Here is a 72,089-nt window from a genome sequence, read left to right as displayed (position 1 = left end):
CAGAAGCAGCGCCCAAGTCAAGGAGGCTCCAGATGATGGCACGTGTACAGTTGGATGCGAGCCACGTGTCCAAGTCTGTAACTGCCAGGAGAGAGAAAGTAACCAGGTATATAAGAGTTCTCAACGAACTTTCTGAGGTACGCACGTTCAGATTATACTCTTTACGCTTGCGAGTTATAGAGCTTACTGTGAGAGAGGATTTGCACGGTTCTTGTTCTCTTAGTATTTGGTGATTCGGTCACTGACTTGGGAGTTGGAGTGCGATCGGCCGCAGCGGCGCCGCTCTGTTTCTTTGCAGGTTCTTGAGGTGGATCTCGAAGAGGAACTGAGGTGTGAAGCGGTGCACACGTCGATCCTTTGACGAGGCAGTTTCCAGTGTTCTGGTCAACAGGCAGGATCACCCGGCATTTCTGAAGCAGCCCACGCAAAAGCATCCATGTGTCTACTTATTACCTCAGCGATCTGGTCTTGCATCTTGCTATCCAGGGTTCTTCCCAACTTAAACACTTTACCGCTGATCTCCTTCTCGAGCCACTCCTCTACTGGCTGAGGTTTCTTCTCGCTGGCGATCAGCGCCCTCGCGATACCGGTTTCTCTAGCGATCTCCGAGCAGTTTCTCTCGGATCTCACCTCCATATCCTCCATCGGCACATTGCCCTCGGCGACCACTTCTAACGCCGCATCCGGAGCTCGTCGGGGTTCCGGTTCCACGCCAGGGGGAGGCGTGGTGGTTACGTGGCACAGAGACCTCTTGTTCTTGAGGCTGTTTTCGTAACACTTCTTTGCCTCCTTCTGGTCGGAGCAAATAGTGATGATCATACCCTCCATAGACGGCAGCTTGACCTTCATGTGCCTTGTCGAGGGCACAACTCCTGTTCTGTTGAGCGTTGGCCTCCCCAGCAGTATGTTGTATGCTGATGGGGCGTTTACAACAAGGTACCTGACCTTCTCCGTTCGTGAGGCCAAGCTGTCGGTGAAGGTCGTCCTCAGCTCGATATACCCCTTCACCTCCACTTGGTCGCCGGCAAAACCGTACAAGCAGCCCCCATATGGTCTTAGCTGATCAGGGGACAGCTGTAACTTCTCAAAGGTTGGCCAAAACATCACGTCTGCTGAGCTTCCTTGGTCGACCAGCACCCGATGGACGGTCCTTCCCGTCGTGACCAGCGAGATCACAATAGGGTCGTTGTCATGAGGCACCACGTCCCTGCGGTCCTCCTTGGTGAACGTGATGTCCACGTCGGGCGAGTGATCCTCGAAGGCTTCAATCGACATTATCGACCTCGCATACCTCTTTCGTTGCGACGTTGTGCACCCCCCGCCGGAGAATCCGCCAGCTATGGTGTGGATCTCGCCGTGGATAGGCACCTCGTGCTGTTGCCCTCCGCTGCTCGCCGGCTGAGACCCCGATGCCTGGTCCGCTTGCTTCTCTAGCAAGTAATCCTTCAGGAAACCACATTTGACCAGCTCGGCGAGCTGGTGCCCCAGGGCCAAACACGAATTGATAGAGTGGCCAAAGCTCTTGTGGAACTCGCACCATGAGTCTGGCTTTGGCCCCAAAATCTTCTCCGTCGTTTTCTCAGGCACTTTGAGCCTGGCAGCTATGTTTGGGATGGCGATCAAATCAGCCAAACCCATCAAAAACTCATACCTCGGGAGGCGATTACCCTCCCTGGGGCGATTACTCTCCCTGGGGCGCCCTGACCCCTTGCTCTTATTTTTCTTAGGGTCGTAAGGGTGACGCGTCCTTTGATCCCTCTTTCCCGCCGCCGCCTCCATTACCCTCTGAGGTTGTACCCTCGTTTGGGTGCGCGGTTTAGCTGGGGCCACATTTCCTCTCTTCTCTGTGACCTCGCTCTCAGCGGTGATGTGAGCCACAGCACGTCGCCGGATTTCGGCGAACGTGGCGGGGTGGTTCCTGATGAGCGACTCACTAAAGGGCCCAGGCAATACACCCTTTTTGAAGGCGTGCATGAACATTTCCTCGTCCTTTCCTGGCAAACGGACTATCCGAGCCCCGAATCTGTTCAGGAAATCCTTCAAGGACTCCCCTTGGTACTGCCTTATATCAAACAAGTCGTAAGACACCAGAGGTGGCGCCTTGTTTACTATGTACTGCTCAACAAACATCTTGGAAAATTGTTGGAACGTGGTAATATGGCCAGTGGGTATACTGACGAACCAGTCCAACGCCGTTCCGCTCAAGGTGCTCATGAACACCTTACAATACACCGCGTTTGAGCCCCATAAGAGCATCATTTGAGTATGAAACGCCGTGAGATGGGCTTCAGGGTCCTCCACCCCAGTGAAAGACGCTTTCACTGCCACAGTGCTAGCCGGAACTACTGAGTCCATCCATGATCTCTTGGGAAAATGGCATAGGGAAACTGCGTGGTGGGGATGGGGGTGAGGATCTGTCCCCTGTCGCACGCTCCTCCCGCTCCTGAAGGGCTTTGCGCAGCTCTTCGTTGATCCTGTTGAGCTCTTCGTTCCTTGCTTGCGAGGCTACCAGCGCCTCGTGCATCCTTTCCTGCTCAGAACGCGATGCAGCCACGTTCTCCTGCAGCGTCCTCATCATGTCCATCACCTGCGTCATGGACACAGCATCTTCGTCGGTTGATGGCGCAACTGAACTGGAGCGCGTTGTCCTCATCCTTCCGCAGCAAACTCAGCAGCTCAAAGAACTCCAAACAAAAAACTCCAGGAGTCGACTGAGATAGCGAGCAGCTGAACAAAAAACACTCGAAGCACCACCAACACAAACTATGGTTGGGAATCACGTTTTACACGTGCCCCACGGTGGGCGCCAAATGATCCTGCCGGTTGACTTAGCGCAAGAGCGTTGCCTCGTCACGATCTTCCTCACCAGCTTGACACCACGTGCCCTCCAAGTCCGCTCCACAGATAGCCTCTCTGAGAACCTGAAAAACACACAGTGGCGCCTCTGCGGCCGGTGGCGCTCCGACGCTCAAGTCAGATCACAGAATCACTAGAAAAACAATGTGTGTAAAAACAGCGTGTAAAAAACTATCCTCTGAATCTCACTCTGATTCTCTTTTATGCTTCCCTCTGTACCTGCGCCTAACAGAATTCTGTTATGCCTCTCTGGCATGTGTTAGAACCCTGTTGTGCTTTTCTGTGGCAACGTACCTCCAGAATCAGTAGAACCTGAGTGTCTGCGCGTGTCTGCGATTGTCTGTACCTTCGGCAGCACGAAGTGCACCTTTGTCTGGACCGCGTCTGATGTGATTCCACTAGCCATATAGAGAAAGGTTCTTGACCTTCTTAGGAATCACCTTGAGTTGGACATTATAGAGGCACTTTTCTTAGAGTTGGATCATGGATCTAAGACAAGAACTCACCAAAAACTAGTACCAAATCCCAAACTCATTGGATGAACCAATTTTAGTCAAATTGAACCGAACAAAAGAGGAGAAATTAAAAGGAACCGAACAGCATTGAAATTAAAAGGCAAGAACAGAAACAAAAGGTGCTGGAAAACAGAAAAACCGAACCAAAAATGCTCAAGAACACAAGACAACAAGAGTAATTGAAAGAGAAGAAAGGAAGGAGAAAAGAGTGCTCATGAAGATGGAAGAATGTTGGATGATCTCGCCACTAGAAGTGTGGAATGCTCCTAGATGAGAGTGATGCCGCCACTTGAGGACTCCAATGATCCATCAAGATAAGACTAGAGAAGAAGGCTCCAAAAGCTCTCCAAAGGTCACTCAAAATTTGAGTAGAGTTTTCTTAGATTAATTCCAATCTGAATTTTACAAAGAGAGCACCTCTATTTATAGCCTAAGGTGCTGAAAATGTAAGCTAAACATTTCAAAAATTCCCTCCTAAAACTAGCTAAAACCGGCGCCTAAAACATGCATCCTTTGGCACCTCCTATTCTAGTCCTACACCTATCTACTAATACACCCCCCTAAGACTCTTAACTAAAGACTAAAAGATGCTTTAACAATAGAGGTTTCTAATGTTTCCCTCTAAGCACCTTTCTAAACAATATTTATTTAAAACTTGGCCTTGCCCTTCATGGGATGGTCTTTGGGCTTTTGTGGGCTTTGGCCTTCTTGGGCTTGGGCTTGGACTTGGGCTTTATCTTTTGCAAAGATTAACAAGAAAAACTTTAAATGTGAAGGCGAATGATCTTGTTCTTCATTATAAAAAGCCACCTTTAGTTGATTCTCATCAGCGTCCCTCTCAGATGATGACACGTGGAGGCATGCAACTAACCGCACACGTGTCATTACTTGAAGGCTCTAGCGCTTCTCACTGCGTGTCTAAGTTATCCCCTAGCGGAGTAACTTAGCGCATTCCCTTCATCTGGGTAAATCGCATACTCTCAGGAGAACGCCTGGTGTGGCTGGTCTAAGCTCACTCACCAGGCATTGCTCTCTGTGCGAACGATTCCCCCTTCGCGATGTCATGCACGTAATGGGTTGAGGGAGTCACCAATCACTGACCGGTTTACTAGCCCCCCTCAGGCACTCTCATGCACGATTCTCTGAGACATGTTCATGCGAGGTCCGTGCGTAACGCTCTTGCTGGGAACCTCAGCCCCAGCTTAACTGCGTGTAACACGAGCCCCCGATGACCATGCATCCGATGACTGATCGGTGCTCTATTGCTTCTCGCGTTCTGCCCCCACGTGTTCATCTGGGAACTGATCTGTCGATGACCGCTTGGTTACTGGCCACCGATCACCGTTCTGGGTGATCTGTCCCCTGACTTCTCTGCCAACTGGTCTGTCGGTGGCCACTTGAGTACTGACCACCGATCACCTCTTTGGATGATCTGCTCCCCGATCTCTCTGTCACCCGGTCCACGTGTCACCCTACAAGTGGTCCACGTGATTGTCTTCTGCTGACGTCATCAACCACCGATGACCGACCGGATCAAAGAGGGAGAATTAGTTGTTAATAAAGAAGTCCTCATAGCTTTCTCAAATGGAACATATAAAGAGGAGGTCTTGTGTGATGTTGTGCCTCCCACATTCTATTAGGAAGGCCATGGAAATTTGATAGAAAACTCTTACATGATGGCCTTACTAATAAAATCTCTTTTAACTTCCAAGGGCATAAGGTCATATTAAAATCTCTCTCTCCAAAAGAGGTGAATGAAGACCAAGTTAAAATCAAAGAGAAGAGAGAAAATGAAAAAAAATAAAAGTGTTAAGAAGAGCCTTCTCATCTCCTCCAAAGAGGTCAAAAAGGTAATGCTAGCTCGCAAGGCTATCTTTATTTCTTATCCTAAGAAAAACCTAAAGATAGAGTCGGTAGTGGATAGTTCTAAATGCTTGGACCCTTTGCTAAAGGAATTTCAGGATGTGTTCCAACAGCCACCCAAAGAATTACCTCCTTTAAGGGGCATTGAACATCAAATTGATTTTGTTCCTAGAGCTTCTTTACCAAATAGACCTACATATAGAACCAATCCAACTGAGGCCAAAGAAATTCAAAAGCAAGTCGAGGAGTTATTGGACAAGGGTTAGGTCTAAGATAACATGAGTCTTTGCGCTATGCCGGTCATTCTTGTCCCTAAAAAGGATGAGAGTTAGAGGATGTTTACGATTGTCGCGTCATAAATAACATAACCATCAAGTATAAGCATCACATCCCTAGATTACATTACTTGTTATAGGTGATTTACATGGGTCTCAAATCTTCACCAAAATTGATTTTAAAAGTGGGTATAATCAAATACGGATTAAATCGGAAGATGAATGGAAAACCGGTTTCAAGACCAAGTTTGGGTTGTATGAGTGGTTTGTCATGCCCTTTGGCTTAACCAATGCTTCGGGCACCTTCATGCAACTAATGCATCATGCCTTAAGACCTTTTATAGGCAAGTTTGTGGTAGTCTACTTTGATGACATTCTTATCTATAACTTGAACATATAACACCATAAAGTGCATGTTAGGCAAGTTCTAGAAACCCTTAGGAAAGATGTATTGTAGACTAATCTGGAAAAACATGTCTTTGCCATAGACCATATATAATTCCTAGGGTTTGTAATCAAAGGGGTGCATGTGGATGAGAAAAAGGTAGCAGGAACTAGAAACTGGCCTACACCCACCAATATTAGTGAAGTACGAAGCTTTCATGGATTAGCTAGTTTCTATAGAAGATTTGTGAAAAACTTTAGTACTATTGTTGCACCTCTCAATGGGATAGTAAAGAAGGATGTAGTGTTCAAATGGGACCAAGAACAAACAAATGCTTTTGAAAATTTGAAAGACAAATTAACCAAGGCACCCATCTTAACACTCCCCAACTTTACTAAAACTTTTGATATTGAGTGTGATTCCTGTAACATAGGCATTGGGGTTGTCCTCCTTCAAGAGGGTCATCCCATATCTTATTTTAGTGAGAAACTTAAAGGGAGTCATCTCAAGAACTCCACCTATGACAAAGAGCTTTATGAAGCTCTTGTTAGGGCTTTGCACAATTGGCAACACTAACTTTTTTCAAAAGAGTTTGTGATGCATAGTGATCATGAATCTCTTAAATATTTGAAAATCCAAAGCAAACTTAACAAGAGACATGCCAAATGGATATAGTTTATTGAGCAATTTCCCTATGTGATCAAACATAAGTAAGGCAAGTCTAATGTGGTGGTAGATGCTCTTTCTAGAAGACATACCTTGTTTAATGTCTTAGACACTCAATACTTCGGGTTTGATCACATCAAGGACATTTACAAAGAAGATCTTGACTTTTCTCTCATCTTTCAAGAGTGCTCAAAAGGAGGCCACAAAGACTTTTTCATACATGATGACTTTCTCTTCAAAGGGAAAAGACTTTGTGTGCTCCAAGGGTCTTTGAGAAGATATCTTGTAAAGGAGGCACATGAGGTCAGTTTAATGGGACATTTTGGGGTAGCAAAAACCTTAGACAAATTGCATGAACATTTCTTTTGGTCCAACATGCACAAATTTGTACACAACTTTTGTGATAAATGCATAGCATGTAGGAAGGCTAAGTCTAAGGATCAACCCCATGGTTTATAAACCACTCTCCCCATCCTGAACATGTCTTGGATTGACATTTTTATAAAATTTCATTTTAGGTCTTCCCAATACATCTAAAGGTATAGATTCTATTTTTGTGTATTTCTTTGAATCTATAAGGCTATAAGCACATAATAAACACTAAACTGAAAGAAAAAACAAGCTCATTTATTATTTTCCAAAAAAAACAGAGCGGAGATTCTTCAAATTTTGATCGAAATAAAATATATAAAAAATTGTCAGCTTACCGACAAAATTTTGTTTTACAATATATAACAAGTGTTAGTATTTTGTAATTACTTATTAGCATTAAAAGGAACTTGTATTTATTTTAACTGTAAAATTATTTACTTCTAACTAAATATAATTGTTGTTAATATTTGAAAGTATATATGTGTTCCGTCCGGTTGACCGGGACGTCTTCGTGCGTGGCCTCAACCGTCAGCTAAGGACTCCTTCCCACTGATTGCCTGCGAATTCCTGCAAAAAAGAGGACAAAGAGGCGCCCTAGCGGCCGTTTGCACTCCGACGCTCAAGTCAGCCAGCAAGAAACACCAAAAAACTGTCCACCCACGTATCTGAGCACCGCGTATGGCACTCTGGGGGTGGTAAAAGAAACTGTGTATATGTGTGTGTGCTGTCTCCTTTAGGCAAAAATCTTCTCCGGTCACTTGTACGTAACCTTAAAGCACGGGCAAGCAACCAAAGAGTTTCTCGTCAATTTGCCCAAGGTTCCAACCCTTTTTCCGACATTCTCATGCTATTTAAACTGCCCCAGCATTTAAAGCGCCTTAAAGCGCTTTTACACTCAAACGTAACGCACTCATTAAAGCGCTTAATTACGAAACGTAACGCATTTAAGACGTTGAAACGCTTGGGAGCCATAATAGTACCTGAATGCTAAAAAGGGAAACTGTATTGAATATCTTTAATTACCTGGCACCTGACTTGAGGGTGTTTGTATTCCGGCATTGCTGTCATACACGTGGAGGGCCTCACGACGCCTTGACCCCATCTGGGGGCGTTTCTGCCCATCTGGGGACGTTTCTGCGTGTGGGTCCTCCTGCTTGGGAGTGCTACTGCGCTAGGGGTGGCCTTTTGGGTGCCAACTCATGCCCCCAAGTATCTAGCCACTTACTCTGAGAGCGTATCTGCCTTCCTCTCACACCCTGCACCCGGTTATCCTGGGCGTGACCTTCCTCTTGGGTCGTATCTGTCCCGAAGGCGTCTCTGGGGCGGCAGGGGTACTTCGCGAGTCAGGCTGCCCTTTACTGGTACTATCACTATGGCCTTGGAGCCACCTTTTTCTTCTCTTTATCACTTTCCCGAGATATCGGGACCTGAGGCTTTCCCACGACGTCGCTCCCTCCATGGTCTTTCCTACCCATGGGTATCGGGGAACCACACCGTGATTGCCTTGCTTTTACACTGTTTAATCTGGCGACGCCCTCACCTGGGCGACGCCTTCACCTAGGCGACGCCTTCACCTAGGCGACGCCTTCGCCTAGGCGACGCCTCCTCTTGGCGTCTCTACATCTGGGCGACACCTCGACCTGACTTTGACTTTCCAGTCGTTGACTTTGACCTTGACTTAGTCAACGCCCGGATACGGGACGGTACAATATGTGTGTTTTAAATTGGTTATAAACATAACGTTAATAAAAAAAAAGAATAGAGGAATGAATAATATATATATATATGATGTGAAATTCAAAGAGGATGAAGATCAAAGGTATTTTTATTCTCTATTTTCTTTGGGATTCACCATCAAAGAAAAAATTGTCAAAACCCTAATTGATAGGAAACATCATTATTCATATTGATTATTATTTTTTCATCAAAACAAAATAGTTTAAAAATAAATAAAATGTGTTAGTTCTACTTTCATCCTATGTGTTTCATTGTTGAATAAGAAAAATGAAATGGAGTAAAGGATGCAAATCCTAATTAAAGGGATACAACACTATTTGCAACACTTTGATTTTTTTTGCTTCAAACAATTTTTTTAAAAATGATATGTACTCCACATGATAATTTATGAACAACTCATTACTTAAAATGGTATCAAAGGACCAAAACAAAAATAATTTTTTTGGAAAGACCAAAATGAGAAAATGTTTTATTAAGAACCAAAAGTAACATGTAAAACATTACGGACCAAAAGCAAAACATGTGTATATGTATCGGTCATACACAACTACTAACAAGTCATTTAATAAACAACTCAGGAATTAATAGAAATCATTAAGGAAATGATCGGATACAAATATAAATATATTTTTTATCGAGGACCAGACGCACTTCGAGAAAGGAGGACTCACATGATGGATTAACCCTAAGTTGGGTTACGACGTTGTAAGGCCCTCCCCAAAGAATAGCGATCAAGTCAGAAGAATACGTGGCAGTAAGCACTGAAACATCATTGTTTTCCTAAAAGTTCGCTAAGGTACGCATTAATTTAGTTTACTATTCGAATGCTTTAAAGCACTTTAAATGCTTTAAATGCTTTAAACATTTTAAACGCGTTGAACGTTTTTATACGCTTTAAATGCGCTTTAAGACGCTTTAAATGCTTTAGACTTTTAAAAGGTGATGGCAAATTCATGGAGCTCTTCTCGGAATCATGATCAAAGGGTGCGGAAGCTATGGATTGATATGTGCAAGATCCTCCTAGGAGCTATGGTGATCTTGAAGGTGCATGATGTGTATGAAAGAAGGGAGGTTCGACCAGCCCTATGGTAGGTGATGAAGATGAAGATTAGGTCCTAGAAACTAGGCAAAAGCAAAGTATGGCACAATGTTGGCAGTATAACTTTACTCTCATTAATCTTGAAAATACAAGAGCTAGGCATCTCCTTTTATAGGCTAGGAGGTCGTGAATGTTAAGCTAATTTCACATGAAATGTAAGCAAAATGAAATGGAAATGTGAAGGCACATGGCACATGGACCACATGGCCGGCCATGTGAGTCAATGTTCTAGAATGTGCACAAAATCTAGGGTAAATCACATATAAGACAAGTTTATGCTTTCTAACACTACACTAATTACTAAGCCACCCCTAATGGGCCTCCATGTAACATGTATAGGTTCTTCTCCCTCCAATCCGTAGCTACACCCATTTGTGCGTGAAGGTGCTTCGTCATGGACCTAGTGATAGGTCCTAGACGGTCTAGGCTTCCTCCTAGACGTTCCTCTTGTAGCCGCTCCTTATCATGTGCTAGACGCTCTCCTCTTGAGTCTAGACGCTCTTCACATGGTTCTAGACGGTCTAGTCTTGGGTCTTGGCTTCCATGGTGAGGTGAGCTTGGCCCTCCTCCATCATCCCCTCCCCCTTGGAAAGGATTTTTCCTCAAATCCAGCTCGTCCTCGTCGTCATTGGTACCTACAAATGGAGAAAGGTCAATTACATTAAAAGTGTCATGTACTCCATATTCAAGAGGTAGGTCCAATTTGTATGCATTGTTATTGACTCGCTTGAGGACTTGAAAGGGTCCATCACCTCGGGGACTTAGTTTGGACTTCCTTTGAGTTGGAAATCTATCTTTGCGAAGGTGAAGCCAAACTAAGTCTCCTTCCTCAAAAATTATTTCTTTCTTCCCTTTATTGTTGTATTTTGTGTACTTCTCATTTTGTTGTTGTATTTGGAGTTTAATCTTCTCATGCATTTTCTTCACAAATTCAGCTTTGAGTACTCCTTCCTTATGCACAAATTCTTGTGGATTAGGAAGAGGTAACAAATCCAAAGGTGTGAGAGGATTAAAACCATATACTACTTCAAAAGGAGAAGCATTAGTAGTCTTGTGGACTACTCGATTGTAAGCAAACTCAATGTGGGGAAAATACTCATCCCAAGATTTATGGTTTCCCTTCATGATAGCCCTAAGCATAGTTCCAAGAGATCTATTGACTACTTCGGTTTGGCCATCCGTTTGAGGATGACAAGAAGTTGAAAATTGTAGTCCTGTTCCAAGTTTGCCCCAAAGAGTTTTCCAAAAGTGGCCTATGAACTTGGGATCTCTATCGGATACTATACTTCTAGGGAGACCATGAAGTCTCACCACTTCTCTAAAGAAGAGTCTAGAAATATTTTGAGCATCATCTACCTTGTGGCAAGGAATAAAATGGGACATTTTTCTAAAACGGTCCACTACCACAAAGATAGAGTCATGGCCTCTTGCAGTCCTACGGAGTCCTAAAATGAAATCCATGCTAATGTCTTCCCAAGGAGCATTTGCAATCGGCAAAGGGGTGTAGAGTCCATGAGGCATTGTTCTAGACTTTGGTTTTAAACATGATATGCATCTAGAACAATGTCTTTGGACATCTTTCCTCATGTGTGGCCAACAAAATTTTGCTTTCAAAAGATCTAGAGTCTTATCAACCCCAAAATGGCCCATGAGTCTCCCCTCATGTGATTCCTTGACAAGGAGTTTCCTATGTGTGCCTTGGGGAATGCAAAGTTTTCCCTCTTTAAAAAGATATCCCTCGGACACATAGTAACCTCCTTGCGCTCTATGTTGACATTGGGCATAGATGGATGAAAGTTCTTGATCCTCTTGGTAAAGTTCTCTTATGTGATCAAATCCAAGAATTTGTGCACCCAAATTTGAGAAGAGTGTATGCCATCTCGAAAGAGCATCGGCCACTATATTGGTGCTTCCTTTCTTGTATTTGATTACATAAGGAAATTGTTCAAGAAATTCCATCCATTTAGCATGTCTCTTGTTGAGCTTGTGTTGGCCCTTTAAATATTTTAAAGACTCGTGATCACTATGGATTACAAATTCTTTGGACACAAGGTAGTGTTCCCAAGTCTTTAGGGCTCGCACAAGAGCATAGAGCTCTTTGTCATAGGTGGGATACTTGAGGGTGGCACCATTGAGTTTTTCACTAAAATATGCAATGGGGTGTCCACCTTGCAACAATATCGCACCTATGCCTACCCCCGATGCATCACATTTTATCTCAAAAGTTTTGGAGAAATTTGGAAGAGATAGAATTGGTGCATTGGTGAGTTGAGCTTTTAGCCTTTGGAAGGCTTGCTCATGCTTATCATTCCAACAAAATGCAACATCTTTTTTTACAAGTTCATTCAAAGGAGAAGCTAGACTTGAAAAATTAGGCACAAACCTTTTATAAAAGCTAGCTAACCCATGAAAACTCCTTACATCACTTACATTTTGTGGAGTGGGCCACTCTCGGATGGCTTTGATTTTCTCGGGGTCAACATGCACCCCCTTTTGGTTAACTATAAACCCTAAGAAAACTACACTATCTACACAAAAGGTACACTTATCCCTATTGGCAAAAAGACTATTTTTCCTAAGCACTAGAAGAACTTCCCTAAGGTGACTTAGATGGTCTTCTAGGGTTTTACTATACACTAGGATATCATCAAAATAAACTACTACATATTTACCTATTCAATCTCTGAAGGTATGATTCATGAGCCTCATGAATGTACTAGGGGCATTAGTGAGCCCAAAGGGCATCACCAACCACTCATATAATCCAAATTTGGTCTTAAAAGCGGTTTTCCACTCATCACCCTCTTTGATTCTAATTTGGTGATATCCACTTTTAAGGTCAATTTTAGAGAATATGGTTGACCCATGTAGTTCATCAAGCATATCATCAAGCCTTGGGATTGGATGCCTATACTTGATGGTGATGTTGTTGATTGCTCGACAATCACAACACATGCGCCATTTTCCATCCTTTTTAGGCACCAACAAGACAGGTACAGCACAAGGGCTTAGGCTCTTTTGAACCCAAACCTTCTCCAACAAGTCTTGAACTTGTGATTCTATCTCCTTGGTTTCCTCGGGGTTTGTTCTATAGGCTGGCCTATTTGGTAGGCTTGCCCCCGGAATGAAGTCAATTTGATGTTCTATACCTCTAATGGGAGGGAGTCCAATGGTTCCCTCATTAGAGAATATATCTTCAAATTCACTTAAAAGTTTTTCTATTTGAGGAGGTAGGGTCATGAGTTCACCACTTGTGGCAGTGCATGTAAGTGTTCCTGATCCTGCCTGTTGACCGGAGCGCTGGAGAATGCCTCGTCAAAGGATCGACGTGCGCACCGCTTCTCACCTCCGTTCCTCCTCGGGATCTATCTCAAGAACCTGCAAAGAAACGATACGGCGCCGCTGCGGCCGATCGCACTCTGACGCTCAAGTCAGTGACGGTATCACCAAATACTAAGAACGAGAACCGTGCAAATCCTCTCTCACTCGCAAGCGTAAAGTGTATGAACTGAACGTGCGTACCTCAGAAAGTTTGTCAAGAGCTCTTATATACCTGGTAACTTTCTCTCTCCTGGCAGTTGCAGACTTGGACACGTGGCCCGCATCCAATCGTACACGTGCCATCATCTGGAGGCTCCCTGACTTGGCGCTGCTTCTACTCTCATTTTGGCTAAGTTACGTATGCATGGTACTGCCCAGTGCATAGCAAACTTAGGAGTGCAATCTCTACTGGAACTGGCGAGTTAGGGCCTTCATACACCCTCCCTGTGGTCTCGCCGGCCGCCTTCATAATCTGCTTCTCCTTCATCTTCGGCGATGTGCTTGTTCTGGCGATCTCCGACTGCTTGGTCGCCTGAGTCTACATCTGGCGACTTCATCTTCAACCTGGCGATCGCCTATTCTGGTAAGCAGGAAATCGGAACACGCCAACTTAACAACTGGCGACTACACGTGCTTCCCGACTTCCTTCCTATCTGCCAACCTGGCGCCTTGTCAACACGCCTACACTGTAGCAGGATGCCACGTCATCGCACCCGACCACCAGGGCGGTACACAAGCCCCCCAGTCTTAAGCGAAGACTTGTCTAGCGAAAAGACTGAAAGAGCCTTCGTTAACACCGATCTACGTGGCACTGACGCAGAATTCCAAGCGATTGTACTTTCTGCTGCTCTGACGCTCCACCAAACCCTTCACCCATCGTTTGACACGTGGCTTCATCAACGACTCTCTTCATCTGCCGTTAGCGCTTCCTAACTTATTTCGAAAACCCTTAAACCCATTACGCTCCACTGTTCCATCACCTTCTTCGTGCTTGCAAACGCTCTCACTTCCCTCTGCGAAAACTCTCGACGCTCTTCAACGCTCTAGATCACCACCTTCCTTCACCGTCTTCCTGATCATCGAAAGGTAACTACTTTCCTTCATCTGCTGGGTTTCCTTGCATTTTCACCGATTTGCATCATCCTGTAACTGCCTGGTGCATACGCTGTGGGTTGTTTTTCCATTTCTCCTTCTGCGTAACTTAGGGCTTTGTCGATCGTCGCAACGAACATACATTCGTTCGTTTTTTCACCTTCCTTCTGTGATCGAGTCAGCCTCTGTAATCCCCTGATCGTTTTTTCTTTCTTCTTCCTTTGCAGTTGCTATCATGACTCGCACAAAGATCACCCCGAACCTCCCTCCTTCAGCACGAAACCCTTCTTCACAAGCACACGACCCAACACAAGTTCGTGGTGCTTCCTCTTCGCAGGCTGAGAGGCCTACATCTTCCCAAACTGCCCTGGCTCAGGCGACTCCATCTAACGCTGGAGGAGCCCCTGCCCCTCTGCCAGACTTCAAAACTCTATACCCCTGGGCTAACCCAACCCTTCTAAAGGAGACCTCGTCGGTGAACACTGCGGGAGCAGTTCTGCGGTTGACTAAGGGGGACGAGGCCTATCAATCGTTTCACAAGGAGCACGACGAGAGGATGATGGTGCTGCCTTGCCCCGCCGCTCTGCCAGTGTGTGCCGATGACAAAGTAAGCGCCGACGGGCCCTTCTGCTTTGTCTACACAACTTTCTTCAAGAAGGTTAAACTCAGGTTCCCTCTCACCCGATTCGAGAGGGAACTCTTGACCGAGCTCAACATCGCTGCCGCCCAGCTTCACCCCAACAGCTGGGCGTTTGTTCGAGCCTTTGAAATAACGTGCGCCCACCTGGGGTTGCCCGCGTCGGTGGACGTGTTTTTGTTCCTGTTTGAGGCCAAACACCCAGGAGACCGCCTGTGGGTCAGCCTGAATGCCATTGTTGGGAGATCCATTTTTACCATCTTCCAGCAATCGTACAAAGACTGGAAGGGGAAGTTCATCCAAGTACGCGCAAACGATAAAGACACTTCCCTTCTCGACGGCTTCCCCTTGTACTGGGTGGACAAGGGGAAAAAGGAGTCCAAGAGCTGCTTCAGGAGGCCCAGAAGTCCTGATAGCATGGGAGCTTTGGACCGAGACCTCTGTCTATTCTGGAAGAGGGTGGCAGATGCCAACATAACATTCCTGACCCCCACCCTGATCTCCTTCGAATTCTTTGAGGACCAGTTAGAATTCCAAATAGGTTAGGACGCTACACTCTTGTTTTGATATTGCTTCTGATACTGCTTCTGGGCGTCTTGTGCGATACGCACAAGACTTTGGTTTTACCTTTTTTGCATATACCTGTTTTGCTGTTTCATTGCCTCATACACTTATCCTTCTCTTCTCTGAGCTAACTCATGCACTTTCGTTTCATGCAGACACCATGTTGGGTAAAAACATGCTCGCCGATTTAAAGGCGCTCGCCCGAAACCACGGGTTGGCGACCGGTTCCCAGACGGTGCCCAACTCGGCGGTCGAGAAGGCCATCGTTCATGGGCGATCACCGCCCAAGGAACCCACCCAGCGCAGGAAACTGGTCCTTAAGAGGCCTAAGCGAAAAGCCCCCAAATCGTCCAAGAGGAGGAAGAAGAGGACGACGAGGTCACAGAGGATGGCCTTGTCACGAAAAGGAAGAGGGTGGCACCATCTTCTCCACCTGCTCCACCCCCTCTTCCAACCTCAACACCACCATCAGCGCCTGCTCCTCCTCCCTCATCGCCAACACCACAAGCCCCTTCATCACCAGTCCAAGCAGTTCCATTGGCCACTGCGCCACCTGCAGCTGAGGCCCAAGAGCCGAATTTCTTGGAGGACCCCCCAAGCGCCTCTACGCCACACATGTCAGCAGGAGGGGGCCCCCCTTCAAACACTTCAGCTGCAGGAAACGTTCCAATCGGTGATGAGGTTGCTCATACCTCTCCAATCCTAATTACCGAATCCCCGATTGCGTCGCCACGCCAGGAAGCAACCACTGAAAATATTGCTAAGGAAGGTGGCGGCGAGAACCCTCAACAAGCCCCCCTGGCGCCTCTCCAAGCAGCAAACCTTTCCCTCGAAGTCACAAGGATGTGGGAACCTCTGACTGCCAAACTGAAAACCATCGCAGAGGATATCCCATCGATTATAACGAGGGCTGTGGAGAGCTCCACCAGGAGGCTTCAAGATGATCTCTTCAACCTCAGGACTGACAACAGCACCATGAGGCTCGAGGTGGAGAAATTGTCTGCCAATCTGACGCTCGCGGAGATGGAACACTCTCAAGTAGAAGACGCGATGAGCACCGAGCTCAAATTGGCGCGCCAAGAGGCCACTGACCTTCGCCGCAAAATTCATGATCTTGCCCAAGAGAACGTCGAGCTAGAAAGCAAGATCGTGCCTCTTCGCGCCAAGACGATCGACCTGGAGGCTCACATTCAAGCTGACGCCGACAAGGTAAAAAAACTGGAGCAAAGGTCGATCGATCGCGAGAAGCTACTTGGGCAAGTAGAAAAAGCGAGGGACGACGCCATGGCTGATCTCACCGAGGCAAACAAGGAAAAAGGGAAGATGGCTGCCGAGTTGACCCAAGCTCAAACGGAATCCAAGAAGGTTGCTGACGACCTTCTCCATGCTCAAGAGACCACCGAACAACTCCGAAAACAGGTCGAAGAGCTGGAGCAGCAGAACAAGGAGCTCAAGAAACAGGTTGAAGAACTTCAAGGGCAAATTGAAGAACTTAAGCTAAGCTCTGCTCAGATTCTGGTTGCTGGATTCGAAGCCGCTCGGGAACAATTCGCATGCCTATTCCCTGATCTCGACCTCAGCATGGTGTCGTTAAACAACGAAGTGGTAGATGGAAAGGTCGTTCCCGCCGAAGACTCAACCAATTCCACCTCATCTGCTACTTTATAATTTTGCTTGTATATACCTTGTAACAAAAACTCGTGCATATGTGTTTTGAACAGATATTTATTTCAATCGCAAAACTTGGATATTCTCTCCCCTGACTCCTTTTGAGCGCTTTAGCCTTCTTTGTATGTTTAACTTTGTCGGTCTTAACTTAACAACTTTGCGAATACGACTTTTGACGTAACTGCCTCGAGCCAATTCAAACTTCAAGCAATAACCACTTTAAACAACTTGTACTCTTGAGGCACTAACCTTATCATAAGAATACCTTCCGAGCAACGAACTGTAACTCAATCATTGGCTCAAACAACGTCCCACTCGACCCGCTTTATCAAACAAGTCTTTCAATCTTCTCGCCGTGTTTGAACTTTTCCCGATCGCCAAGACCTCTTGGTAACACCAGCTTTTCCTAGCCTCATGCTTTGGCAATCGTTCCTTTATCTGGGGTAGAAACGCCCTTTGGGATCTTCCTTTGCCCCCCTGAACTTCAGAGCAAAGACCGGCTGACTAGGCGTTCTCTTCGAACCTACCTTAGCCACCTTTCAAGCTTCTTCCACCCTCTTCGCCATACCTGAACTCGTCCGAGACGAGAAGGATTTTATCTTGCCTATGCTCGCACATAAGCGAGAAGGTCTTTAACTCGCCTGAACTCGCTCATCGGCGAGAAGGACTTTTTACTCGCCTGAACTCGCTCATCGGCGAGAAGGTCTTTAAATGGCCTTAACTCGCTCGACGGCGAGAAGGACTTTATCTGGTGCCTCAACTTGCCCAGGGTGTACATCTCCTCCCCCCTGGATGCACTGAGGACCTTTCTCTTTCTCGCCTGCACTCGCTCGACGGCGATGAGGTCTTTAACTGGCCTTAGCTCGCACAACGGCGATAAGGACTTTATCTGGTGCCTCAACTTGCCCAGGGTGTACATCTCCTCCCCCCTGGATGCACTGAGGACCTTTCTCTTTCTCGCCTGCACTCGCTCGACGGCGAGGAGGTCTTTAACTTGCCTCTACGTTGCCCCAGGAGTTACATCTTCTCGCTCCCAGAAACACGAAGGACTTTTTCTCTTTCTCGCCTGCACTCGCTCGACGGCGAGGAGGTCTTTAACTTGCCTCTACGTTGCCCCAGGAGTTACATCTTCTCGCTCCCAAAAACACGGAGGACTTTTTCTCTTTCTCGCCTGCACTCGCTCGACGGCGAGGAGGTCTTTAACTTGCCTCTATGTTGCCCCAGGAGTTACATCTTCTCGCTCCCAGAAACACGGAGGACTTTTTCTCTTTCTCGCCTGCACTCGCTCGACGGCGAGGAGGTCTTTTACTTGCCTCAGGACGCGCGAGAGCGTTGAGGTCTTTCATCTGGTGCCTCCGATCGCCGAAAGACGATGAGGACTTTGAAAACTTAACTGGTGCCTCCAATCGCCGAAAAACGATGAAGACTTAAACTTAACTGGTGCCTCCAATCGCCGAAAAACGATGAGGACTTTAAAACTTAACTGGTGCCTCTAATCACCGAAAAACGATGAGGACTTAAACTTAACTGGTGCCTCCAATCGCCGAAAAACGATGAGGACTTTAAAACTAAACTGGTGCCTCCAATCGCCGAAAAACGATGAGGACTTAAAACCTTTTAGAAAGCACGCGATATGTCTTTTCTTGCCTTAAATCATGTACAAATGACAAGGTCTTTCTTCAAAACTTTTGAAAATAGCACACATGCAATCTAAAAACACCTTATACTTCGAAAACTCTTCTTTTATTGGGTAGCCTCATTAAAAACCCTCCTTAGGGAAAAAAGAGTGCCCCCTTCAAACTGTTTTAACAGAGACATTGTAATATAACATTGTGTTTGTCTTTACTTACAAAGCTCTTAACTATAGTACAACTTCAGGTGTGTGGCGTTCCAGGTGCGAGGAATCGCCCCTCCTTCCAGCGTCTCTAAGCGGTAGGCTCCGTTCCCGAGCGCCTCGGTTATTCTGAACGGTCCAGTCCACTTGGGTGATAGCTTATTCTCAATCTCATACTGGTGGGCCTTCCTCATCACCAGATCGCCTTCTCTAAACTGCCTTGGCATCACCTTTGAGTTGTATCTTCACTCGATCCTCCTCTTCACCGCCTCAGCCTTCAGCCTCGCCTCTTCCCTGACTTCATCCAGCAGATCCAGGTTCAGCCTTCTCTCTTCATTCGAGTCTTCCTCTACAAAGTTCTGGAATCTCGACGAGCTCTCCTGGATCTCCACCGGAATCATGGCGTCACACCCATAGACCAAGCTAAACGGGGTCTCATGGGTTCCTGACTGCTCGGTGGTGTGGTACGCCCAAACTATACGGGGCACCTCCTCAGCCCAACTTCCCTTGGCTTTCTCAAGCCTTCTCTTCAAACCTCTCAACAACACCCGATTAGCTGATTCCACCTGGCCATTTGTTTGAGGGTGCTCGACGGATGCAAACACTTGTTGAATTCCCACCCCTTTGCAAAGCTTCTTCAACAGGTGGCTTGCAAACTGCGTCCCATTATCTGATACCAGGCGCTTAGGCACTCCAAACCGGCACACGATGTTCTTCCATACAAAACCTTCGATCTTGTGTGCGGTGATCTGGGCCACTGGTTCTGCTTCAATCCACTTGGTGAAATACTCAATCGCCACCACCAAGTACTTCATTTGCCTGATCGCCAGCGGGAAAGGTCCCAGGATGTCGATTCCCCAAGTATGAAACGGCCAAGGGCTATAGATCGACTTCAACTCCTCGGGAGGTGCCTTATGCCAATCGGCGTGCTGCTGGCATTGTTTACAACACTGGGCATATTTCTTGCAATCTTCTCTCATAGATGGCCAATAGTAGCCTGCACGGAGAGTCCTCGCGGCCAGAGCTCGACCCCCGACGTGGCTTCCACATATACCTTCATGGAGCTCTGCCATAATTCTCGTGCACTTCTCGCCGTGTATACATTCCAGGAGTGGGTGAGTGAACCCAAACCTGTACAGATCGCCATCAATCAATGTATACTTGCTGGAATTTTTCTTTACCTTCCTAGCTTCTGTTGGATCCAGCGGGAGGAGGCCATCTGCCAAGCACCGCTTGTACTGTGTTATCCAAGTGTCTGGCTCATGGGCGGCGCAGACCTGCATCACGTCCACCTTCTCTCCTCGACATGCTCTAACTCTCGGCGATCTCAGGGTTTCTTGCGTCAAAGACTTATGGCTTCTCGTTGCTCTCTCCGTCGACTTGCTTATCTGGAGGACCAGGTGATCTGCTACAAATGCCCTCGGCGTCTTCAGAGTTTCTTGAATCACCGTCCTCTGCCTACCCCCCTTGCCTGAGCTGGCGAGCTTAGCAAGCAAGTCAGCTCGGGCATTCTGCTCTCGGGGCACATGCACTACTTCAAAAGAGGCAAAGGAACTCTTCAATTCCTGCACATACGCCAAGTAAGCCGCCATTTGTGGATCTTTAGCCTGGAACTCGCCTGTTACTTGCCCTGTGACTAGCAGCGAGTCACTCTTAGCCATCAGCACCCTAGCTCCCATCTCCTTGGCCAGCAAAATCCCGGCGATCAGCGCCTCATACTCTGCTTGATTGTTGCTGGCTTTAAAGGCAAACCTCAAAGATTGCTCAATCAGCACGCCATTGGGCCCTTCCAGTATGACTCCAGCACCGCTACCCTGCTGGTTCGACGATCCATCCACCGAGAGTAGCCAACGGAAATCGTCTCCTTCAACCCGCGTCGCCTCTGATGAGAGCTCGACCACAAAATCTGCAAAGATTTGCCCCTTGATCGGGCCTCGAGGCTCATATTTAATATCAAACTCTGACAACTCTACCGCCCACTTCACCATCCTTCCCGCAACGTCGGGTTTTTTCAAGACCTTCTGGATGGGCAGGTCAGTCATCACCAGTATTGTGAAACTGTGGAAGTAGTGGCGCAACCTCCTCGCCGAAAACACCACAGCCAGCGCAGCCTTCTCCAGGGCCTGATATCTCGTTTCTGGGCCCTGCAACACCTTGCTCACAAAATAAATAGGCTTCTGAGCCTGATCTTGATCCTGGGCGAGCACCGCACTCACCGCCCTCTCAGTCACAGCGAAATACAACCTGAGAGGGATACCCGCCAGTGGTTTGCACAGAACCGGCGGGCTCGCCAGATACTCTTTTAGTTTGACGAAAGCCTCCTCGCACTCTTTCGTCCAAACGAACTTGTTATTGCGCCGCAGACATTGAAAATAGGGATGCCCCTTTTCTCCGCTAGCAGACACGAAGCGAGATAGGGCTGCCATTCGACCTGTCAGCTGCTGAACTTCTTTCACTGTAGCCGGGCTTCTCATCGCCAAGATGGCGGCGCACTTGTCTGGGTTGGCTTCTATCCCCCTTTCAGTCAAGAGAAAACCCAAGAACTTTCCAGCCTCCACGCCGAAAATGCATTTCTCCGGGTTGAGCTTTAACTTGAACTTGGCGATCGTCGTGAACAATTCTTCCAAGTCTGCAACGTGCTTGCTTTTCTCCTGCGAGGTCACGACCATGTCATCGACGTAGGCTTGCACGTTCCTTCCCAGCATTGGTGCAAGTACTCGATCCATCAACCTCTGGTACGTGGCCCCCGCGTTCTTCAGCCCAAACGGCATCACCTTATAGCAGTAGCACGACCTCTCCGTCATGAAGGCTGTTTTTTCTTCATCCATGGGATGCATCTTGATCTGATTATAGCCCGAGAAGGCATCCAGGAAACTCAGCAGCTTGCACCCTGCAGCACTATCAACCAGGGCATCAACGCTCGGTAAAGGATACGAATCCTTTGGGCAAGCTTTGTTCAGATCGGTGAAATCGACGCACATGCGCCATTTCCCGTTGCTCTTCTTCACCAGTACGACATTTGCCAACCATTCAGGGTACTGGACTTCCCTGATGTGGCCTGCAGCGAGGAGTTTCTGTGTTTCGTCCCTAATCGCCTGCCTCCTCTCTGCATTGAATTTTCTTCTCCTTTGTCGCACTGGTCTCACCATGTTGTCCATCGCCAGATGATGGCACAAGAAGTCGGGATCGATCCCGGGCATGTCCGAAGCGGACCAAGCAAACGCGTCCAGATGCCGCTCAATCACCTTGGCGATCTGGTCCTGGAGATCGACCTCCAGAGATCTTCCGAGCTTGAAAACTTTCCCTCTGATCTCCTTTTCGAGCCACTGCTCGACGGGTTTGGGCCTGGATTCTCTGGCGATCACCGCCTTGGCGATTCCCAGTTCCCTTGCTTCCTCGGGGCGATTCCGCGCCTCTTCCTCTTCCAGGCCAGCATTCCTCTCCCCTAGCTCAGCGTCTATCATCTCTACATCCCTTCCAGCGGCCTCCTCTGATACCGGCGGTCTGGGCTTCACACCGGGAGGTGGGGTGGTTGTTACATAGCTCACTGATCTTTTGTTTTTCAGGCTATTCTCATAGCACCTTTTCGCTTCTTTCTGATCCGACTTGATCGTGATCACCACCCCTTCCATGGACGGCAGCTTCACCTTCATGTGCCGAGTCGATGGAATGGCGCCTATCCTGTTAAGAGTGGGCCTACCCAACAGGATGTTATATGCTGAAGGGGCGTTTACGATGAGGTACTTGATTTTCTCCGTCCTCGACCCGGCCTCATCTGTAAACGTGGTTCTCAGCTCAATGTACCCCCTAACCTCCACCTGGTCACCAGCGAATCCATATAAGCACCCTCCATAGGGCCTTAGCTGGTCAAGGGGCAATTCCAGCTGCGTGAAAGTCGGCCAGAACGTCACGTCTACCGAGCTTCCTTGGTCCACCAGAACTCGGTGGACCTTCCTCCCTGCTGTTATCAACGAAATAACTATGGGATCGTTGTCATGAGGCACAACGTCCTGAAGATCCTGCTTTGTGAACGTGATGTCCACTTCCGGCGAGTGATCTTCAAACATGTCCACTGCCATCACCGATCGCGCATACTTTTTCCTCTGCGATGCGGTGCATCCACCACCTGAGAAACCCCCTGCAATGGTGTGGATCTCCCCGTGGATTGGCATCTCGTGTTGCTGGGCTTCTCCACCTGCTTGCTGGCTGGGAACTCGATGCTCCCTCCGTCCTCCTGTCCAGCAGATAGTCATTTAGGAACCCGCTCTTAACCAGATCGTCGAGCTGGTATCCTAAAGACAAACACGAGTCCAGGTTGTGGCCAAAACACTGGTGGAACTCGCACCAGGCGTCCGGCTTTGACCCCAGCACCTTGTCTCCCACCTTCTCGGGCGCCTTCAACCTAGCAGATATGTTAGGGATAGCGATCAAGTCCGCTAGTCCCATGACGAATTTGTGCTTAGGCGGGCGATTGTATTCCCGGCGTGCTGGTTGTTGGCGCGCTTGGCTTCTTCCCTTATTTCTCCTATCGTAAGGATAGCGAGTCCTCTGGTCTTTCCTGGCCGCCGCCGCCGTTTCCAGCACCCTCTGCGGCTGGATCCTGGTCTGGGCGCGTGGCCTGGCGGGAGCCACGCTGCCTCTCTTCTCGGCGACTTCACTCTCGTCGGCGATGTGGGCCACCGCAAGTCGCCTGACTTCAGCAAACGTCGCTGGATGAGCCCTGATCAAGGCCTCGCAGAATGGCCCTGGTTGCACGCCCTTCTTGAAGGCATAGACCAGCATTTCTTCATCCTTGGCCGGCGATCTGACCATCTGCGCTCCGAAGCGATTGAGGTAGTCTCTGAGGGACTCCCCATGGTACTGCCTTATATCAAACAGATCATAGGACACCCTGGGCGGTGCCTTATTCACAATGTACTGCTCGACAAAGATTTTCGAGAATTGTTGAAAATTGGTTATGTGGCCATTAGGCAGGCTCACAAACCACTCCATCGCCGTTCCCTGGAGCGTGCTCACGAACATCTTGCAGTAGACGGCGTCTGACCCTCCCGACAGCATCATCTGCGTGTGGAACGTGGTCAGATGAGCCTCTGGATCCTCCACGCCGGTAAAAACAGCTTTAACCGGAACCACGCTCGTGGGAATAGGCGTGTCGGTAATCGCCTGAACAAAAGGCATTGGGAACACACGAGGTGGCGTCGACGGCGCCGCCTCTTCAACAGAAGAACGTCCCTGCTGCTCCTGAAGAGCTTGACGCAGCTCCTCAGTTACCTTGCTGAGCTCCTCGTTCCTGGCGCGAGAGGCGACCAGGTCCTCATGTATCCTCGCCTGCTCTACACGCGAGGCTTCCACAGTTGCCTGCAACGAGCGCATCATCTCTGCCATCTGCGCCATGGTCATGGCGGCGTCGCCTTCAGCTGCGACGGGCGCCACGGGACTGGAACGATTGCTTCTCATTTTTCTCATTAACTTCAGCGAACCACAGAAATACAGCAAACAACACTTCAACCACGATCGAATCAGCGATCAATCGGAGAAAACTCAAGAAACTGCGCAAGAACCCAAGAACACCGCAAACCTTCGAAGAAAACCACAGCTTCACCGAAAACCACCGTTTCCCCGCGAACAACCAAACAAACGAAAGAACTCGAACTTCCACCAAACAGATTGCGCGCAAGCAACAAAAGACCTCACTCCACCGATTGAAAAGCCAGACGAACGGTTCAAAACGCAGATTCATCGAATGAAACTCAAAGAAACTACGAACGACGGTTGCACCAGCACACAACCGCGCAGAAAACCTCGCAAACTTCCACGAACTCACGCTGTGGATGGGAGCAAGCTTTACACGGCCCCACGGTGCGCGCCTGATGATCCTGCCTGTTGACCGGAGCGCTGGAGAATGCCTCGTCAAAGGATCGACGTGCGCACCGCTTCTCACCTCCGTTCCTCCTCGGGATCTATCTCAAGAACCTGCAAAGAAACGATACGGCGCCGCTGCGGCCGATCGCACTCCGACGCTCAAGTCAGTGACGGTATCACCAAATACTAAGAACGAGAACCGTGCAAATCCTCTCTCACTCGCAAGCGTAAAGTGTATGAACTGAACGTGCGTACCTCAGAAAGTTTGTCAAGAGCTCTTATATACCTGGTAACTTTCTCTCTCCTGGCAGTTGCAGACTTGGACACGTGGCCCGCATCCAATCGTACACGTGCCATCATCTGGAGGCTCCCTGACTTGGCGCTGCTTCTACTCTCATTTTGGCTAAGTTACGTATGCATGGTACTGCCCAGTGCATAGCAAACTTAGGAGTGCGATCTCTACTGGAACTGGCGAGTTAGGGCCTTCATACACCCTCCCTGTGGTCTCGCCGGCCGCCTTCATAATCTGCTTCTCCTTCATCTTCGGCGATGTGCTTGTTCTGGCGATCTCCTACTGCTTGGTCGCCTGAGTCTACATCTGGCGACTTCATCTTCAACCTGGCGATCGCCTATTCTGGTAAGCAGGAAATCGGAACACGCCAACTTAACAACTGGCGACTACACGTGCTTCCCGACTTCCTTCCTATCTGCCAACCTGGCGCCTTGTCAACACGCCTACACTGTAGCAGGATGCCACGTCATCGCACCCGACCACCAGGGCGGTACACAAGCCCCCCAGTCTTAAGCGAAGACTTGTCTAGCGAAAAGACTGAAAGAGCCTTCGTTAACACCGATCTACGTGGCACTGACGCAGAATTCCAAGCGATTGTACTTTCTGCTGCTCTGACGCTCCACCAAACCCTTCACCCATCGTTTGACACGTGGCTTCATCAACGGCTCTCTTCATCTGCCGTTAGCGCTTGCTAACTTATTTCGAAAACCCTTAAACCCATTACGCTCCACTGTTCCATCACCTTCTTCGTGCTTGCAAACGCTCTCACTTCCCTCTGCGAAAACTCTCGACGCTCTTCAACGCTCTAGATCACCACCTTCCTTCACCGTCTTCCTGATCATCGAAAGGTAACTACTTTCCTTCATCTAGTGGAGCTACCCTCTCATCCTCCCCCCCTTCGTCTCTCTCACTAGGCTCATCCTCGCCACTAGTGTATTCATCTACACCCTTTAAAAACAAAGTCCTTTGGTTTGGGCATTGTGCTTGCACATGCCCCCTACCATAGCACTTAAAACACTAAACATCTCTAGCTCGGATGGGTGGGGTTGAGGTTTCTTTGGTTAAGGGTTTGGTAGGTTCTTTTTCTTTTTCTTTTGATGTGCTACCCTCCCTTCTATATTCTTTCTTGGGATAAAAGTTAGAGTAGGAACTCACCCTTTGACTTGAAGTTTTGCGCAAGATTTGTTTTTCAACTTTAATGCAAAGTTGAACCAAGTCATTCAAGTCTTGGTAGGGAAGGAGTTCTACCCTATCTCTTATCTCAAGTGATAGGCCACTAAGGAACCTAGCTATGGTGGTGTCCTCCTCTTCCCTAATGGATGCTCTCATATTGTAGAGCTCCATTTTCTGCCTATACTCTTCCACACTCATGTTCTTTTGTTGGAGTCTTTGGAGCTTGTCCATCAACTCCCTATGGTAGTAGGAAGGTATGTGGCGGCGTCTTAGGGCTCCCCTAAGGTCATTCCAATATGTAATGGGAGGTTCCCTATGAAGACGCCTTTCTCTTTCGAGAGAGGTCCACCAATACATGGCGTTCCCTTGGAAGCTAAGGGTGGCTAGGGGTACCTTGCGTTCTTCACTCACCCTATGGCAAGCAAAGAGTTGTTCTACTTTCATCTCCCAATCTAGGTAGATTTCTACATTCTCCTTACCATGGAAGTGAGGTAGGTCTACTCTAACCTCCCTTGGCCCCTCTTGCTCCCTTTGCCTATTTCTTCTAGGGGGTGGTTGGTAATAGTCATTGATTCTAAGGCTCCCCTCCCCTAGAGACTCATTACTTTTAGATGCATGAGTATGAGATTTTTTTTATTTTTGTGACTTCTCTTCTTGTGCTTTAGTCAACTCATTAATTATAGTCTCATTCTCCAATTGTCTAAATGAAATCAAATGCACAGCTTGTGAAACTTCTTTCAAAAGAGTTTTTATAGATTTTACTTCACTTTCAATAGACTTTGCAGAATGAGAAGAAGAAGACATGACTAGAGCTTTGTGTATACAAGTATTTTACCTTGAGAAAATTTAGGAAAGTCAAAGAAGGTAGTTTTCCAGGTAAGGGAGGTGAGTCACAGTGGACTACTTAAGTACCAAGCATTTGCCTTAGCCAAAAACTATCCCTCAATGTCTTCACACAAAGCTTTCTCTTAGTAAACCACTTAGAACACAATTAAGTTGAGAAATCAGATTTTAATGCAAGAAATCAATGCAAGCTAACTAATTAACCAAGCAAGAAGATTTAACAAAGCTTAAACAAGGCAACACAAATGAAAAGCGTAGCTAATTAGACAAGGAAATGCAATTAAAACAATTAACAATTTGCTAAACTAAATAGTTCTACACTAGTCGGCCCTAGGTGAGGCTTCTTGTACACCTGGAGCCCTTGAAGACACACTCACCGTCTAATCACGTAATTAAACAAGTAATTAACACAAGTTAAGTTGCAAAGAAAATTAAGAAAACTCCCTTTGTTGATCTTTTTTTTTTTTTTTGCTATTGGCACTTCCTTGGTTGTCTTTTCTTTGTTGGGCCCTCCAAGTGTTTGTGGTGTTTTTGATAAGTATTTTATTTTTCCTTTGCCTTTGTTCCTCTTAGAATTAGGGTCTTAATTCTCCAATTCCAGCACCTATCAAGAAGACTAGACCTTACTCAAGTCAAAGAATTAAAGCAAGAAACAATTTAATTGAAAAAAACAGTACCACACAAATGGAGTTAAATTGTGACAACTAGAAAAAGTTCCAAGAAATATTAGACAAGCAAATAAAGGTACTCAAATAAAGGTAGGCACACAAAATGAATCCTAAGAATAGCACTAGAATAGATTTCAAAATCAAAAAACAACACCACTAGAAAATTGTTGTGGGCCAGAGAACGTGATTTCCCCCGATTTATGCTGATGCTTCCCTTTTAAGATTTGCTTCTGAAAATTTATATGCAAAATATTCAAGATCTTAAATAAATTTTGGCATTGGTTTCACTCCAAACGCGTGAGCCATTTTTTTTTAATAAATTTTGCAAAATCAGTGTTCAGTTACGCCAACTGTAGAGCCCAGATTTGCACACTGTTTTTAAAATATTTATCATTTTTTTTCTATTGACTCTTTTGAGCTGATTCTTTTTTTGTCTTTTCTGTAACGCCTCAATCTTGCATAATCCAGAGAATCAATTAAAATTTCCTATGTAGAAAAATAATTTTCTTAAACAAAACAGCCAGCACAGAGTTGTGTAAAACAGGGGATTCTGTAAAAACTGGAAAAAACAGCAAGATACCAAAAGATAAACACAATGGAATTGATGAAAAGGAATTTGTGTAGATCTAAACACAAATATGAACTCAAGCTAAAAATAAAAGGCACCAAAATATCAAAACACAGCAGATTCAAAACAAATATTTAGACCAAAATCAAGAAACAAATAAGCCAAACAAAGTACTACTTATGATTTGATGACATTTTGGAAAAAAACATAACTAGACAAAACACATATAGATTCAGAAATTAAAAGACTCAAAGAGCATAAAATGAACCAAATAAAATTGCAATAAAGACTCAAATACCTAAACTAAAAACAGCAACTCAAAGGTGTATAGAATCCTACCAAAAATTGCACAAGGATTGCTCAAGATCAATTGAACAAAGTGCACCGATTGGATTTTCCAAAAAGCACACCAAAACAAAGTAAAAAATTAAAAACAACAAGTCAAGTATGAACAACATGAAATAAAGAAGAACTCAAAATGAAAATGACCAAGAGCTACTCATCTTTGAAGAACCTATGCTCATGATACCAAATGATGGCAAATTCATGGAGCTCTTCTCGGAATCATGATCAAAGGGTGCGGAAGCTATGGATTGATATGTGCAAGATCCTCCTAGGAGCTATGGTGATCTTAAAGGTGCATGATGTGTATGGAAGAAGGGAGGTTCGACCAGCCCTATGGTAGGTGATGAAGATGAAGATTAGGTCCTAGAAACTAGGCAAAAGCAAAGTATGGCACAATGTTGGCAGCATAACTTTACTCTCATTAATCTTGAAAATACAAGAGCTAGGCATCTCCTTTTATAGGCTAGGAGGCCGTGAATGTTAAGCTAATTTCACATGAAATGTAAGCAAAATGAAATGGAAATGTGAAGGCACATGGCACATGGACCACATGGCCGGCCATGTGAGTCAATGTTCTAGAATGTGCACAAAATCTAGGGTAAATCACATATAAGACAAGTTTATGCTTTCTAACACTACACTAATTACTAAGCCACCCCTAATGGGCCTCCATGTAACATGTATAGGTTCTTCTCCCTCCAATCCGTAGCTACACCCATTTGTGCGTGAAGGTGCTTGGTCATGGACCTAGTGATAGGTCCTAGACGGTCTAGGCTTCCTCCTAGACGCTCCTCTTGTAGCCGCTCCTTATCATGTGTTAGACACTCTCCTCTTGAGTCTAGACACTCCTCACATGGTTCTAGACGGTCTAGTCTTGGGTCTTGGCTTCCATGGTGAGGTGAGCTTGGCCCTCCTCCATCAAAAGGGGCTTTGGACGTTTGGGACAAGGATCGGGTTTTCAGTTTTCGCACACACAAATCCTAGTTGTTTTGCTCGCGCACCCACTGTACGCACAGACAATTAGGGAAGAAAGCACTAGTTACTTAGTTATTTGACCACCTTCAGAGCATCCATTCACGGTGTTCCGATATGGAGGTGTGTCCCTTTGATGTTTCTCGCTAGCTGACTTGATCGTTAGAGTGCAAACGGCCGCAAGGGCGTCGCTTTGTCCATTTCTTTTCAAGTACTCATAGACGGAGCAGAACGTAGGTGCCCTAGCTCGCGAGGACAAGCCACGCACAAAGACAACCCTAGTCAACCGGCATGAACATTTGGTGGGCGCCGATTTAAAACATCAGTCCCATCACACAGTTCTTTAGTTCTAGTTTTCAAGCTACTTTCTTCAAGATTTCTCCAAGGTCCACCGTTCGTCGCGAATTTTGAGCAGTTGTACCAAGTGCTCTGGTTTCAGTTTGTTTGGGTTTATTGAAGTTAAGTTCCCAACGTCCCTTGGAGTCGCACGACAGCCAAAAGAAGTTCCAGAAACCACAGATGATGAGATCCACAAGGCAAGGCACGACGCGCGCTGAGAGTGAAGAGATGACCATGCAGCAGCTCATGGGTATGATGCAGGGATTGCAAGAAGCAATGGCAGCATCAAAGGCTGAACAAGATCGCATGCAGGAGGATCTCGCGGCGTCTCAGGCGAGAAATGAGGAGCTATATCGCATGAATGAGGAGTTGCGCCGCGGGTGGCGCAACCCCACGGGACAACACGACGTAGATGAGGCCAAGCCCTTCACCCCGCCAAGGGAGTTTTCTACGCCGTTCTCACAGCAGATCCTGGAGACGGTGATCCCCAACACATTCACTGGGCCCAAGGTGACGTTCACAGGAATGGAGGACCCTGAGGCGCATGCGTTTCACACGCAGATGATGCTGCTTGGCGGCTCCGACGCCGTAAGGTGCAAGCTCTTCATGAGCACCTTGACTTGGATGGCCATGGACTGGTTCATCAGCCTTCCTGAGGGTCATATCACGTCTTTCGCACAGCTTTCGCAGCTATTTAGAGAGCAGTATCTAGCCAACAGGGCTCGACCCCCAGTTTCATACGACCTGTTCGACGTGAAGCAATATCAAGGCGAGACCTTGAAGGAATACATAAACCGCTTTGGGACGCAAGTGGTGAAGGTTGGCACCACAGAAGAGCCCATGATCGTGTACGCATTCAGAAAGGGGCTGTGCCCCGGGCCTTTCTGCGAGTCAATCATCCGCAACCGCCCCAAGACTTTTGCTGAGATAAGGCGTCGCGCGGTGGAACACGTCGCCTCTAACGGTGAAGTGTATGAGAAACGTGTTAGAATATATGGCCTTAAACGAGAGGGGGGTGAATTGTTTAAGAAAGATTTTTGTAAACTTTTAAGCTTAGAATGAAAATACTTTAAGAAAACCTTGATTAAGAATTCAGTTTTTCCAGAACATAAAGCAAAAGCACAATACTGGAAAAAAATCGGTTCTTTTACCGAAACAATCTGTTTGTTTATACCAGTTATCAATTGACAAAACTGAATTTAAAGAGATAGGGATAGAGAGATTGTACACAGTTGTTTATACTGGTTCACTCCAAACCCAAAGCTACATCCAGTCTTCTCAGAAACCCTGAGGAAATCCACTAAGCAATCACACCTGATCACTTACACAACAACCAAGAGAATGACCTTGAACACCTCAAGAAACACACTCTCCTTGGTCAACACACCAACACTAAGATTGATGATCTTGATCCCCTCAAGAACACATAGCCAATCTCAGCAAAACACAGAAACAAATACTTGCTCAACAGAGTACAAGGATTACACTTGTTACAGAAGATAATGTGAAATCAATACAAGAAGAATCCTATTCCATACACTTTGATCAATCACAAACTCTTAGCAATCTCAACTATTTGAAAAACTCAAAAACTTGTCAAAGATTCTTAATTTGCAAATCTGTTTTTCTGAATATATTCAAAGATGTAGTTTGTTATCAAATCTTAACAAACTCTTAAAATGCATTAAAAGATTGGTCAAAGCATTTAATGACTGGAGCGTAAGCAGTTAAACATTTAAAGCTCAGTCAAATAGAAAACATTTTTTCTGTTATGGTCCCAAAACAAACAATCGGTTGTTTCCTCGAATCAATCGGTTGTTTTGGTACTTAACAGTTCAACCATTTAAAAACAGTTTTCAATCTTTTTCTCAAAACACCTAAGTATAAACAATCGGTCGTTTCGACAAAACAATCGGTTGTTTTAACTTAGTTTGAAAACATTTTACTTTCACAAATATTGAGAATGCTAATGCTTTAGATTTAATCAAAGGGTGGATTACAACATATTAACTACCCCAGAACTAAACTAAACCAGCACAACAACATCAAGCAAGGCAGAGGCTTCAACATCCTTCAAAGGATTTGGATTCTTCAAAGCTTGAACATCACTTGGTTCAACAAAACGCACAAGTGTTGTGCCCCCGCGCCCAAGAGCACAGACGCGCGATAGGGAGGAAAAACCAAGACAGGAAGCGCCCCTACGAGGCAAGGAGGCCCCAGCCCAGGGGTCGAGTAGAGGGAAACAGGCCAGCGAGGGAAGGAAATAGACCCCTGAGGCACAATTTTATGGTGGAGCTAAAAGACCTCATCGTTGTGCCCAACATAGCTGACAGGTTGAGGCCACCGGTGAAGTCTGACAAGGTGCTGGGACCCCACAAAGAGTCATGGTGTGAGTTTCACGAGGCGTTTGGGCACCATATCAACAACTGCTTAGCGTTGGGCTATCAATTGGATGAGCTTGTGAAGAATGGTTTCCTAAAAGATTATCTTGTTGGGTCTGCTGCGAGCACAGCCCTAGCGGTACCAGAGGAGGGTCAGGGGCATGAAATGTCGATCCATGGAGAGGTGCACACCATTTCTGGTGGCTTCTCCGGAGGAGGGCCCACTGCCTCTCAGCGTAAGAGGTATGTGAGGTCAGTGAATTCAGTTGCTGAAGAATTTTCTATGACTTGTGGGAGTCAGACCTCGTTTTCACTAGAGCTGACCTACGTGACGTCGTCCCACATGACAATGACCTAGTTGTAATTTCGGTCGTCACCGCCGGAAGAAAGGTGCATAGGGTTCTCGTCGACCACGGCAGTTCTGCAGATGTCATGTTTTGGTCGACCTTCAACAAGCTACAGTTGTCCCCTAACTTGTTGAGGCCCTACACCGGATGCCTGTATGGGTTCGCGGACAACCCAGTCGAGGTACGTGGCTATCTAGAGCTAAGGACAACGTTTACCGATGGAGCGGCGTCACGTACCGAGAATATTCGGTACTTAGTAATAAACGCCAATTCAGCCTACAACATCTTGCTGGGCAGACCAGCACTGAATAGGCTAAGGGCAGTGGCCTCCACGCGCCACATGAAGATGAAGTTACCCGATCTTAGTGGGAAAGTGATTGTAATCAAGTCAGATCAGGAAGAGGCTCGAAAATGCTATGAAAATAGCCTGAAGACAAAGAGAGGCATGGTCATGGTGATTGAACGACCACCCGTTTTAGATTCGCGAATGGACTTAAAACCCTTAGAAGAGCCGACGCCCGCGAAGTCCACGCCTTCTGAGGCCACACCTGTAGGGGCGACGCATAGGGAAGATGCGCGCGCAGAAGAAAGATACGGTGACGCCTCGCCATGGGAAGGATCATATGCAGAGGCCTCGCCCATGGAAGAAGCGTCGGGGGAGGCGACGCCCGATGCATTCGATAGGGCGACGCCAATAGAAGAAGACCGCATAAATGAGTCTCGTGCAGAGAGCGTGCGGGATAGGCGACCCCAACCAGTAGACAATGTGGTGGAAAGGCAAATAGGGGGTAAGATGTTCAAGTTGGGACGCTTGTTGAGCCTAGAAGAACAAGGGGAAGTGTCAACCGTGATCTTACGCCACTTAGATGCGTTCGCATGGACCGCCTCAGACATGCCAGGCATCGACCCGGATTTTTTGTGCCACCTCCTTACTATGGACGCCAAGGTTCGCCCTGTACGGCAGAGAAGGAGGAAGTTCAACGAAGAACGATGCCTCGTCGTGAAGGAAGAGACGCAAAAGTTGCTAAGCGTCGGGCACATCAGGGAGATACAATACCCTGAGTGGTTGGCCAACGTAGTTCTAGTGAAGAAGGCGAATGGGAAGTGCATCGACTTCACATATTTGAACAAGGCGTGCCCCAAAGATTCGTACCCGCTGCCCAACATCGACGCATTGGTGGACAGCGCCTCGGGCTGCAAAATGCTGAGTTTCTTGGACGCCTTCTCGGGTTACAATCATATCAAGATGCACCCAAGGAATGAGTGTAAAATGGCGTTTATGACGGAGACGTGCAGTTACTGTTAAGGTGATGCCATTTGGGTTGAAGAATGCAGGCGCCACTTACCAAAGGCTAATGGACAAGGTCCTTGCACCTATGCTGGGAAGGAACGTGCAGGCCTATGTAGATGACATGGGGGTGACTTCGCACGAGAGGGGGCAGCACGCAACAGATTCAGAAGAGTTGTTTGCTACCATATCAAAGTACCGCCTCAAATTAAACCCAGAAAAGTGTGTTGGAGGGGAGAAGGGCCACCCCTACTTCCAGTGCCTCAAGAGGAATAGCCGTTTTGCATGGATGGATGAGTGTGAAGCAGCGTTCCTCAAGTTGAAGGAGTACTTGGCGACACCACCTGTGCTTTGCAAGCCACGGGCAGGCATTCCCCTACGTTTGTACTTTGCGGTAACAGAGTGGGCCATCAGCTCAGTGCTGGTCCAGGAGCAAGACCAAGTGCAGAGGCCCATCTACTTCGTAAGCAAGGCCTTGCAAGGCCCAAAATCACGGTACCAGACGTTCAAGAAGGCGGCATTAGCAGTAGTGTTCTCGACCAGGAGGCTCCGCCATTATTTTCACAGTTTCACACTGGTGGTGATGAAGAATCTCCCCATCCAGAAAGTACTTCAGAAGCCAGATGTAGCGGGGAGGATGGTTCATTGGGCAGTGGAGCTGTCAGAGTTTGACATTCAGTGTGAACCCAGGGGGTGCATCAAAGGGTAAGTCTATGCAGATTTCGTGGCAGAGCTCTCACCAGGAGGAAACCCTCAAGAGGTGGAGTTAGGGTCAAAGTAGATGCTCTCAGTGGATGGGTCCTCCAACCAGCAGGGGAGTGGCGCTGGAATAATCTTGGAGGGGCCTAACGGAGTGTTGATCGAGCAAGCTTTACGCTTCGCCTTCAAGGCAAGCAATAACCAAGCGGAGTACGAGGCGCTGATTGCTGGAATGCTCTTGGCCAAAGAAATGGGCGCTCAAAGCCTCTTGGCGAAGAGTGATTCCCAGTTGGTCACAGGACAAGTAACGGGGGAGTACCAGGCAAAGGATCCACAGATGGCTGCGTACTTAAGGTACGTGGAAGTATTGAAGGGAGCTTTCGCTATGTTCAAGCTGGTGCATGTCCCCAGAGAGCAAAATGCCCGAGCTGACCTGCTCGCCAAGCTGGCCAGCTCAGGCAAGGGGGGAAGACAGAGGACGGTCATCCAAGAGACGCTCAAAACGCCACGAAAGTTTGTGGCAGACAACAGGGTAGATGTCCTTCATATTAGCGCAACAAGAGGAAAGCCAAGGAGCCATCGATCTTTGATTCAAGATACGGCGAGGGCACCCTGCATCAGCACCTACGCGGCCTCGCCCAAAGGAGAGAAGTGCGTGCATGTGTGTGCCTTGGAGGAAGGCGACACGTGGATGACGCCCTATAGGCAATACATTGCAGATGGAATTCTCCCAGCAAACCCTGGAGAAGGAAAGAAGATAAAGAAGAACTTTGCGAGGTACACCCTCGTTGATGGAGTGTTATTCAGGCATGGGTTCACGCATCCAATTCTGACATGTGTGAGTGGCGACGAGTGTACGAGGATCATGTCAAAGCTTCACGAGGGGATTTGCAGAAGCCACGTGGGGGGGAAGATCATTAGCTTCCAAGGTGATTCGTGCAGGGTTTTATTGGCCATCAGTGGGGGAAGATTGTGTAAGATACGCCCAGCGATGCATGCAGTGCCAAATGCATGCAGACTGGCATAGGGCACCTCTAGAGGAGCTGAGATCGATATACAGCCCATGGCCCTTCCACACATGGGGAATCGATATTCTGGGGCCTTTCCCCCTGGCGATAAGGCAGATGAAGTATTTGATAGTCGCCATCGAGTACTTCACGAAGTGGATAGAGGCAGAACTAGTGGCACAAATCACTGCGCACAAGGTACAACACTTTGTTTGGAAGAACATTGTGTGTCGTTTCGGGGTGCCAAGGCGTCTCATCTCAGATAATGGCACTCAGTTCGTGAGCCAACAGTTGGGGAAGCTGTGTGCAGAAGTGGGAATCAAGCAGGTGTTCGCATCAGTCGAACACCCCCAGACCAATGGACAAGAAGAGTCAGCAAATAGAATTTTGCTGGGGGGATTGAAGCGAAGGCTTGAGAAGGCTAAAGGGGCGTGCGCAGAAGAAGTACCAAGAATAGTGTGGGCTTACCACACCACGCCTCAATTTTCCACGACGGAGACGTGATGGAGATCAAGCTCAAGAGGATATGGAGGCCAATCAACAAGATTAAGAGGAGGTGGAGGCACAAATAGAAGAAGCCCATGGAGGTCAAAGTCCACCTCAAAGGCTTACAAGAAGTATGTTTAAAGCTTTAGGAACTAGAGGACATTTATTTTCTCTTTTTGTAATTTCTTTAGTTGAAGGTGCTTAGAGGGAAACTTTAGAAACCTCTATTGTTATAGGATCTTTTTAGGCTTTAGTTAGGAGCTTTAGGGGGGGGGGGTGTTAGTAGATAGGTGTAGAAGTAGAATAGGATGTGCCAAAGTGAAGGAAAGAGTCACACCTTCCTCATGCATGGTTTAGGCGCCGGTTTTGAATAGGATTATGAGGGAATTTTGAATTCTCTTAGCTTTGTTTTTCAGCACCTTAGGCTATAAATAGAGGTGCCTTCTTTGTAAAATTCAGATTGGAATTAATCTAAGAAAACTCTACTCAAATTTTGAGTGAACTTTGGAGAGCTTTGAGCCTTCTTCTCTAGTCTTATCTTGATGGATCAATGGAGTCCTCAAGTGGTGGCATCACTCTCATCTAGGAGCATTCCACACTTTTAGTGGTGAGATCATCCATCCTCCTTCCATCTTCATGAGCATTTCTTCTCTCCTTCCTTTCTCCTCTTTCTATTGTTTTTATTAGCTTGTGTTCTTGAGTTTTGGTTTGGTGTTCTTGCTGTTTTTATGAGTTTTTGGTTCGGCAGTTTTATAATTCTGTCCATTCATCTTGTTCCTTTGCTTTTCTTGCTCATTTGTTCGGTTCAATTTGACCATAATTGGTTCACCCAAATGAGTTTGGGATTTGGTACTAGTTTTTGGTGAGTTCTTGTCTTAGAACAATGATCCAACTCTAAGAAAAGTGCCTCTATAATGTCCAACTCAAGGTGATTCCTAAGAAGGTCAAGAACCTTTCTCTATATGGCTAGTAGAATCACATCATGTGGTATCATGAGTCTTAGGTTCTTCTTGTTTAATTGTTGAGTTGTGTGCACTTTAATTTCAAGAGCTCTTTAATTTTTTCTTGCAATTTAAGTTTCAGTTTTAGAATTTTACTTGAGTATTCTTGCTGTTTTTTTTCTTTTACACCAAGTGCTTGTGAAAAGGTTTATGGCACTCATTCTTCTTATGAGTATGGTTGCTCTTTTGGAATGGCATTATCCTTCCTAGAGTTTACCTTAAGCTTCCTTTCACTTGTTGTTAAAATTTATGATGTGTCTTTTAATTTTGTAATCATGTCAAGTTTTGTCTTAGTCATGTTATTCCATAATTGTCATTACTTCTAGTAGTACTTTTCTTGTTTTGATTGTTTCTTGCTTTAGTGTCATATATTTTCTGAATTGATATTGATCCTTTGTGCATTTTCTTTTTAGAATTGAGTTCATACTTGTATTCTAGACCTATACAAGTTCCAATACATCATTTTCCATTATGTTTTTGCTAGTTCATAATTCTGTTTTTTTATTCCTATTAGGATTCCTCTGTTTCTGAAAAAAAGTGCTTACTGTTTTCCTTATTTCAATTGATTTACTCACTGGAAAATTCTGAAATTCTGGATTTGTGATATTGAAAGTGTTATAAAAGAATAGAAAAAGAATCATTCAAAAATTCAAAGTACACAAAAAATGATAAATAAAATAAAAAAAGTCTACAATTCTGCCGAAAAGAATACGGTAATCTGGCAGCGATTTTAAAAAATTTATCTCAATTAATTGGCTTACTGTTTTTAATTGATTCCAGTGCCATTATTGATTTAACATCTTGAAGTTTCTGTGGTTTAAATTTCATAATCCAGTTCGCTCTACATCATTCCATTTAAATCAGTGAATATCAAGCACAGTTTGCTTTTAAAAAAAAAAAATTCCAGTAGCTAATTTTTTGTTTTCTTCATCTACTCTAGAGCTTTTCCTTAAGTATTCTTTTGTGTGCCTACTTTTCTCATTGAGTTCTTTATTTTCTTGATTGTCTTCCATTCTTACTCTTTGAGTTTGTCTTACATATAGTTTTCCTTTTGCAATTACCTTTCTTTGCTTATACCTTTTCTTGTTTGTCTTTATTGTTTCATTGGTTTTGTGGTGGTTGCTTTTGAGATTGGTGTGCTTGCTTTGACATCTTTCATTTGAGGATTCCAAGGCCTCAAGATCAGATTGGTGCAAGAACATTATTTCTTTGAGAGTGACCTCTTTTCTACGTCATTTCACTTCGGCAGTTTCAATTGCCAAGCTCACTGTTTTTGCTAATTTTTAACTTGTTTGCTGTTTTTGTGTGTTTGCTGTTTTTAATTACAAATGGCTGGATTTTCAAGTGATGCATCCTACAAGCAGAATTCTCCTTCTAAAGCTTCAATCCTTGGTGAATTACATGAAGCTCAAAGAACAATTAGACGGTTGGAGTAGAAAATGCAAAAGATGGAGGTCCAACAAGCTAGACCATCTCCTTCTATCCATGATGGACATCATTCTCATAGACCATCTTCAAGAGCTTCTTCAAATGATTTTGGGCGTGAAGATGAGCATAGGAGAAGGAGACCTCCACCCCAAGTCCATGGACAAAGACATCATCACCAAGGGGAAAGAATTCACTACGGCAATGGCTTCTATCATGATGCAAAGTCCAAGCTTCATTCGGTCAAGCTACCTTGTTTTAATGGTTCTAGTGATCCAAATGTATATTTAGATTGGGAGGCTAAGTGTGAACAAATTTTTAAGATCCATGAGATCCAAGATGAGCATAAGCTCAAGCTAGCCACCCTAGAGTTTAGTGATTATGCCATGAAATGGTGGCATGGAACTGTAAAGGACATTATCTATCACAAGGGTCCTCCCGTGGACTCTTGGAACTCTTTGAAGGATCCTATGCGCGCTAGATTTGTACCCCCACATTTTAGGAAAGACCTCATGTTGAGACTCCAACGGTTTCAACAAGGCACGCTAAATGTGGATGAATATTATAAGGAGCTTGAGACGCTTGTGCTTAAAATTGAATTAGAAGAAAGTGAAGAAGCCATGGTTGCTAGGTTTGTGAGTGGTCTTAGGAAGGATATCCAAGACATTGTTGAGTTACAAGAGTATTCATCATTGGGCTCTTTAGTTCATCTTGCAATGAAGGTGGAAGCCCAACTTGCTAAGAAAAACTCTTTTAAAAATGCTTCCAATGATGGATACTACTCCAAGTCTTGGAGAAACAAAACTTCTTTTTCTAAACATCCTTCCAAAGATTCTTCTTTCAAACCCAAGGAATCTAAGCCATCAACTTCTAGACCTAAGTCTCCCACTAGAACATCTAACACTAAATGCTTTAAATGTATGGGTTCTGGTCATATTGCTGCAAATTGTCCTTCCAAACGAAGTATGTACATGCATGAGGGCATTGTAGTTAGTGAGCATGATTCGGATTCTCCAAAGCATTCATTGCATTCTCATTCATCTAGTGAGGAAGAGAGCGAATGTCCACTTGAAGGGGACTTGTTAGTTGTGAGAAGACTTATTGGACAAGTTTCACAACCTTTTGATGAAAGTCAAAGGGAAAATATTTTCCATACAAGATGTCTTATTCAAAACAACATTTGTTCCTTGATAGTGGATGGGGGTAGTTGTGCAAATGTGGCTAGTACAAGAGTAGTAGATAAGCTTGGATTGCCTACTATCTCTCATACAAAGCCCTACAAGTTACAATGGCTTAGTGAAGTAGGAGAAATAATTGTTAATAAACAAGTCCTCATCCATTTCTCCATTGGAAAATACAAAGATGAGGTATTATGTGATGTTGTGCCCATGGAAGCCACTCATGTTCTTTTGGGAAGGCCTTGGCAATTTGATAGAAAAGTTTTACATGATGGCTTTACCAACAAACTATCTTTTGAATTCCATGGTCACAAGGTTACTTTAAAATCTCTCTCTCCAAGAGAAGTCCATGAGGACCAAGTTATCATGAAGAAAAAGAGGGAGAGTGAAAAAGATAAAAAAGATTAAAAAAAAATAAGAGTTCTAAGCCTACACTCCTTGTGTCTAGGCGTGACATTGAAAGGGAAATAGTGGCTCATCATCCTCTTTTCTTAGCCATCCCTAGAACTCTTAGAGTAGAATCACTTGTAGATAGTCCTCATTGCTTGGAAAATTTGGTAGAAGAGTTCCAAGATGTGTTTCAAGATCGTCCAAATGGACTTCCACCTTTGAGAGGGATTGAGCACCAAATTGATTTAATACCGGGCTTTTCTTTACCAAACCGTCCAGCATATAGGACAAATCCAAGTGAAACCAAGGAAATTCGCCAACAAGTTGAGGCTTTGATTGAGAAAGGGTGGGTGCAAGATAGCATGAGTCCTTGTGCTATGCCTATCATCTTAGTGCCAAAAAAGGATGGCACATGGCGAATGTGTTCGGATTGTAGGGCCATAAATAACATAACCATTAAGTATAGGCATCCCATACCTAAAATAGATGATTTGTTCGATGAATTACATGGTTCTAAAATCTTATCAAAGATTGATCTTAAAAGCGGCTACAATCAAATCCGTATCAAACCGGGTGATGAATGGAAGACGGCTTTTAAGACCAACTTTGGTTTATATGAGTGGTTAGTTATGCCTTTTGGTTTAACTAATGCACCAAGTACCTTCATGCGCCTCATGCATCATGTTCTTAGACCTTTCATTGGTAAGTTTGTTGTGGTTTACTTTGATGACATTCTCATTTATAGCTTATCTTTGAATGACCATAGGTTGCATGTTAGGCAAGTTTTAGAAACCCTTAGGAAGGAACATTTGTATGCTAACCTTGCTAAATGTATGTTTGCTCTTGATCATATAGAATTCCTAGGGTTTGTTGTGAGTTGTAAAGGGGTCCATGTGGACAAAACAAAGGTGGTGGCCATGCAAAATTGGCCTACACCGAAATCTTTGAATGAGGTCCGAAGTTTTCATGGACTTGCTTCTTTCTATAGAAGATTTGTCCCAAACTTTGGTACCATTGCCGCACCACTCAATGACATAGTGAAAAAGGATGTGGTCTTTCATTGGGGAGAAGCACAAAAAAATGCTTTTGATACTTTGAAAGAAAAATTGACTAATGCTCCCATCTTGGCCCTTCCTAATTTCACTAAGACATTTGAGATTGAGTGTGATGCTTCAAGCATAGGTATTGGGGCTGTTCTCCTTCAAGAGGGCCACCCCATAGCCTATTTTAGTGAGAAATTGAAGGGAAGTCATCTCAACTATTCCACCTATGATAAGGAATTATATGCACTTGTTAGGGCTTTGTTTACTTGGCAACACTATCTTTTTCCCAAAGAGTTTGTGATACATAGTGATCATGAATCTCTTAAATATTTGAAAAGCCAAAACAAACTTAACAAGAGGCATGCTAAGTGGGTGGAATTCATTGAGCAATTTCCTTATGTGATCAAACACAAGCAAGGCAAAATAAATATTGTGGCGGATGCTCTTTCTAGAAGATACACCTTGCTTAATCTTTTAACCTCTCAATATCTTGGTTTTGATCACATTAAGGAACTCTATCATGATGACCTTGATTTTTCTCTCATCTATCAAGAGTGTCTTAAGGGAGGACACAAAGACTTTTTTATTCAAGATGGCTTTCTTTTTAAAGGAAAACGTCTTTGTGTTCCCCAGTGCTCTATTAGATTATCTCTTGTTAGAGAAGCTCATGAGGGGGACTTAATGGGACATTTTGGGGTTGCTAAAACATTGGATGTGTTGCATGAACATTTCTTTTGGCCTCATATGCATAAACATGTTCATAGTTTGTGTGATAAATGCATAGCTTGCTGCAAAGCTAAGTCTAAGATGCATCCCCTTTGTCTATATACTCCTCTTCCTATCCCTTCAATGCCTTGGGTAGATATATCTATGGATTTCATCTTAGGCTTACCCAAGACATCAAAGGGAAAGGACTCCATTTTTGTGGTAGTGGATCGTTTTTCAAAGATGGCTCACTTTATTCCTTGCCACAAAGTGGATGATGCATGCCACATTGCAAACCTCTTCTTCCAAGAAGTGGTTCGCTTACATGGGATTCCTAGGTCTATAGTGTCCGATAGAGATCCTAAATTCTTGAGTCACTTTTGGAAGACCTTGTGGGGCAAGCTTGGGACTAAGCTTTTATTTTCTACCACTTGCCACCCACAAACTGATGGTCAAACCGAGGTGGTGAATAGAACTTTAGGACAACTATTGAGATGTTTTATTTCGGGGAATCCTAGAGTGTGGGAGAATTTACTACCCCATGTTGAGTTTGCATATAATCGTGTAGTAAATTCTACCACCTCCCATTCTCCTTTTGAGGTGGTCTATGGGTTTAATCCCCTAACACCTCTTGATCTTCTTCCTATTCCCCTTCTTGGAGATGTCTTGTGCAAAGATGGAGATGAAAAGGCTTCTTTTGTGAAAACTTTGCATAAAGACATCGAGAAGAGAATTGAGAAGAAGGTTGGCAAGTATGCTGAACTTGCCAATAAAAGGAGAAAAGCATTGTTGTTTGATGAGGGCGATTGGGTTTGGCTTCACTTGAGGAAGGATCGTTTTCCTACTCAAAGGAAGTCCAAACTGATGCCTCGAGGGGATGGACCTTTCCAAGTCCTCAAGAGGATTAATGACAATGCTTATGAGTTAGATATGCCTGATACATTCTTAGGTAGTCATACTTTTAATGTCAGCGATCTAACTCCTTTTTCTGTAGGTCTCCAGAATTCGTGGTCGAATTCTCTCCAACTCGGGGAGTATGATGGAGATCAAGCTCAAGAGGATATGGAGGCCAATCAACAAGATCAAGAGGAGGTGGAGGCACAAATAGAAGACGCCCATGGAGGTCAAAGTCCACCTCAAAGGCTTACAAGAAGTATGTTTAAAGCTTTAGGAACTAGAGGACATTTATTTTCTCTTTTTGTAATTTCTTTTGTTGAAGGTGCTTAGAGGGAAACTTCAGAAACCTCTATTGTTATAGCATCTTTTTAGGCTTTGGTTAGGAGCTTTAGGGGGGGGGGGTGTTAGTAGATAGGTGTAGAAGTAGAATAGGAGGTGCCAAAGTGAAGGAAAGAGTCACACCTTCCTCATGCATGGTTTAGGCGCCGGTTTTGAATAGGATTAGGAGGGAATTTTGAATTCTCTTAGCTTTGTTTTTCAGCACCTTAGGCTATAAATAGAGGTGCCTTCTTTGTAAAATTCAGATTGGAATTAATCTAAGAAAACTCTACTCAAATTTTGAGTGAAATTTGGAGAGCTTTGAGCCTTCTTCTCTAGTCTTATCTTGATGGATCAATGGAGTCCTCAAGTGGTGGCATCACTCTCATCTAGGAGCATTCCACACTTCTAGTGGTGAGATCATCCATCCTCCTTCCATCTTCATGAGCATTTCTTCTCTCCTTCCTTTCTCCTCTTTCTATTGTTTTTATTAGCTTGTGTTCTTGAGTTTTGGTTTGGTGTTCTTGCTGTTTTTATGAGTTTTTGGTTCGGCAGTTTTATAATTCTGTCCATTCATCTTGTTCCTTTGTTTTTCTTGCTCATTTGTTCGGTTCAATTTGACTATAATTGGTTCATCCAAATGAGTTTGGGATTTGGTACTAGTTTTTGGTGAGTTCTTGTCTTAGAACAATGATCCAACTCTAAGAAAAGTGCCTCTATAATGTCCAACTCAAGGTGATTCCTAAGAAGGTCAAGAACCTTTCTCTACATGGCTAGTGGAATCACATCAAGACGCCTTTCAGCCTAGTATACGGGTCAGATGCCATGATCCCAGTAGAGATCCATGAGAGCTCCCCACGTTTCCTAAGCTTTGTGGCAGAAGAATCCAACGAAGAAAGAAAGGTGAATCTAGACCTGTTAGACGAGGCCAGGGAGGAAGGAAGGATAAAGGCTGAAGCCATGAAGAGAAGAGTAGAGCATCAGTACAGCTCTAAGGAGAAGCTGCGGCAGTTCCAAGTTTGCGACCTGCTCATGAGGAAGGCTCATCCTTATGAGTTGGAGAACAAGTTGTCTCCCAAGTGGACCGGACCCTTCAGAGTAACCGAAGCCAAGGGAAATGGTTCGTATAATCTAGAGACTTTAGAAGGAGGGCCCATTCCACGTAGTTGGAATGCGGCCAATTTAAAATTTTATTTCAGTTGAAAGTTATGATTGAAAGTTATGAAACATACAATTGTAAAGGGGACACTCTTTTTCCCTCTCGGGGTTTTTTAATGAGGTCACCCAAGTAAAAAAGAAATTTCAAGTAAAGCTTTATTTCAGTTTTTCCCTCCCACACGATGTAAGAGCAAAGATTAAGAAACAAAACAGAGACTCAAGGCGTCGCCAGGCGTAGGCGCCGCCAAGGGGAGGCGTCGCCAGGCGTTGGAGTCGCCAGGTGTAGGCGTCGCCAGGTGTAGGCGTCGCCAGGTTAAGGCATCGCCAAGATGAGGCGTCGCCAAGATAAGGGAACAGGCGTCAAATTCAAAGCAAGTAGTAGGAGCGCATGCTCATGCCCAGAGATAAAGACAAAGGTACGATCAGTATAAGTTAAAATCCGGGTGTCTAGTCCCTGAGCAGGGGTTAAGGGATTCCTCCGGGATGCCCCCTCCTCAGGTATGAATAGCTAGCCCCGGTGTCTGGTGTTTAGACACCTCGCAAGGAAGTGGCGGGGGGCGTTTCCTTCGAGTGTGGGCATCAGGCAGTAAGAAGTTTCGGAGCAGTGGAGAATCAGGTCACTTGGTGCAGATACACGCAGCTGAGGAGAAACGCCATCCTTCGGGAAACCTTCTCCTTGGGCGTAATCACCAAAATCCCTGGTCATCTTGGTGTTTAGACACACCAGGGACGATACGGCAGTGCTTCCAGCACGCCTCTCCCTGGGTGTGGGCACCAAGAACACTGATCGCCTTGGTGTTTTCAGACACCCTGGGGACGAAACGGCACTACCCCCGGGTGGGCCTCTCCTTAGGCGTGGGCACCAAGCGCGCAGAGATAAGGGCTAAGTTGCCTTGGTGTTTAGACACCCCGTGGACGATACGACGATGTTGTATAGGCCTCTCCACGGGCGTGGGCACTAGAAGCGTGACTTTGTCCCAAGTGTTTAGACATGCTGAGGACGATACAACCTCGCGTTCAGCAGGTCTCTCCTTGAGCGTGGACACACAGTACAGATCAGATAAAGCCTTCCCTCGCCCTTGAGCGACGTCGAGGCCCCAAAAGAATAGATAAGTCCTCCTCGCCCTCGAGCGATGTTGTGGCCATAGAAGAGATAAAGTTCTCCCTCGCCCTCAAGCGATGTAGAGGCCACAAAAGAAGACGAGACCCCTTTTCCTCTTAAGCGATGATAGAGCTAGCGATGCCTTTGGCAGTAAGTGCCTAGGGACTCAAGACAAGTAAGTAAAGAGCAAGTTGAAAAAACTTTTATAAGTTCCGAAGAGCAAGAAGAAGGTGAAGTATAAAAGCACGAGTTGTCAAAAGCCGTAAAGACCAATCAAATCCTTTTGCCTTCAGGCCATGACGAGGAAGGCGACGCCTTCATGAGTAAGATTCCTCACAGATGCGAAGGCCAAGTGAGGTTCTGAGTGGAAAGACTAAGAGAAAGGTATGTGTCACGACTTAGAAAGGGAGAGTAAAAGAGAAAGTTACGCGCTGCCTAAAGAGCTAAGGGTGAGGTAGTAAAGTAGAGAAGAACACACAAGAGTATGTGATGGAGATCAAGCCCAAGAGAACATGGAGGCCACTCATCAAGCTCAAGAAGAGGTGGAGGCACAAATGGAGGACGCCCATGGAGGTCAAAGTCCACATCAAAGGATTACAAGAAGCATGTTCAAAGCCTTGGGAGCTAGAGGACATTTATTTCCTCTTTTTGTAGTGTCTTTAGTTGAAGGTGCTTAGAGGGAAACCTTAGAAACCTCTTTTGTTATAGCATCTTTTAGGCTTTAGTTAGGAGCTTTAGGGGGGTGTATTAGTAGATAGGTGTAGGAGTAGAATAGGGGGTGCCAAAGTGAAGGAAAGGATCACACCTTCCTTGCTTTGCAAATAGGCGCCGGTTCTAGTTTGAATTGGAGGGAATTTTGAATTGTTTTAGCTTTCTTTTTTCAGCACCTTAGGCTATAAATAGAGGTGCCTTCCTTGTAAAATTCAGATTTGAATTCATCTAAAGAAACTATACTCAAAATTGGAGTGAGCATTTGGAGAGCTTTTGAGCTTCTACTCTAGTCTTATCTTGAAGGACCATGGTTTCCTCAAGTGGCGGCTTGCACACTCATCTAGGAGCATCCATACTTCTAGTGGCGTGATCATCCAACCATTCTTCCATCTTCATGAGCATTCTCTTCTCCTTCCTTTCTTCTTCTTCAATTTGTTCATGTTGCCTTGTGTTTTGAGTTGTTGTTGTTTCGGTTCTTCTAATTTTCCAGCACCTATATTCTGTTTGTTTCTTAATTCTGTTCGGTACATTTGATTTTAATTCAATTCTGTTCGGTCTCTTCTTTTTAAATTCCTTTGTTGATTCAATTTGACAATATTTGGTTCATCCAAATGAGTTTGGGATTTGGTACTTGTTATTGGTGAGTTCTTGACTTAGAACCATGATCCAACTTCTAAGAAAGTGCCTCTATATTTTCCAGCTCAAGGTGATTCCTCAAAGTGTCAAGAATCTTGTTCTATGTGGCTATTGGAATCACATCAGTATGGAACCAGAGCAATCGCTTATATCTAAAATACGCAAGAGGAGTTGAAAGCGAATAAACATTTAGACAGAATCAAGCGTCAAGATTGCAAAACAAATTCAAATGTTGCTAAATACAAGTTTATAAAGAATGTGTTTGTAACGGTTACAAAAATGCAAGGAGAAGCTATGCCAAGGGCACAATCTTTCCATCGACCACTTCGTTCAAGGGGCTGCACCCAGAGACGTTGATACCTGGGTTAGCACAGGCCGCTTGGACAAGGGCCTCGGCGAACCCGTCGGCAAACCCCTTGGTTAGGAGAAAGAGGGGCTGGCGGAGATAATGGAGGTGAGTTCTTGGGGCGAAGGTTGGGGGAGGTAGGAGCAGTCTCGTAGGTTGGAGGTAGAGAATCCCCAACCCCTGTCGCTGAAGCCTCGCCTTTGGACTTTAGGATCTGAGCAAGCCTCAGCCTACGCTGTTTGTCCATCCTCGAACCTGCGCCAAGAAGATATATGCAGTAGGGGCTAGACGCAAGTTAAGTTATTATACAAAGAAGGGCAGATAAAGTCATGCACTAAGTAAGAACAAGCAAGGGCAGTGAATAGAAGGTTATAAGGGTGGCTCTTATACTTATGTACTTCGCGAGGGCCTCGGCGTTGTACTCGAGGCTTATCAGGGTAGAGGTGTTGAAGGCCCCCACGCTGGCCAGAATTTGGCAAGCCTCTCGATCGGTTGAGGGCAGCTCGTCAAGAGACTTGGGCTTCGTAAGCTTCACTTTCTTCACCCAGTACAAGGGGAAGCCGTCAAGGGCGGTGTGATCGTAGTCAGAGCAACATACCTTGAAGAATTTGCCCTTCCACCCCTTGAAGGACTGTTGAAATAATGTCAGGAGGACCCTTCCAGATATGCTGCTAAAGCTCACCGAGAGGCTTTTCCCCTGCTTCTTCACTTCGAAGAAATGAAGGAAGATGTAGACAGAGGGGGCATGTCCGAAGAAACTGCACAGAATGTCGAACGCTTTGACAAAGGCCCAGTTGTTGGGATGTAGTTGGGCTGGGGCAACGTTAATTTCGGTTAGTAGTTCCCTTTCGAACCTCGAGAAGGGCAGACACATCCCTATACGTTTGAAGACCACTTGGTAAAAGTAAAAGAAGGGGACTCCATTGTTGGCCCGCTCGTCCCCACATACAGGCTCCCCTAGGGTACAAGGGAGCATTGCTATGTCATCGTCATTCCTTTTCGCGAAGGCGCGATGGTCATAGACGTTCGATTCTCCGATGTGATCCCTCCAGGCCTTCATGGAGGTCAGGCTCGAGTACTCGTCGAACAGCTCGTCGGGAGCCCAAGAGTAAAGGGCCCTATAGTTGACTTTTGGGGGTGGAGGGTTGGACGTCGTTTTTGTACGCGCCATAGTTTGATGAATAAACTGAAGAAGAAAGAAAGGAAAAAGGTTTAGCAGATGGGGTTCAGACAGAAAGGGGAAGAGAAACCCTAGAAAAACCCTACCCACGTGAGAAATCCAGAAAAGAGGGAAGACCGAAGAGATGTGGAGGGAAGGAGAAGAACACAAGAAGTGCATAAATGTAAACAGACCCGGGCAGTTATGAGATCAATACAATAAAGTGTAAGGGCGATCGAAGTAAAAACCGTACCTTTGTGTTTGGAGTGTAGAAAGCAAAGAACATTCGAAGGGAAGAAGAATGCAAGAGTCGCAGAAGTCGCAGGGAAGATGAACAGTGCAGGGAATATGAAAAGTGATGGAACAGTGCCTTGAGCGCGCGTTTTCGAAAGTTATAACGTTAGTTTGAGAAGCGCTAGCGACACTCGTCCCTGGCCGTAGGATCGTGCCACGTGTCGTGAGATTAGCACACAACTTAAAACGTCACGTCATCAGCGCAGAGAATGTCGCGTCATACGCTCAGAGATTGTCACATCAACTGCTCAAAGGAATGTCACGTCAACAGGAATGCCACGTGGATAATAAGGTGAGGCCTTGGTCTTTGATCCGATCGGTCATCGGTAGTTGATGACGTCAGCATCAGAGAACCACGTGGACCACTCGCAGGGTGACACGTGGACCAGGTGGCAGAGAGGTCGGGGACGATCGCCAAGAGGGGTGATCGGTGGTCAGTAACCAAGTTACCACCGACAGATCAGGCGGCAGAGAGGTCGGGGGATAGATCACCCAGAATGGTGATCGGTGGTCAGTAGCCAAGTGACCACCAGCAGATCAGTTCCTAGACTCGCGCCTGGAGGCAGAGCGCGATAAGCGAATAAACACTGATCAGTCATCGGGTGTACTGTCATCGGGGTCTCGTGTTACACGCAGTTAAACGGGGACTAAGGTTCCCAGCGAGAGCGTTACGCATGGACCTCGCATGAGCACACCTCAAGGAATCATGCACGAGAGTGGTTTGAGGGAACTAGTAAGCCAGTTGGTGATTGGTGATTCCCTCAACCCATTACGTGCGTGGCATCGTGAAGGGTAAGTCGCCTACGTAGAGAGTAACGTTTGGTGAGTGTGCCTAGACCAGCCACACCCGACGTTCTCCTAAGAGTATGCAATTTACCCAGATAAGAGAAGCATCCTAAGTTACTCCGCAAGGGCGTAACTTAGGCAGACAACGAGAGGCGCTAGAGCCCTTCCAGTAAGTGACACGTGTGTGGTTAGATGTGAGTTGCAGGCCTTCACGTGTCATCATCTGAGAGGGGTGCGGTCCAGACAAAAGAGCACTCCGTACCACTAAAGGTACAGACAGGCGCAGCCAAGCGCAGACATGCGCAGACTCTCACGCTCCCCATTGCTGATTCTGAAGGTACGCTTTCTCTGAAAAGCATAACAGGGTTCTGACACATGCCAGAAAAGCATAACAGAATTCTGTTATGCCCAGAAGCAGGGAAAGAGAGATAAAAGAGAGAATCAGAGTGGGAGTGGGGGAGATAGACAAAAAAAAAACAGAGCGCAAGTTTTACACACACATTTTATTAAGTTTCTAGTTTCTGGTGGTTCTGTAAAACTAACTTGATCGTCGGAGTGCAAACGGCCGCTAGAGGCGCCGTCTGTGTATTTTGCAGGTCACATTTTGAAGACATCTGAGAGAGAGTTCAGAAGGTGATTCTTCAGGAGACGCGGTCGCGAAGACAGGGCAGAAAGTGTTACGAAGCGATTCACCCACGTTCAAGTTGCCGGCAGGATCAGTCTTTTTGCTGAAACAAGTGTCAGCTCAAGACTGGGGGGCTTGTGTACCGTCCCGTCCCCGGGCGTTGACCAAAGTCAAAGTCAACGTATGTTAGGACCTCTCAAGGGGGCCCAAGGGAAGAAAGTCAACAGGTTGACCGCTCATGGCATCGCCAAGATGAGGCGTCGCCAGGTTAAGGCATTGACGGTGTCACCCCCCAACACCCGTGGGTAGGAAAGACCGTGGAGGGGGCGACACCGCGAGAGGCCTCAGTACCTCAGGACAGTAATAAAGAGAAGAGAAAGGTGGCTTCAAGGCCATAGTTCTAGTACCAGTAGGGGGTAACCTGACTCGTGAAGTACCCACGACACCGCTGGGAGACCCCTATGACAGATACGACCCATGAGAGGGCCACGCCCAGAGGAGGACCACGTGCATGGTACGAGAGAAAGGTAGATACACTCCCAGGGCGAGTGACTAGAAGTTGGGGCGCATGAGTTGGCACCCAGAAACTCACCCCCTTGCGCCAGATGCACTTCGAGAAAGGAGGACTTACACGATGGATTAACCCTATGTTGGGTTACGACGCTGTAAGGCCCTCCCCGGAGAATAGCGATCAAGTCAGAAGAATACGTGGCAGTAAGCACTGAAACATCATTGTTTTCCTGAAAGTTCGCTAAGGTACGCATTAATTTAGTTTACGTTTCGAATGCTTTAAAGCACTTTAAATGCTTTAAATGCTTTAAACGTTTTTATACGCCTTAAATGCTTTAGACGTTTAAAAGGGGCTTTAGACGTTTGGGACAAGGATCGGGTTTTCAGTTTTTGCACACACAAACCCTAGTTGTTTTGCTCGGGCACCCACTGTACGCACAGACAATTAGGGAAGAAAGCACTAGTTACTCAGTTATTTGACCACCTTCAGAGCATCCATTCACGGTGTTCTGATACGGAGGTGTGTCCCTTTGATGTTTCTCGCTAGCTGACTTGATCATCAGAGTGCAAACGGCCGCGAGGGCGCCCCTTTGTCCACTTCTTTTCAGGTACTCACAAACGGAGCAGAACGAAGGTGCCCTAGCTCGCGAGGACAAGCCACGCACAAAGACGACCCTGGTCAACCGGCGGGAACAAGTCCTCGAAAAATGGCCTATAACTTTTGGACCTCTATCCAAAACTATGCTTTTAGGTAATCCATGACATCATACCGCTTGATGAGAATCAAATAAAGGAGGCTTTTATTAATGGAGGAAGAGGACATCCACCCTCACATTTGAAGTTCTTCCTTCTAGTCTTCTCAAAATTAAAAGAAGAAATAAAATAAAGATGAGGCCCAAGCCCAAAGCCCAAGCCCAAGCCCAAGAAGGCCAAAGCCCAAAGAGCCCAAGTCCATCCCATGAGGGGCAAGGCCAAGCTTTGAAATACTCTTGTATAGTTTTAGGAGGTTTGGTTATTAAATAAAGGTGTGTGAAAATGTAAAATAAAGTCACATTGTCCATGTGACTTAGGAGAGTGGTGTAGGTGTAGTTTTTGGGAGGTGTCATAGTAGAAAAAGGTCACACCTCCCATGTGACTTGTTTTTGGTGGGAATTTCAAATGAGTTTATTTGAAATTTCCCACCTATTTTTCAGCACCTTAGGCTATAAATAGAGGTGCTTCCTTTGTAAAATTCAGATTTGAATTTTATCTAAAGAAACTATACTCAAAATTGGAGTGAGCATTTGGAGAGCTTTTGAGCTTCTACTCTAGTCTTATCTTGAAGGACCATGGTTTCCTCAAGTGGCGGCTTCCACACTCATCTAGGAGCATCCATACTTCTAGTGGCGTGATCATCCAACCTATCTTCCATCTTCATGAGCATTCTCTTCTCCTTCCTTTCTTCTCTTTCAATTACTCTTGTTGTCTTGTGTTCTTGAGCATGTTTTGGTTCGGCTATTCCTTTTTCCAGCATCTATTTTCTATTTGTTCTTAAATTTGTTCGGCTCTTTTGTTTTTGTTTCAATTTCTGTTCGGTCTCTTCTTTTCTTTTGCCTATGTTGATTCAATTTGACAATATTTGGTTCAACCAAATGAGTTTGGGATTTGGTACTTGTTATTGGTGAGTTCTTGATCTTAGAACCATGATCCAACTTCTAAGAAAGTGCCTCTACATTTTCCAGCTCAAGGTGATTCCTCAAAGTGTCAAGAATCTTGTTCTATGTGGCTATTGGAATCACATCACCGTTTCTCTAAAGAAGAGCCTATTCACAACCATAAAAATGGAGTCAAAACCTTTTGTTGTCCTAGGAAGCTCTAATATAAAATCTAGGCTTATGTCTTCCCATGGAACATTTGCAAAAGGTAAAGGAGTATAGAGTTCATGAGACATTGCCTTAGAGTTTGTTTTAAAACAAGAAATGCATCTAGGGTAATGTCTTTGAACATCTTTCCTCATGGGTGACCAAAAGAATTTTCCTTTTAAAAGCTTTAGAGTTTTATCAACTCTAAATTGGCCCATGAGTTCTCCTTCATGAATACTTTCTTCTTTATGTGTGAAGGTAGTCTCGTTGGTATGACCATGGAGCATGGAATTTTGAACACTTTGCAATGGTCGTCTCAATAAGACATGACAAGTTTCTTTAGGCACTTCATCACATAAAACTTTATCTTTGTAGGTGCCTATAGATAACTCGACCTTCACTTGTTGGTTATTTTCTATTTTTATATTTTCTTCACTCTCACTATTTTCTTTGTCTTGGCTACTATTGTTATCTTTGTACCTTAAGATCAGAGATCTTTCATTGGAACACTGAGATGCTAAATGATCATTACCAAAACATTTAAAACATGGAATTTCTCTAGTTTGAGTGTATGAGATATGCTCGTATTGGGGTAGGTTTTGGGAAGGTTCTAGAGATGTTTCTTTTATATGCTCTTCCCCTCTTTGGACCTCTTCCTTGTCATAAGATACAAAGTTTGAACTTTGTTTTTGACTTGATTGTTTTCTCAAAATTTGTTTTTCAACTTTAATGCTAAGTTGAATCAAGTCATTTAAATCTTTATAGGGTAAAAGTTCAACTTTGTTTCTTATCTCAAGTTTGAGACCACTTAAAAACCTAGATAGGGTGGTATGGTTGTCCTCATTAATCCCTGCCCTTATTATATATGACATCATCTTTTGCCAATATTCTTGATGGAAGAGGGCCAAGCCAAGAGCGTCTAGAGCCAAGTGAAGAGCGTCTAGTGCAAAGAGGAGAGCGTCTAGTGCAAAGGGAGAGCGTCTAGTGCAAAAGGGAGAGCGTCTAGGACCTATTACTAGGTCCATGGCCAAGCGAATCCATGAAGACTTGGGCCAAGCTATGGATGGAAGAGAAAGCTACTTGTATATGCTACATGAAGGCCCATCAAGGGTAGCTTAGTATTAGTTGTAGTGTAAATAGTACAAACTTGATTCCATGAGGATTTGACCTAGATTTGCTAAGATTTTGGTACGTTCTAGAAGGATTCCTCCACTAGGCTAGCCATGTGCCATGGTTTCCTTGTGATGACATTTACATTTCATTTCGAAGGCATTTGCTTATCATTAGGTTAACCTTTATGGTCCTCCTTAGCCTATAAAAGGGGGAGCCAACATCATGTATTTTCAAGACTATTTTGAGTAAAGTAATGTTGCCCAAGTGCCATTCAAATTACTCCCTTGCCAAATTCTCTCTAGAATTAGGTTTTTAGTCTTCAACCTTCACCCCAAAATGGAGATGGCCGAATCACTCCAACCCTCACTACTCCTCATGCACCTTCAAGGCACCCAAACTTCCTAGGAAGGCCTTGTCCCACTCTCCTCCACTAAGCTTCCGCAACCATCATCAACAAAATCAAAGAAGAGCTCATAGGAATGCCATTAATTCTTCTACACTTAGATTTTTTTGATGGAGTTTGTCCATTGACTTCCTATTGTGGTAGGAGGGAATATGGAGGCATCTTAAGGCTCCCCTAAGGTCATTCCAATATGTAATGGGAGGGTCCTTATGAAGGCATCTTTCTCTCTCAAGGGCAGTCCACCAATACATAACATTTCCTTGAAAACTCAAGGTGGCTAATGGGTACGTTTTTTTCCTCACTTACTCTATGGCAAGCAAACAATTGTTCTACCTTCATTTCCCAATCTAAATAGACTTCTACATTTTCTTTTCCATGAAAATGAGGTAGATCTCCCTAACCTCTCTTGGGCTTTGTTGTTCTTTTCTTTCTCTTCTAGTTCTCCTAGGAGGTGGTTGATAATATTCATTTATCCTAAGACTTTCTTTCCCAAAAAATTCATGATTGTGAGAACTAGATGCATGTGAACATATTTTTTTAGATTTTTTAGAGCTTTCATCCTTTTCTTTAGCCATTTTCAACTCTTTGATTTGTACCTGATCTTCCAATTGTCTATATGAGAGTGATTGAAAGTCCTTGGTTAATTGTTTTAAAAGAGATTTAATGGACTTTATATCACTTTCACTATATTTAGAAGAGTGAGTTGACATGACTAAAGCTTTGTGTTAAAAGTATTTTACCTCAAGAAAGAAAAAGGAAAGTAATGAAGGTAGCTTTCCAGGAAAGAGAGGTGGATCACTAGGATCTCTTAAGTACCAAGTCTTTCCTTGCCAAAACCTATCCCTCAAGACTTCACACAATTCTTTTTCTGAGTAATTTACTTAGATCACAATTAGAAAAGAAAAGTCAACTTTTATGCAAAGGAAAACAATGCAAAGCAATTAAACAATGCAAAACAAGTAATTAAAGTAAAGCAATTAACTAAGCACAAATTAAAAATTGCTAACTACAAAGCTTTAAACTAGACGAATCCTAAGGTGAGGCTTCTAGACACTTGGAGCCATTGAAGACACACTCACCGTCTACACGTGATTAATCCACTAATGAATCAAGGTTAAATGTAATTACAACTCAAAGAAATACAAAGAAATTGAATTATACAAAATAAAGTTCAGATTTCTAAACTATGCAATCCTTGGCTTGTGGTTGATCTTCCTTGTTGTGTTCTACAATATTGTGTTTGTATTTGTATTTGTATTTGCTGCAGCTCCTTGCCTCAACCTCTTGTGATTAGACAATTAAAATCTCCAAAACAGTACCTACTAAGTAGAGATAGACTCACCACAAAGTCAATTCCACTTAACAAGCACCAATTGTATTTTATCCACCAACAATTTAGAGGTCAAGAAAAGAAAGCAAGAAACAATTTAAATTTTTAAAACAGGACTACAGCAAATGGATTTGAATTATATGACACAACTTAGAAAGAATTCTGAATGATATTGGACAAGCAAATAAAAAAATAGGCAATCAACAAAGGATAGCACACAAAAGGAACCTAAAGAAAGGCACTAGAATTGATTAGAAAAACCAAAACAGCACTACTGGAAAATTCAGGTTCACAAAGCGTGACTTAAAATATTTATGCTGAGCTGGCTATTTTGAATTTCCTTCTGAAACTTTAACCACAAACGATTCAATGTCTTAGCAAACTTTTGGCGCTGGAATCACATGTGATAAATTTTTTCAAAATTATTGTCCAACTACCGTATATTTTGGCGCTAGGATGCACTCTTATTTTGTTTTATTTATCATTTTTTCTCTATTTTGTCTTTTCATCTAATTCTTTTTTTTCTTGATTTTCTAACACATCAAAATGTACAAATCCAGATTTTCATAATTTTTCTCCAACGTATTTAAAATTCATAACAAAAACAGCTAGCACAGAATTTGAAAAACAGAGTAATCCTAATTCTGGAATTTAAAAACAGAATAAGAAACTTCAAAAACACAATGAAGTATATGTATATGAATTTGTATGGATCTAACATACATATTTGAACTCAAACTAAAAGAAAAAATGCACCAAAGGATCAACAAACACATAATATAAACTGGACTCAAATCAAATCAAGAAACCAAAATTATCAACAAAAACAGCACTACATAGATTTGATGACAAATTAGGAAACACATGACTTAGACAAAACATAATAGATTCATAAATTAAAATGACTCAAGACACATCATATGAACTGAATAGAATTCAAAACAAGACTCAAACAACCTAAAATCAAAACAACAACACAATTCTATATAGATTCCTACACAAAATTTGAAAATTAGAAGCTCAAGAAGAATTTGAACACAATGCACCGATTGAATTTCTTCAAACAACACCTAAATCAAATTAAAATGCAAAAAACAGCAAGAAAACATGAAGAAGTGAAGAAATACACGGAAATAAGAAGAACACAAACATAAAAATGGAAGAAGACACTTAGCTCTTGTAGAACCTTGGCTCTGATACCAAATGATGGATTTGTGTCTTCTTCTTTGCGGTTTTTGAGTGAATTTGCGGAAGCTTCATGAGTTGATGGTGGAGCAAGGATCTCACGTAGAGAGCTGGATTCCTTGAAGGTGCATGCTAAGTATGAAGAGTGAGTGGTGAGGCAATCTCACTTGGAGGTGTCGTTTGAGGAAGATTAAAGAGCCTAACCTAAGAGGTATTTGGAAAAGAGTGAGAATGGCACAAAATTGGCAACATTTCACTAATGAATTAATATTCCAAATACATGAGCCAATCCCTCTTATTTATAGTGTCTAGAGGGCTGGAAATTCAAAAGAAAGTGGAGGGAAATTCAAATGAGAAGCATTTGAATTTGGAGCCAATTCCCAGTCACAAGGGAAGTGTGACTTAGTTTCTTTTTTTGGCACTTCCTAAATCTACACTTACACCTTCTTTTTATGTCACATGGAAGGTGTGACTTAGCTTTATACATTTGCACCTCTTATATTTATATCTACACCTCCCTTTATGTTATAATAAAAATACTCAAAAGTAATTACAAAAGAAAGACATCCAATGATGCTTAGTTGGCCCCCTCCCTCTTGAAAAAGGATTTGTCCTCAAATCCAATGCTTCTTCTTCATCATCATTATGTGGATGTATGTGGCTGGATGGTTTCCATCAACAGTCACCCTAGATTTCTTAGAAACCACTTGAACCTTACCCAAGTGTTGTCAGAGTTTGGATAAATAATGTTAGCTTGTAAAAGCTTGATTACCTCATTCTTCACTACTTCTTGAATTTGGGGGTTTAACCTCCTCTAAGGTTGTCACACAGGTTTTGCCCCTTCTTCAAGTAATGTGATGCATGCAAACACAGAGACTAATCCCTGGAATGTTAGCAAGTGTCCATCTAATGGCCTTCTTGTGCTCATCAATCACTTGTAGAAGCTTCTTTTCTTGCTCACCAATCACTTGTGCTCACCTTTTCATTCATTTTCCATCACGCCATTATTTTCCTTTTTGGTGTTCTTGTTTTTGCTTCATTTCAATTCGGTCATCCTCTTCTTCTTGCTTTAATTTTATGTTCTTTATTTTTCCACAAACATCCTCATCATCACCATATCTTGTGGTTTCCTTTTGGCTTTTAGAGGTGAACCTTCACACTTACTTAACCACTTGGTTAAGTTCGTGTCCAGTGGGAATCTTCTCTAGGTCTCACACCATAATTGTTAAAATTCAAAATCATAAACAAAGTGTCACCATAAAATGGACAACTCTAAAATCAACTCACATAAGATGATTATTGGAAGAGTCTCTTCCTTGCCCAAATATGCATATTTTCAATGCTTAGGGAGTGTTTTCAGCTCCAGTGATGGTGGTTGGATTGTAGACGGTATCAACCCAATGCTGACAGAGGCTTTAACTACCTGCTAAATGCTAGTATTACAATTTTCTATTGATGTCGTAGGTGTTCTAGCTACACCTGCATCATAAATGTTAATATTATATACATTATTAATGTTGAAGAAGAGCTTTGATGACTCCAAATCTCCATGGATTGCTTGAAGGCTGATTGTAGCTTAGTTGGGTGTGTTATGAGGTAGTTCGAATTTATTAATTCACTCTTAGTTTGAATCCAAAAGTTGGTTTAATTCAAATCCTTTTAAAAAGAGTGTTTTATGAAGAAGTAGAAAAACAACCAATTGTTTTATCGTTTCAATGGGTTGTTCCATACTTAAGGCTTTTGAAACTGGTTTTGGCATATTTTGAATTTGGTTGACTTTGCTGTCAAACCAATTCAATCGGTTGTTTCGACAAAACAACCGACTGTTTTTGGAACTGCCTTAACAAAATTCTGTGAAGTGTGTTAAATCTGCTTTAAATGTTTTCAAACTAATTTGGTTGTTATAATAAATGTTTTCAACTGCTTAATTGGAGTGTAAATGGTTTGTTATACGTTCCTAGCAGATAACTTACAAGATTAGTTTTTGAAATCAAGTTTTGTCCAAGATTGCTTAAGGCTTTGGATATTTCTAAGAGTGAAGTAGGACTTGCTGTGTACTTTGGTTTGATTTGTACCAGATGTGATCAATCCTATTACTTCTTAATTTGTAATTCTGTAAGAACGGTTGTTCACAGAGTCAGAGGGTGTTTTGATCTGTGGTATGATTGTGGTGTGCCAAAGGAAGTGTGTGTTCTTGAGGAGATCAAGATCATTTCTTTGGTGGTTGTGTGTTTGTAATCTAGTTTTTGATTACTTAGTGGATACCCAGAGGTTTCTGGGAACTGGATGTAGCTCTTGGTTTAAGAGTGAACCAGTATAAAATTGCTTGTGTGATTCTTTCTCTCCCTTAAATCTTGCATATCTATTTTTAGTTGTTTTTACACTTTGCTGATAAAAACAACCGGTTGAATCGCAGAAATAATCGATTGAATTTCTAGAATTCAACTAAAACTGTTTTCTTATTGTATTCTTTGAGTCCTTTGGCTTTGATTCTTCTTTGACTTTCTTCATACCTTCAAAACTTTTGGAAAACGTTTGAAAACAATCCACCCCCCTTTTGTTTAAGGCCTACAATTTTAACAATTAGACGCTATAAAATCATCAATTTTAGTGTCTGTTAAGTTACTACAGTCGTCAAAATTACAATCCTCCAAAAACTCCAACATATCATTGTGCACAATATCTTCTAAAATGTCTAGTTGATAGACATAAGGTCTTCCACAGGGTGCTTCATTGCGTCTAGTATATTAAATTGTAGTAGATTGTCACCAAACTCCATCGTTAGAGTGTTAGCATGAACATCTATTTTGGTGTGTGCTTTTTTCTAGAAGGGTCTACCTAAGATAATGGCAACAACATCAGGATGTGAATTACCTCCTCTCATGTCCAATATGTAAAAATCTACCGAGAAGACCAACTCATTTACCTTGATTAGTACATCTTCTAAGAGCCCTATAGGATGAACAATACTCTTATTCGTTACTTGTATAACAACACCAGTAGATTTAAGGTGACCTGGGACAATGATATAAATACAGATAAGGACATCATGTTGATAAAAGCCCCTAAGTCCAACATGACGTTCTTAAACCTGTTGTTCCCAATAACACAGGGGATTGTAAAGGTGCTTGGGTCTTTTCATTCTCCAGGGATCACCACCGCAGGTTTCTCAATAAGTGTAGAGACATTCTTTCCCATGTTAACTTTTTCATTCCCTTAAGACGCCTCTTATAAGTACATATATCCTTTAGGAACTTTGCATATCTAGGGGTTTGTTTAATGGCGTCTAATAGAGGTATGTTGACCTCGACCTTCTTAAAGGTCTCAAAGATCTCCTTCTCAGTTTCCTTCACCATCTTGCTATTCCGCACAAGTGCTCTCTGAGGGAATGACATAGGAATAAATGGTCTGTAAAGACAAGCAATTTCTTCTTATACGTCAACTTCACAATATGGTCTAGGAGAAGCGTCCATGTCATTACTGTTTGTGTTGGCCCTTTCTTATCATCATTCTCTAAAGTAGTCATGCTAGAGGTGTTAGATTATCTCAGTTGACCGTCTACTTTGGTGGGTTTTAGCACAGCTGCTTGCAACTGAGTACCACTTCTCAGAGTAATAACACTGAAATTTTGTGGGTTGATTATCGTCTAGGAGGGAAGCTTATCAAACCCTTTTGATATCATCTCATTCACGCTAGTGGCTAACTGACTAATCTTATTTGTCAAGTTATGAATGCTTGCCTCTGTTCTTTGTACTCTTTCATCTGTTCTCTAATGAAAATTCATGTTAAAAGATCCACTTTTTGTTGATATAACAACTAGTAGTAGACATGGTTGTTGGTGGTGGTGGTGGTGGTGTGGGTGATAATAAGATGGTATGCTTGCTCTAGTCCTCGGTCATCGACGCCAGAGAAAGACCTCAAACATTGACCCCAAAGAAAGACATCAGACATCGGACATCGGTGTCTGATAGCAATGGTGGGACACGTAAGGTAGGCCCCAGAAATCATATCAGTTACCAATTAAACACCCAGATATAAGAGAAAGGCCTAAGTCACGAGGGATCCATGCGTGTGGGGTGTATAGCGCATTCGGGCGTGACACAAGCAAGTAGCCCTTGGAAGTGCTAAGGCCCGTTAGGGTTAGAGTTTCCAAGGGTAGACTGCATGCATGGCACGTGAATACTTAGGGCACCCATAGAACAGATGGTCTCGCAGCATTAGTGCATGAGTTGGTACCTTGGCGACCATTCTGTTAGTCGTTGCACTCCAGTAGAGGGAAGTCTTATGTGCCAGATTACGCTAAGATTGTGTAATAGCGGCGCAAGGACATTCTCCCAGGAACCCTAGATACTGGTGACAGAACAAAAGTAAACCCTAGCTACAATATATATAAAGGGTGGTAAGAACCCTAACAAGGTACACTGTTTTTAAGACTAAAACTACTTTATTCACTTACTATTTCTTTGCCCCAGTATTGACTTGAACGTCGAAGTGCAAACGGCCACCAAGGTGCCCTTTTGTCTTTGCAGGTGAGAAGTCCTTCAACCCAAGGAAGTTCGAGTCAATCGGCAATCGAGTCAACCGACGAGAACAGTAGGGCACAAAGGATTGTTGTTGTTGTGAGTTACCCCACCTAAGATTCAGATGATTCCTCCAACTCAGATTATACTTATTGGAGGAAAAATCATGGTTGAATGGTTTTTGAGGTGGGTTAGACAGTCTATTAATGAAGGAAAAATCAGTAGACTGTCTACCACTATTAAAGATATTTGCAACATAAGCTTGAGAACATTCAACATTGTTTGCTCCTCCAACTTCTTGAAGAGTGAGGCAAGAATTAGTGGCATGGTTAGTTGTATGGATTACATATACCTTTGCAGTCGTCTGAGGCATTGTTAGTTGCTTCATCATTGATGTGAGATTGTCTAATTATGCCTTCCTCTGAGCATGATCAACTACATAACTAGTTGTTATCTCATGAACTCCATTCAACAATTGTCTTACAGCAGCTGGCATCTTATCAACTAAGGCTCTTCCATTGGCAGCATCTCTCATCTGCATATCAATAGCCATCAGACCCTTGCAGAAGTATTGTATTAGAAGTTGTTCGTGAATCTGATGGTATGAACAACTTGTAGATAGCCTCTTGAATCTTTCCCAGTATTTATAGAGACTTTCCCTATCCTATTGCCTGATCTCGCATATTTCCTTTCTTATTGATGTGACTCTAGATGCCAAAAAGAATTTTTCAAGGAACACTCATTTCAACCCTTCCCAACTAGTCAGTGATCCTGTCGGTAAATAGTATAGCCAATATTTAGTTGCATCTGTGAGTGAAAAAGGGAACACTTTAAGCTTGATGTGCTCCTCTCATAACCCAACTGGCCCTATGGTGGTGCACACTGTATGGAACTTCTTAAAATTCAACTTGGAATCCCCGACAACGACGCAAAAATTTGATAACTGGGTTTAGTAGTAAAATTAAAAAGATTCCAACGTAGTCCGTCTAACGCAATGATAGACTACCTAATGCTAACACTAGCGAGATGATAGTATAGAAGTGGTCATATGAACTGAAGTAGTCTCTCAACGAATCTAATAGTGATTCCAGTGAACAGAATTGAAAACCTATTTGCAAGCAATGAAAATTAGCAATAACAATAAACAAAAGGAGTTTTGAGTTTTAAGCAGAAAAATATAAATGATGATTTAAAACAATATAGAATGTAGGTTGACTCTCAAATTCTTCCACCAATGAACTCCTCACATGTTCTTTAAAGATTATTCCTTTATGAATCCTCAAACTCAGCTAAATCAGATTGAACATGCATCAATTTGATTCAACTTGAAACTCACCAATAAAGAATGTGTCTACTGGTTTAATTAGTACCCATTTTTTTCCATGTGTATACTCCATCAGAATGTGATAGCATTTCCTTCATTTCGTTTGAATTTTTATGCTGGATTGCCAAAGCTCAATGGAAGTGGCGGATAAGAATGACTTCAATGGAGCTATGGTTTCCTTGAAGGTGCATGATAAGTAGGGAGAGTGATTAGTTGAGCCATATCATTTGGAGAAGGTGAAGATAAAGATTAAGGTGTCTATCCTAGAGAGGCAAGACTAGAGAGTGAGAAAGAATGCAATATTGACAACAATTCACTCATTCATTAATCTTCAAAATTCATGAGCCAAGTACCCTTTATATAGCTTAGAGGTTCGGCCATTGTACAAGAGAATTGTTGGGAAATTAAAAAAGAAAGCGTTAGAAAAGTGGCGCCTATTTTGGAGTCACAAGGCAAGCATGACTTTGGTGTGCTTCATGTGACTCTTTCTAGGTTTATGATCTTCCTAGGTTAATTTATGAGATTTCTAGAAACCCTAATTTAACCTAGGTTGGTTTTTAGGTGCCTTTTTCAACCCTAATTACAATTAAGAAAAATTACAAGTAAAATTCTTATTCTACTTTTGACAAGAAAATAAATTTTACTCTACGCTAGGTTTAACCCATTTTTGAACATGTATAGGAAAGTTTCTCTGCCATCAGTCGCAGATACCCAGACTTCTTGTATCTTCCTTGTCATGGACCTAGTAGTTGGGCCTGAACTTGGGCCTGAGCTTGGCTGATGGAAGAGGCCCCAGCACCACCTTTCATAAAGGGCACCCACAAGAGGGTCTAGGACAACCATTGGATGAAGGCAACCCAAAAGGAGTGTCTAGGACCACAAAGGAGCGTCTAGGACAACCATTGCATGAAGGCAACCCCCAAAAGGAGCGTCTAGGACCACAAAGGAGCATCTAGGACAACCATTGCATGAAGGCAACCCAAAAGGAGCGTCTAGGACAACCATTGCATGAAGGCAACCACAAAGGAGCATCTAGGACAACTATTGCATGAAGGGCAACCACAAAGGAGCGTCTAGGCTAAGAGCAAGGGCGTTACGAATAAAAGGGAAACATGCTCAAAGAGCCCATCAAGTGTAGCTTAGTCTTAATTGTGGTGTAAATAGCATAGCCTTATGAACCTTTATTTAATTTTTGCAAATTAGGATTAAGAAAGGGTTAACCTAGATTAGTCACGGTTTTCTAGAACCTACCACTAATCTAGTGTAGCCATGTGAAGGTTAGGAGGCCATGTGCTCCCATGTGCCATGTGCCTCCATGTGCTCTTTCATTTGCATGTCATTTAGATTACATTTCATTTGTATTTGGCTCTTCAAATTCCAGCCCTCCAATCCTATATAAGGAGGTGCTTGGCTTTCATTTTGTAAGACTATTTTGAGTAAAGTAATGTTGCCCAAGTGCCATTCAAATTACTCCCTTGCCAAATTCTCTCTAGAATTAGGTTTTTAGTCTTCAACCTTCACCCCCAAATGGAGATGGCCGAACCACTCCAACCCTCACTACTCCTCATGCACCTTCAAGGCCACCACACCTCTTAGGAGGGCCTTGTTCCACTCTCCTCCACTAAGCTTCCGCAACCATCTGCACCAAAATCAAAGAAGAGCTCATAGGAATGCCATGATTTGGTATCTTGAGCTATGGTTCTTCAAAGATGAGTATCTCTTTACAATTTTATTTTTGATTTCTTCTTATTTCCAAGTTGTTCATCTTGTTTTCATCTTGTCTTGCTGTTTTTATGATTTTAATATGATTTGAATGCTTTTCTATTCAATTCAATCGGTAGTTTTTGTTCAAATTGTGCTTGAACATCTTATTTCAATTTTTGTGTAGGATTCTTGATATTTTGTGTTACTGTTTTTATTTTTAGGTATTTGAGTATTGTTTGAAAATTTCATTCGGTTCATATTAATGTGTTGAGTCATTTTATTTTATGAATCTATAAGTTGTGTCTAAGTCATGTGTTTCCAAATTGTCAACAAATCCTAGTAGTACTTTTCTTGGTTTATTTGTTTCTTGTTTTTGGTTTAAATGCTTGATCTGAAATCTGCTGTGTTTTGATCCTTTGGTGCTTTTTATTTTTAGTTTGAGTTCATATTTGTGTGTTAGATCCACACAAATTCCTTTACACTATTTCCATTGTGTTTTTGTTGGTATATCTTTCTGTTTTTGTTTCCAGATTTTCATAATCCTCTGTTTTCCACCATTCTATTTTGGCTGATTTTGCTTATGAAAGTTAAATGCAACATAAGAAAATTCCGAGCCTCTGGATTTTGCTAGATTGAGGTGTTAGAGAAAGGACAAAAAAAGAATCAGTTCAAAAAAATAAATAGAAAAAAAAGATAATATTACAAAAATAGTGTGCAAATCTGACGCTACAACTACCGGTTCTGAGCACTGATTTTAAAAAAATTATTAAAATTAAATGGTGCATGCGTTTGGAGTGAAATCAATGCCAAAAATTTGTTGAGATCTTGATTTGTTTGAATATCAGTTTTCAGAAGCAAATATTGAAAGACCAGCTCAGCATAAATCTGTGAAAATCACACATTCTGGACCACAACAATTTGTTTCAGTGGTGTTGTTTTTTGGTTTTGAAATAAAATCTAATGTTATTCCTGATCCTGCCTGTTGACCGGAACGCTGGAGAATGCCTCGTCACAGGATCGACGTGCGCGCCGCTTCTCACCTCCGTTCCTTCCCGGGATCTATCTCAAGAACCTGCAAAGAAACGATACCGCGCCGCTGCGGCCGATCGCACTCCGACGCTCAAGTCAGTGGCGGTATCACCAAATACTAAGAACGAGAACCGTGCAAATCCTCTCTCACAATCAGCTCTATCACTCGCAAGCGTAAAGTGCATGAACTGAACGTGCGTACCTCAGAAAGTTTGTTAAGAGCTCTTATATACCTGGTGGCTTTCTCTCTCCTGGCAGTTGCAGACTTGGACACGTGGCCCGCATTCAACCGTACACGTGCCATCATCTGGAGGCTCCCTGACTTGGCGCTGCTTCTACTCTCATTTTGGCTAAGTTACTTATGCATGGTACTGCCCAGTGCATAGCTAACTTAGGAGTGCGATCTTTACTGGAACTGGCGAGTTAGGGCCTTCATACACCTTCCCTGTGGTCTCGCCGGCCGCCTTCATAATCTGCTTCTCCTTCATCTTCGGCGATGTGCTCGCTCTGGCGATCTCCAACTGCTTGGTCGCCTGAGTCTACATCTGGCGACTTCATCTTCAACCTGGCGATCGCCTATTCTGGTAAACTGGAAATCGGAACACGCCAGCTTAACAACTGGCGACTACGCGTGCCCCCCGACTTCCTTCCCTTCTGCCAACCTGGCGCCTTGTCAACACGCCTACACTGTAGCAGGATGCCACGTCATCACACCCGACCACCAGGGCGGTACACAAGCCCCCCAGTCTTAAGCGAAGACTTGTCTAGCGAAAAGACTGAAAGAGCCTTCGTTAACACCGATCTACGTGGCACTGACGCAGAATTCCAAGCGATTTGTACTTCCTGCTGCTCTGACGCTCCACCAACCCCTTCACTCATCGTTCGACACGTGGCTTCATCAACGGCTCTCTTCATCTGCCGTTAGCGCTTCCTAAAATCATTTTGAAAACCCTTAAACCCATTACGCTCCACTGTTCCATCACTTTTCTTCGTGCTTGCAAACGCTCTCACTTCCTTCTGCGAAAGCTCTCGACGTTCTTCAACGCTCTAGATCACCATCTCCCTTCACCGTCTTCCTGATCATCGAAAGGTAACTACTTTCCTTCATCTGCTGGGTTTCCTTGCATTTTCACCGATTTGCATCATCCTGTAACTGCCTGGTGCATACGCTGTGGGTTGTTTTTCCATTTCTCCTTCTGCGTAACTTAGGGCTTTGTCGATCGTCGCAACGAACATACATTCGTTCGTTTTTTCACCTTCCTTCTATGATCGAGTCAGCCTCTGTAACCCCCTGATCATTTTTCCTTTCTTCTTCCTTTGCAGTTGCTATCATGACTCGCACCAAGATTACCCCGAACCCACCTCCTTCAGCACGAAACCTTCCTTCACAAGCACACGACCCAACACAAGTTCGTGGCGCTTCGTCTTCGCAGGCTGCGAGGCCTGCGTCTTCCCAACCTGTCCCGGCTTAGGCGACTCCATCTAACGCTGGAGGAGCCCCCGTCCCTCTGCCAGACTTCAAATCTCTATACCCCTGGGCTAACCCAACCCTTCTGAAGGAGACCTCGTCGGTGAACACTGCGGGAGCAGTTTTGCGGTTGACTAAGGGGGACGAGGCCTATCAATCGTTTCACAAGGAGCACGACGAGAAGATGATGGTGCTGCCTTGCCCCGCCGCCCTGCCAGTGTGTGCTGATGACAGAGTAAGCGTCGACGGGCCCTTCTGCTTTGTTTACACAACTTTCTTCAAGAAGGTCAAGCTCAGGTTCCCTCTAACCCGATTCGAGAGGGAACTTTTGACCGAGCTCAACATCGCTGCCGCCCAGCTTCACCCCAACAGCTGGGCGTTTGTTCGAGCCTTTGAAATAACGTGCGACCACCTGGGATTGCCCGCGTCGGTGGACGTGTTTTTGTTCCTTTTTGAGGCCAAGCACCCAGGAGATCGCCTGTGGGTCAGCTTGAATGCAATTGCTGGGAGATCCATTTTTACCATCTTCCAGCAATCGTACAAAGACTGGAAAGGGAAGTTCATCCAAGTACGTGCAAACGATAAGGACACCTCCCTTCTTGATGGCTTCCCCTTGTACTGGGTGGACAAGGGGAAAAAGGAGTCCAAGAGCTGCTTCAGGAGGCCCAGAAGTCCTGATAGCATGGGAGCATTGGACCGAGACCTCTCTCTATTGATGTGATTCCAATAGCCACATAGAACAAGATTCTTGACACTTTGAGGAATCACCTTGAGCTGGAAAATATAGAGGCACTTTCTTAGAAGTTGGATCATGGTTCTAAGTCAAGAACTCACCAATAACAAGTACCAAATCCCAAACTCATTTGGATGAACCAAATATTGTCAAATTGAATCAACAAAGGAATTATAAAAAGAGAATACCGAATAGGAATTAAGCAAGAACACATAAGAACCGAACATAAAAGGAATTGAAAAACAAAAACAGAATACATGTGCTGGAAAAATGGAATAGCCGAACCAAAACTTGCTCAAGAACACAAGACAACAAGAGTAATTGAAAGAGAAGAAAGGAAGGAGAAGAGAATGCTCATGAAGATGGAAGATAGGTTGGATGATCACGCCACTAGAAGTATGGATGCTCCTAGATGAGTGTGGAAGCCGCCACTTGAGGAAACCATGGTCCTTCAAGATAAGACTAGAGTAGAAGCTCAAAAGCTCTCCAAATGCTCACTCCAATTTTGAGTATAGTTTCTTTAGATAAATTCAAATCTGAAATTTACAAGGAAGGCACCTCTATTTATAGCCTAAGGTGCTGAAAATTGAAAGCTAAAACAAATCAAAATTCCCTCCAAAACAAGCTAGAACCGGCGCTCAAAAACAAAGCAAGGAAGGTGTGATCCTTTCCTTCACTTTGGCACCCCCTATTCTACTCCTACACCTATCTACTAATACACCCCCCTAAAGCTCCTAACTAAAACCTAAAAGATGCTATAACAAAAGAGGTTTCTAAGGTTTCCCTCTAAGCACCTTCAACTAAAGACACTACAAAAAGAGAAAATAAATGTCCTCTAGTTCCCAAGGCTTTGAACATGCTTCTTGTAATCCTTTGAGGTGGACTTTGACCTCCATGGGCGTCCTCCATTTGTGCCTCCACCTTTTCTTGAGCTTGATGAGTGGCCTCCATGTTCTCTTGGGCTTGATCTCCATCATACTCCCCGAGTTGGAGAGAATTCGACCACGAATTCTGGAGACCTACAGAAAAAGGAGTTAGATCGCTGACATTAAAAGTATGACTACCTAAGAATGTATCAGGCATATCTAACTCATAAGCATTGTCATTAATCCTCTTGAGGACTTGGAAAGGTCCATCCCCTCGAGGCATTAGTTTGGACTTCCTTTGAGTAGGAAAACGATCCTTCCTCAAGTGAAGCCAAACCCAATCGCCCTCATCAAACAACAATGCTTTTCTCCTTTTATTGGCAAGTTCAGCATACTTGTCAACCTTCTTCTCAATTCTCTTCTTGATGTCTTTATGCAAAGTTTTCACAAAAGAAGCCTTTTCATCCCCATCTTTGCACAAGACATCGTCAAGAAGGGGAATAGGAAGAAGATCAAGAGGTGTTAGGGGATTAAACCCATAGACCACCTCAAAAGGAGAATGGGAGGTGGTAGAATTTACTACTCGGTTATATGCAAACTCAACATGGGGTAGTAAATTCTCCCACACTCTAGGATTCCCCGAAATAAAGCATCTCAATAGTTGTCCTAAAGTTCTATTCACCACCTCGGTTTGACCATCAGTTTGTGGGTGGCAAGTGGTAGAAAATAAAAGCTTAGTTCCAAGCTTGCCCCACAAGGTCTTCCAAAAGTGACTCAAGAACTTAGGATCTCTATCGGACACTATAGACCTAGGAATCCCATGCAAGCGAACCACTTCTTGGAAGAAGAGGTTTGCAATGTGGCATGCATCATCCACTTTGTGCCAAGGAATAAAGTGAGCCATCTTTGAAAAACGATCCACTACCACAAAAATGGAGTCCTTTCCCTTTGATGTCTTGGGTAAGCCTAAGATGAAATCCATAGATATATCTACCCAAGGCATTGAAGGGATAGGAAGAGGAGTATAAAGACCATGGGGATGCATTTTAGATTTAGCTTTGCGGCAAGCTATGCATTTATCACACAAACTATGAACATGTTTATGCATATGAGGCCAAAAGAAATGTTCATGCAACACATCCAAAGTTTTAGCAACCCCAAAATGTCCCATTAAGCCCCCCTCATGAGCTTCTCTAACAAGAGATAATCTAATAGAGCATTGGGGAACACAAAGACGTTTTCCTTTAAAAAGAAAGCCATCTTGAATAAAAAAGTCTTTGTGTCCTCCCTTAAGACACTCTTGATAGAGGAGAGAAAAATCAAGGTCATCATGATAAAGTTCCTTAATGTGATCAAAACCAAGATATTGAGAGGTTAAAAGATTTAGCAAGGTGTATCTTCTAGAAAGAGCATCCGCAACAATATTTATTTTGCCTTGCTTGTGTTTGATCACATAAGGAAATTGCTCAATGAATTCCACCCACTTAGCATGCCTCTTGTTAAGTTTGTTTTGGCTTTTCAAATATTTAAGAGATTCATGATCACTATGTATCACAAACTCTTTGGGAAAAAGATAGTGTTGCCAAGTAAACAAAGCCCTAACAAGTGCATATAATTCCTTATCATAGGTGGAATAGTTGAGATGACTTCCCTTCAATTTCTCACTAAAATAGGCTATGGGGTGGCCCTCTTGAAGGAGAACAGCCCCAATACCTATACTTGAAGCATCACACTCAATCTCAAATGTCTTAGTGAAATTAGGAAGGGCCAAGATGGGAGCATTAGTCAATTTTTCTTTCAAAGTATCAAAAGCATTTTGTTGTGCTTCTCCCCAATGAAAGACCACATCCTTTTTCACTATGTCATTGAGTGGTGCGGCAATGGTACCAAAGTTTGGGACAAATCTTCTATAGAAAGAAGCAAGCCCATGAAAACTTCGGACCTCATTCAAAGATTTCGGTGTAGGCCAATATTGAATGGCCAACACCTTTGTTTTGTCCACATGGACCCCTTTACAACTCACAACAAACCCTAGGAATTCTATATGATCAAGAGCAAACATACATTTAGCAAGGTTAGCATACAAATGTTCCTTCCTAAGGGTTTCCAAAACTTGTCTAACATGCAACCTATGGTCATTCAAAGATAAGCTATAAATAAGAATGTCATCAAAGTAAACCACAACAAACTTACCAATGAAAGGTCTAAGAACATGATGCATGAGGCGCATGAAGGTACTTGGTGCATTAGTTAAACCAAAAGGCATAACTAACCACTCATATAAACCAAAGTTGGTCTTAAAAGCCGTCTTCCATTCATCACCCGGTTTGATACGGATTTGATTGTAGCCGCTTTTAAGATCAATCTTTGAAAAGATTTTTGAACCATGTAATTCATCCAACAAATCATCTAGTCTAGGTATGGGATGCCTATACTTAATGGTTATGTTATTGATGGCCCTACAATCCGAACACATTCGCCATGTGCCATCCTTTTTTGACACTAAGATGATAGGCATAGCACAAGGACTCATGCTATCTTGCACCCACCCTTTTTCAATCAAAGCCTCAACTTGTTGGCGAATTTCCTTGGTTTCACTTGGATTGGTCCTATATGCGGGACGATTTGGTAAAGAAGAGCCCGGTATCAAATCAATTTGGTGTTCAATCCCTCTCAAAGGTGGAAGTCCATTTGGAGGATCTTGAAACACATCTTTGAACTCTTCTACCAAATTTTCCAAGCAATGAGGACTATCAACAAGTGATTCTATGCTAAGAGTTCTAGGGATGGCTAAAAAAAGAGGATGATGAGCCACTATTTCCCTTTCAATGTCACGCCTAGACACAAGGAGTGTAGGCTTAGAACTCTTATCTTTTTTATCTTTTTCACTCTCCCTCTTTTTCTTCATGATAACTTGGTCCTCATGGACTTCTCTTGGAGAGAGAGATTTTAAAGTAACCTTGTGACCATGGAATTCAAAAGATAATTTGTTGGTAAAGCCATCATGTAAAACTTTTCTATCAAATTGCCAAGGCCTTCCCAAAAGAACATGAGTGGCTTCCATGGGCACAACATCATATAATACCTCATCTTTGTATTTTCCAATGGAGAAATGGATGAGGACTTGTTTATTAACAATTATTTCTCCTACTTCACTAAGCCATTGTAACTTATAGGGCTTTGTATGAGAGATAGTAGGCAATCCAAGCTTATCTACTACTCTTGTACTAGCCACATTTGCACAACTACCCCCATCCACTATCAAGGAACAAATGTTGTTTTGAATAAGACATCTTGTATGGAAAATATTTTCCCGTTGACTTTCATCAAAAGGTTGTGAAACTTGTCCAAGAAGTCTTCTCACAACTAACAAGTCCCCTTCAAGTGGACATTCGCTCTCTTCCTCACTAGATGCATGAGAATGCAATGAATGCTTTGAAGAATCCGAATCATGCTCACTAACTACAATGCCCTCATGCATGTACATACTTCGTTTGGAAGGACAATTTGCAGCAATATGACCATAACCCATACATTTAAAGCATTTAGTGTTAGATGTTCTAGTGGGAGACTTAGGTCTAGATGTTGATGGCTTAGATTCCTTGGGTTTGAAAGAAGAATCTTTGGAAGGATGTTTAGAAAAAGAAGTTTTGTTTCTCCAAGACTTGGAGTAGTATCCATTATTGGAAGCATTTTTAAAAGAGTTTTTCTTAGCAAGTTGGGCTTCCACCTTCATTGCAAGATGAACTAAAGAGCCCAATGATGAATACTCTTGTAACTCAACAATGTCTTGGATATCCTTCCTAAGACCACTCACAAACCTAGCAACCATGGCTTCTTCACTCTCTTCTAATTCAATTTTAAGCACAAGCGTCTCAAGCTCCTTATAATATTCATCCACATTTAGCGTGCCTTGTTGAAACCGTTGGAGTCTCAACATGAGGTCTTTCCTAAAATGTGGGGGCACAAACCTAGCGCGCATATGATCCTTTAAAGAGTTCCAAGAGTCCACGGGAGGACCCTTGTGATAGATAATGTCCTTTACAATCCCATGCCACCATTTCATGGCATAATCACTAAACTCTAGGGTGGCTAGCTTGAGCTTATGCTCATCTTGGATCTCATGGATCTCAAA

The sequence above is a fragment of the Phaseolus vulgaris genome, chromosome 4 (genome assembly GCF_000499845.2).
Source record: "Phaseolus vulgaris cultivar G19833 chromosome 4, P. vulgaris v2.0, whole genome shotgun sequence".
NCBI classification, from domain to species: domain Eukaryota; kingdom Viridiplantae; phylum Streptophyta; class Magnoliopsida; order Fabales; family Fabaceae; genus Phaseolus; species Phaseolus vulgaris.
Note: the sequence above shows the minus strand (reverse complement) of the source record.